Source organism: Solanum stenotomum, chromosome 3 (genome assembly GCF_019186545.1).
Source record: "Solanum stenotomum isolate F172 chromosome 3, ASM1918654v1, whole genome shotgun sequence".
NCBI classification, from domain to species: Eukaryota; Viridiplantae; Streptophyta; class Magnoliopsida; order Solanales; family Solanaceae; genus Solanum; species Solanum stenotomum.
Genome location: NC_064284.1, coordinates 901859 through 972138, shown reverse-complemented (window position 1 = coordinate 972138; position 70280 = coordinate 901859). Strand labels below are relative to the sequence as shown.

General features: G+C 33.0%; 9 protein-coding genes and 1 long non-coding RNA gene across 14 annotated transcripts; 3 read left to right on the top strand and 7 right to left on the bottom strand.

Moving 5' to 3' along the window:
* Positions 1-3779: 3779 nt before the first annotated feature.
* LOC125857479 (trimethyltridecatetraene synthase-like) lies at positions 3780-6050 on the top strand. The gene is made up of 2 exons (XM_049537083.1): positions 3780-4810; positions 5387-6050. The coding sequence occupies exons 1-2, from the start codon at positions 3911-3913 to the stop codon at positions 6014-6016; spliced, it is 1530 nt and encodes a 509-aa protein (XP_049393040.1). The 5' UTR covers positions 3780-3910; the 3' UTR covers positions 6017-6050.
* A 668-nt stretch (positions 6051-6718) lies between these two features.
* LOC125857467 (exportin-T) lies at positions 6719-15854 on the bottom strand. 3 transcript variants are annotated; one of them, XM_049537067.1, is made up of 16 exons: positions 15605-15854; positions 13720-15461; positions 13505-13594; positions 13322-13411; positions 13023-13127; positions 12051-12110; positions 11536-11598; positions 11353-11448; positions 9767-9931; positions 8689-8862; positions 8518-8583; positions 8340-8438; positions 7819-7965; positions 7399-7581; positions 7257-7302; positions 6719-7168 (listed from the first exon to the last, which is right to left on the bottom strand). In XM_049537067.1, exons 2-14 carry the CDS (start codon positions 15442-15444, stop codon positions 7489-7491), a joined length of 2973 nt encoding a protein of 990 aa, XP_049393024.1. In that variant the 5' UTR covers positions 15445-15461; positions 15605-15854; the 3' UTR covers positions 6719-7168; positions 7257-7302; positions 7399-7488. The 3 variants fall into 3 exon arrangements, with proteins under 3 accessions (XP_049393024.1, XP_049393023.1, XP_049393025.1); XM_049537066.1 differs by having other exon boundaries at positions 13720-15854; XM_049537068.1 differs by having other exon boundaries at positions 7399-7578; positions 13720-15854.
* Positions 15855-24680: 8826 nt separating this feature from the next.
* LOC125857474 (probable GTP diphosphokinase RSH2, chloroplastic) lies at positions 24681-28475 on the top strand. Its single transcript, XM_049537077.1, has 6 exons — positions 24681-25768; positions 25857-26042; positions 26598-27058; positions 27354-27512; positions 27593-27944; positions 28039-28475. Exons 1-6 carry the CDS (start codon positions 25064-25066, stop codon positions 28339-28341), a joined length of 2166 nt encoding a protein of 721 aa, XP_049393034.1. The 5' UTR covers positions 24681-25063; the 3' UTR covers positions 28342-28475.
* A 3097-nt stretch (positions 28476-31572) lies between these two features.
* Positions 31573-34092, top strand: LOC125857481 (uncharacterized). The gene is made up of 4 exons (XM_049537088.1): positions 31573-32300; positions 33425-33517; positions 33651-33718; positions 33807-34092. The coding sequence occupies exons 1-4, from the start codon at positions 31581-31583 to the stop codon at positions 33937-33939; spliced, it is 1014 nt and encodes a 337-aa protein (XP_049393045.1). The 5' UTR covers positions 31573-31580; the 3' UTR covers positions 33940-34092.
* A 56-nt stretch (positions 34093-34148) lies between these two features.
* Positions 34149-36144, bottom strand: LOC125857476 (protein NODULATION SIGNALING PATHWAY 1). Its single transcript, XM_049537080.1, has one exon. It carries the CDS (start codon positions 35889-35891, stop codon positions 34215-34217), a length of 1677 nt encoding a protein of 558 aa, XP_049393037.1. The 5' UTR covers positions 35892-36144; the 3' UTR covers positions 34149-34214.
* Positions 36145-39820: 3676 nt separating this feature from the next.
* On the bottom strand, positions 39821-40539 carry LOC125857482 (auxin-binding protein ABP19a-like). The gene has a single exon (XM_049537089.1). It carries the CDS (start codon positions 40478-40480, stop codon positions 39854-39856), a length of 627 nt encoding a protein of 208 aa, XP_049393046.1. The 5' UTR covers positions 40481-40539; the 3' UTR covers positions 39821-39853.
* Positions 40540-43674: 3135 nt separating this feature from the next.
* Positions 43675-46236, bottom strand: LOC125857491 (uncharacterized). Its single transcript, XR_007445670.1, has 3 exons — positions 46036-46236; positions 45097-45193; positions 43675-44031 (listed from the first exon to the last, which is right to left on the bottom strand). It is a non-coding gene; the product is annotated as an uncharacterized LOC125857491 (long non-coding RNA).
* On the bottom strand, positions 44937-46042 carry LOC125857487 (leucine-rich repeat extensin-like protein 3). The gene has a single exon (XM_049537092.1). It carries the CDS (start codon positions 45786-45788, stop codon positions 45312-45314), a length of 477 nt encoding a protein of 158 aa, XP_049393049.1. The 5' UTR covers positions 45789-46042; the 3' UTR covers positions 44937-45311.
* Positions 46237-52415: 6179 nt separating the features above from the next.
* Positions 52416-56845, bottom strand: LOC125857477 (AP2-like ethylene-responsive transcription factor AIL1). Its single transcript, XM_049537081.1, has 9 exons — positions 56591-56845; positions 55948-56497; positions 55769-55851; positions 55556-55564; positions 55322-55410; positions 54602-54675; positions 54396-54446; positions 54071-54147; positions 52416-53168 (listed from the first exon to the last, which is right to left on the bottom strand). The coding sequence occupies exons 1-9, from the start codon at positions 56772-56774 to the stop codon at positions 52621-52623; spliced, it is 1665 nt and encodes a 554-aa protein (XP_049393038.1). The 5' UTR covers positions 56775-56845; the 3' UTR covers positions 52416-52620.
* A 2693-nt stretch (positions 56846-59538) lies between these two features.
* On the bottom strand, positions 59539-69537 carry LOC125857466 (DNA glycosylase/AP lyase ROS1-like). 3 transcript variants are annotated; one of them, XM_049537062.1, is made up of 21 exons: positions 69399-69537; positions 69008-69145; positions 67367-68101; positions 66150-67232; positions 65710-66066; positions 65536-65626; positions 64963-65458; positions 63860-63939; positions 63678-63762; positions 63490-63581; positions 63342-63410; positions 63194-63230; positions 63027-63109; positions 62325-62813; positions 62156-62192; positions 62023-62080; positions 61845-61906; positions 61694-61759; positions 61483-61597; positions 61343-61381; positions 59539-59839 (listed from the first exon to the last, which is right to left on the bottom strand). In XM_049537062.1, the coding sequence occupies exons 2-21, from the start codon at positions 69141-69143 to the stop codon at positions 59733-59735; spliced, it is 4317 nt and encodes a 1438-aa protein (XP_049393019.1). In that variant the 5' UTR covers positions 69144-69145; positions 69399-69537; the 3' UTR covers positions 59539-59732. The 3 variants fall into 3 exon arrangements, with proteins under 3 accessions (XP_049393019.1, XP_049393020.1, XP_049393021.1); XM_049537063.1 differs by lacking the exon at positions 69399-69537 and adding an exon at positions 69240-69321; XM_049537064.1 differs by lacking the exons at positions 59539-59839; positions 61343-61381; positions 61483-61597; positions 61694-61759; positions 61845-61906 and having other exon boundaries at positions 62315-62813.
* Positions 69538-70280: the final 743 nt, after the last annotated feature.

Genomic DNA, 70280 nt, shown 5'->3' with positions numbered 1-70280 from the left:
AAATAAGTAATTTTCAACAGCAATGCCAAACAAGCTCTTAATCAGATTCAATTGCAAAATTTAAGTTCTTATATTAATTTAATTAATATTTTGAAGGCACTATATTTTTTTTCCCTTTTTCTTTTCTCTTTCACAATTGGATGGTTGTTAGAGCAGTCCCACTGTATTGAGAGTGGTTAAGGCTCAAATTGCAAGGAACTTTCTTTGTTTATTAAAGGAAAAATGAATATTAAAGTGGTACAGTCTGAAATGAAGATTAAAAAAAAAAAGGCATTTATTATTAGATTATTTTTATATTTCATTATTGGGTTGTTACAGTCTGAAATGGAACACGTTACAAAACAGACAAAAATAGTGTGATCTTATCAAAAATTGTTGGTCTTAAATTTTTACAATTTTTTATTTTTTTTAAAGCTTTAAATGATTAAAAAATAGCTGAAAATTCCCCTAACGAAAAATTGCAAGACGAAACAAAATTTGCAAGGAATAAGTTTAGTTAAAAACATGTCCCAGACATAAGTTTTGTAACAAAAATTATGCCGAAAACAAAGGAATTTAATTATGCTCAAGTTAATATATCAAAAACTCATTCAATTTAGATCTTTATATCAATAAAATTACTTAATCAAATTTATCACAAAAAAATTAATATATCAAAATAAATTATATTTTATGCTAGGTAAATATAAAATTCATAAATAAATAAAATTAAAGAAAACTCAACAAAAGAATTTTAGGGGTAAATTATAAAATTTTCACAGTCATCGAAAATATTTATATATTTGAAAAATTAGAATTGATATTCATGTGTAAGAAATTAAAATGTGAAAAAGAATTTAGGAGAATTCATAAATAAATGCACATGCTTTTTAGCATCAATACTTTTGTTTGGGCAATATTCAATCGAAAAAAACACTTGGTACTCTAAAAGATATTGTTACAATATTGAATTTGATATATACTCATTAAGGTACGGTTCAAATTTCATAATTTCGCCAGTTTTCTTTACTCCACTTTCTTGGTCATCTGAATTTTAGATCATAATATAATTTTCACTAAGCGAAAATTTTATAATTGACATATATAAGATTAATTATTACTAGTTATGACATATTTTTCGATTCCAAATTTTCAAATATACTGAAAAATTGATTGAGGAGATGAAATGAATGGTGTTAGGGTTTTTTTAATAATAAATTAAGTTGAGTGTTTTAATGATATAAAAATCTAAATTGAGTGATTTTATTGATATAATAATAAAATTTAATACATTTCGTAGACAAAATTTCATAATTGACTGCCATTTTGATATATTAACCCGCTATACCCAAAACATAAAGTGTAGTGCGTACAATAATTTGAATCAGAAATATATAACTCGATTATAGTGCTATTATTTTCTTTTTCTGAAAAAAAAAAGGGTCTGGTTGTTAGAAACAGAAACAATTGTTAATTTTAAAATCACCGTTCCTATTTTGTGCATTATTTAGAACTAAGATTCACGTCAATAATTATATTTAAAGAATGAAGGGTCACTAGTCAAAGTCAAGTTAAATTTCATTCCAAGTCTCATAGAATTTAGCAGAAGGTGCATCACGTACAAAACTTTGCAAACTAGTGACCTTCCGTTACACATTTCTATTCCAAGTCAAAATATAGAAATTTACAACTCATTACTTATTCATTTCCTGGTTCATTACTCTTTTCGATTTATTTTATGTGATTATGCTTGATTAAGCGATAAAATAGAAAGAAAAAAAAAGACTTAAAATTTACTTCCTCCTTAATTTATGAGACATTTTTTGGATTTTGAGATTCAAACAAGTTTATCTTTGATCGTAAATTTGTTTTATATATTTTGAATTGCCAATTATTGTAACTTATAATACTTTTTACGTAGTTTACAAAATATATAATTTTCATTTCAAAAAAATTAAAGATTACATGCGCATATTTCCGGTCAAACTTAAATGGTTTAACTCTCAAAAAACGTAAAGTGACACATAAATTGAAATAAAGAGGGAATATGATTTTTTTAAAATATGACATAACATTTATGTTATCACTTCACAAATTTATTTTCTTAAACATTTATAAAATATAACATTTGTGTGATTATTTCACTCAGAGTGCCTCATAAAGCAACTATCACAATTAAAAAAAATTGCCTTTATTTGAATAGATTTGTCCAACATCCATCTATACTTTTTTCCAATGAATTTCAAATTAGTGGACTGTGGGGTACCTTTTGTTTTGTTTTGTATTTTTGGAAAAAGGGGCCATTCACACAAATAGGTGGTGTTTAGTTTTCCTCTTTGAAATATCTGGTCTTTAATTCTTATTTTTCTATATTTTAAATAACAAATAAATTGAATAACAAATAAATTTTTGCGGAGCATGAGGTTATATTTTCATTATATGATTTCGTACATCATATTCTCATTCCACAAAAAGCTTAGTTTCAGAACCTACAAACTATATCATAAATGTATAACTTAATTACTATAAAAAATTTTCCGAACAAATTAGGTTATATAATCCTATGCAACTTATGCCACATAACTTAAGTCCTATAAAACTTATGTAGAGTGAGATAAAATTTTTCTAAATATATGTCGAGTAAATAAGGTTATATAGATAAGAATATTTTGATCTATAAATTTTCATCAAAAGAGGTCAAAGTCTGAAAATCATCATAATTGAAAGTAAAAATAAAAAATCACCATATTCAAAAGTAAAAATTAAAAATTAAACCAAAATAAGAAAGCCAAAACATTTTTTTAGTTTTTTTTTTTTTAAAAAAATAGAAATAGGAGAAGGGATTACAATATGAAGAATTGAACCCTCAGTAGCTATTAAATATTCCGCCCAAAAAAATACTTAGTCCTATCTCTTCTTTTTTTTGTGGGCTAGCTTATGTTATTATTCCAAGTTGTTTCACATCCTGTTGGAAGGTAGTACGGAAGAAATAAGAAGTTAGTTGGAAGACCAAAGGCAACTGAAACGTAGTTTCCAGGAAACTATTAGACATTTTTTCAACTACAGAAGTCCACTCTCCCCATTAATAAATAGGGCAATTTATAGAAATTACATATTTTTAAGGCAAAATTACAATATACTCTCTCAGTCCACAATTGTTTATCAGGGTAAGGTCATGCACATCCCTCAAGGAAAATTTAATACAAGGTGTAATTTGACTAATATAACCCTACTATATCAAGAATACCAAAAGTCCACATAACTTTTCAATTGAATTGCACAATCATTAAAGGCAGAATTGGAAAAAAGTGACTAATTATTTCTTGATTGTTTAAATTGACAATTAATTTTGGACATCTATTTTTAGTATACATGCCAAACAATTGTGGACGGAGGGAGTATTCCTTAAAAGTTTATAATTATAGAAATCGCTCAAACGGATATAATAATATAAGCGCTGATACATTAATCTGATGTGTGAGATACATTAATCGTTAAGTAAAGATACATTACATTTTATACATGATATACTAATCTGATGTACATTTTATACATGATACACTAATCTGATGCGCGAGATACACTAATCCGATGTGCGAGATACACTAATCTGATGCGCGAAAATGAAGGATTTTGGAGATTTGGAAAACTTATAGGGAATAATGATAATAAGTAAACTAAAATGTGAGATTTCTGTAATTTTTCCTAATAAGTAACAGGAAATGATCGATCACAGATAATAAAGTATATAAAATGACTACTAAATTTATATTGACTCGTTAAATTATTCACGTAGTAACGACCATCTCTCAATTGCTATAAATACAGCTTTCGTTAAGCCATAAACTCCACAATAAAAAACAATTAACGATTACAATCACTATCACTCTTCGTCCAACCAAAATCAACTACCAAAAGTACAATCAACACAATGGAAGGTACTACCTGGACTGCATATGCTGCAGTATTTCTTGGTACTCTGTTTCTTTTGCTTCTCTCCAAATTTCTTCGCCAGAGGAAACTCAACTTACCTCCAGGCCCAAAACCATGGCCGATCATCGGAAATTTAAACCTTATTGGCAGCCTTCCTCACCGATCCATCCACGATCTCTCCGTCAAGTACGGACCCATTATGCAACTACAATTCGGGTCTTTTCCAGTTGTAGTTGGCTCCTCTGTAGAAATGGCCAAAATTTTCCTCAAAACCATGGATATCAACTTTGTCGGCAGGCCTAAAACCGCTGCCGGAAAGTACACTACTTATAACTATTCAGATATTACATGGTCCCCGTACGGATCCTATTGGCGTCAGGCACGTAGAATGTGCCTGATGGAATTGTTCAGTGCAAAACGGCTCGATTCATACGAGTATATTCGGGATCAGGAACTTCATTCTATTCTTCATAATTTGAACAAATTATCGGGGAAACCGATTCTGCTGAAAGATTATTTGACGACTCTGAGTTTAAATGTTATTAGCAGAATGGTATTGGGGAAAAGTTATTTGGACGAATCCGAAAACTCGATTGTGACTCCTGATGAATTTAAAAAGATGTTGGATGAATTGTTCTTACTTAATGGAGTCCTCAATATTGGAGATTCAATTCCCTGGATTGATTTCATGGACTTGCAAGGTTATGTTAAGAGGATGAAAGTTGTAAGCAAGAAATTCGACAAATTTCTCGAGCATGTACTTGATGAGCATAACGTGAGAAGGAACGCAGTGGAAAACTACGTTGCTAAGGACATGGTGGATGTTCTATTGCAGCTTGCTGATGATCCAACTCTGGATGTTAAGCTGGAGAGACATGGAGTCAAAGCATTCACTCAGGTATTCACTTTATTTTTATATAAAACTCAAAAAAATAATTGGAGTAACGTTTGTATAAGATAAAAGGGGGTACATAGGCATAGCTATGGGTAATTTTCTCATTAACCTTGCACTGAATGAATCCCTACTGCTCTGCTCCACTTGGGGTGAATTCCTTCACTCTATTGATATGGATGGAGACAAGATATTGTGGAAATTTTTTATGGACCCAAAATTTGGTTGTCACTTCTCAACAAGAAAATGAATATACTCGTAATAATTGAACTGTATCAATGATAGTGTTATAGAAATGATATCACACCCACTTTCTGTCTAAGTAAAACGCACAATTTAAGGTGGTCCATTTGTAGCTATTTTAGAAATAGAAAGTGACTACTAGAAGAATATAAATAAATTTTGTAGCTAAATAACAAAATACGGCTCTAATTCTATTTAGCACCACATTATAAGAAAAATTGTAAGCTATTAACTATGTAGCAATAGATTAGCGCATAGCTAGTTAGGTTATTTGTAGTATTTGTTTTTTATGCATTATTAAAGTTGATGACACGAGCAAAATGTGTATTGTACAATCAGGACTTGTTGGCTGGTGGAACTGAGAGTTCAGCAGTGACAGTAGAATGGGCAATTTCAGAGTTGTTGAAGAAGCCAGAGATTTTCAAAAAAGCTACAGAGGAATTGGATCGAATAATAGGCCAAAACAGATGGGTACAAGAAAAAGACATCCCGAATCTTCCTTACATAGAGGCCATTGCGAAAGAGACTATGCGTCTGCACCCAGTGGCACCAATGTTGGTGCCACGTGAGTGCCGGGAAGACTGCAAGGTAGCCGGCTACGATGTTCAAAAAGGAACCAGGGTGCTCGTGAGCGTGTGGACTATCGGAAGGGATCCAACATTGTGGGACGAGCCTGAGGCGTTCAAACCCGAGAGGTTCCTCGAGAAGTCCATCGATGTCAAAGGACATGATTTTGAGCTTTTGCCATTTGGAGCTGGGAGAAGGATGTGCCCTGGATACAGCTTGGGTCTTAAGGTGATTCAAGCTAGTTTAGCTAATCTTCTTCATGGATTTAATTGGTCATTGCCTGATAATATGACTCCTGAGGAACTCAACATGGAGGAAATTTTTGGGCTTTCAACACCCAAAAAGTTTACACTTTCTACTGTGGTTGAGCCAAGGCTTCCATCAAAACTTTACTCTGTTTAATTCAGCACTGGTTGTTTGTTTGAATTGATGCTCTGTTTAAGTCTTTTGTAATCTTGTATCCTTCTCTTTATTTGGAAGTGGTTTGTAGTGAACTTCACTCAAAAGTATGTATGCATAATAATGCAGATAATATTTCAGAATTATTCATGTTAGAGCAGAGCTTATGTGGTAAGTTGGAACAAGTGCAGATCTCCGTATGGAAACTTTTATCCATGAATGATATACTATATTTCTCCTCTCAATTGTTTCAAAAATAATTCCTCACATTTCATTCTCAAGAAGATACCTTATTTTTTGAGAGTCAAACAAGGTTTATGATATTTCTAGATCATTATGTTACTTGACGAAATTAATAAGGGTGCCAACCTAAAACTTGAACCAAGGAGAAGCACATTAGAGGTTAAAAGTGAACACAATTACCAGATGATACAAGTAGCACATATTGAGAAATGTGACATGAGATCAACCTATGGATGCACTAGTTTGTAGGTGTGAAACCATGCTAACTGAAGGTGTCAAAAGAGAATACATTAAACTTATGTGAAGGAAGTGATCTCAAAAGACTAGCAATGGCTTGATATCAACACAAACTTGGTTAGCTAAAGGCACCTATATATAACCAACCCCACCTTTCATAAAATCGAACCATTCAACATCTCAATGAATGACTAACAGACAACCATGTCAAAACACAGGACTTGGGAAAAACTGATCTTTATTTGACAATGTACAAAACAACAAAACTAACTTCCAAGTGCCTAATTCTTCCCCACTTTTGAACAAATAAAATTATAGCCAAAATACAATCAAAATGCACTACTTCATGCAAACACTACCACAGAAAAAACTGCATCTCAGTAGATCTAAACTGAAGATACTAAAACGATGACATTGGGAACCACCCACCCTTTGTAAAAGTCCCAACCCACCTGCATTTTGAAGGCACGTAGAACTTACTGAAAATCCTTTCAATGTTAAAAGCAGACGACACCAGAAAGCAACTCAAAGGCGCTGTAAAAAAAATCCCTTAAGGCGTTGTAAAAATAAATACATTTACACAAAAACGCCTTCAGCAGCCTTCACCATTGTGAGCAGCAAAATTGTGATAAATTAACATTTTCATATCAAGAAACTGCTTCCGCAAATTTACACCTACCAAACGAGAGCATAAACCAGATTACAACATAGAATATGAATAGTAGTTCCGAGTTCACCAATGTAAGCATTCTATTTGCCGTACCTCGCTGTCCATGAGACTCGACGAATAATATGTACAGAAAAGAACCCTGTAAAATCAAAAATAACAATATTATAAAAGAGAGTCATGCAGAAGAAAGCATGATGCTATTAAATAAGTATAGCATATACATTGGGACACGTACCTGTTGACAAAATTATTTAACCAGGACAACTGGTTACAACAAGAAGCAAATAGGCAACAATAAAGTGATTGATCTCATCGTAAGGAAATGCTATCTAAACACCAAGCTTCCATTCTGTTGACGTCTCAAATTTTCAATAAGTGACTGGTAAAATGATTTCAGCGCTTTAATATCACTACCCTGCTAATAAAAGCCAGAACAATAGAAGGAAATGTCAGTAAAAGCAGATTATCCATTCTGTTTGCTTGTACTCATGGAGGTTTTATTCATAACCCCGGCCTTCAAAAAAACAGGAGGATTCCGACACAGTGTTCTCTACTTTCTCCAGTACTTCAAACAGTGCTTTCTGAACAGATGGTTCTGTCACCATCCTTGCTAAAAATTTAATTCAGCATGTCAAAAAAAAAAGAAGTAGAATACCTGCAATTTCTGACAATACTGCTCAGCCAAATTTTGAGGGCAATGAGCACTTTGCAGGCTTTTTGATACAAAATGAACAAGAAAATCATTCCCAAATTTCTCAAACATGACCTTCTGAACCAATACAATCTCGCCGAAAAGAACAAGCTGCCATGGTAATTAAAAAAAAGAAAAGGGAGATCAACTATGCAACCCAGGAATATCAGATTCTTGCAATCATATTACTATAGCAAGCATCAAGTATCATTTTGCAGATCTAGAAAATGAGGCAATCAGAGAGAGCAAGTAAATAGCTGCAGCAGGAAGAAACAGGAGGACATATTCAATTTGTCCACCAAATGCTAGTTCCAGAAGGGAAAGGCAACAAATATGCCGAAATAATATCAGCCACATGAGAATGAACTAATTCACAGTAACAGCAACATATTCATATCAAAGCACTGTGTGCGGACATAGTTGTGCCATAACTGATAACAGACAGGGTTGATAAGTTAGTTAGACTAGTCAATGCACCAACTTACCGTATTTGCATCACGGAACTCAAAGGATTTGTCAAGGACACTGTACAGACAACAGTTTGTTGCAAAGGCCTCCATCACAAAACTTCGGAAACCAGGCACCTGGAACAGAGTAGACATTTTACATACTAATAGACACAATTGATCTTTATTGCTGCAGTGAAGCTCAAAGACAGTGTACCTTTTCTTCACCATAAGGACTCACACACCAGTCTTTGATTAGTCTTATAAATATCTGTACACATGCCTGAATAAGAAGGGTAAGGAATGAAGTTCCAATAAGTGGGATATAACATATTTTTGTGAAGCTCCTGAACACTAAATAGCACAAGTAGACTAATGCTAAACTAACCTTACGAACAAGGATATCCTTGTGATTACAGGATGCATGTAAGATCAGCTGCATCATCGGATCCAAGTAAGCCCTACTTTTGGAGGAAAGAAAAACTGATGATAGATCATGCGTAGCAATCACGTGAAGGAAAGTGTAAAACGTCCTCTGCAGTTCCTGTAGCTCACGGATTTCCTGAGATGACATACAACTATCATGAAAGGACAGTAAAGAAAACTATAAAAAGAAGCATCCTCAGTTCCAAATGCAAATACAAAATCCAGGATATACATTAGATGGTAATAACCCAATCAGGATTATGGTCTGCATAATTCAAGCCTTTAAGATATTTTCTATACATCGGTCTTATCCTTCTACAAAAATGAGTGCATATGCTGACCAATCTAATCTGAATGAAGGAACAATAACAATGCAACTGGCAAGAAATCACAGATGAGGAATCCCAACGAATCTGATAACGCTCAATCGCACCAACAGTCATCCGTAGTAATAGAAATGGAAGCGAGACAAATAAGGAAGATTCCAGAGGATAACCATGAATGTAAGGTAGCAAGGGATTGCTAGGAGTTGAAGATAGATGAGAGCCCGGAAAATAGGGACATGCAAGGGTAAAACAATCAGTACATAGGAAATAGGGACATAACGGCAGAACAATTGGTACTAACACTCGTGGAAAATCAGCATGAACCAAAATTTATGAATATCAAATGAGCTGGGAACTGGCTGGACTATGCATGTGGGAGTTCTCGGTTGACAGCCGGATATGTTAACTTTGGTCTTGGACATGGTCATGTAATGTTTGTAAAAATCATCTCTTAAGGTCCATCTGCTAGAAAATAACTGCAGCTTAGACGGTTCTCATGGATAGCAATTAATTAGCCTTAGTATCTTGGGAAAACAAAACTTGCTAATGGATATCACCTTCCCTCTCCCTCTTCTCCACTTGCAAGCCATAGAAAAGAGTGCAGTCCATATACAATAGGGCAAGGATGGGATGAGCTACTAAAGAGTTGCCACAGCTTACTCTCTAGGTATTTATGATGGCAATTCTCTACATACAAAGGATGGGTTCACATACCTCTGTATTGCTTCCAGGACCTGTAGGGAAAGCATCTCTCGGGAGGATATTAAATACTCGGCTAGCAATAGCAGGGTAAACTTCCTCCAGAATGTCTTGAACTCCAGTGTTGAATTTGCAGATAAGCTGATTAAGCAATAGCAAAAAGCCTGCTAGTTCTTTCGGCTGCATTGAGAAACAAAAGAAAGTTATTCTCATGAAGACATCAATCATTGATGTGAAATGAACACCACTCATATGCTCTCTGAACAAAGTCACCTTTCCATTTTACAGTCTGTCGCAATCTCTTAAATACCACGATATCAAACATGTTAACATAGTTTAGTTTTACATCAATATATCAAAATCTTTTATACAACATTTGTAACAATACATTTGTTGGAACTTGGAAGTTTTTGCCAACATAGTTCTTCATTGTTTCCAAAATTAATACTATTGATTTTTATCAATTTCATCTGTATGCATCTCAATAATGTTGTACTCGTTGATAAATAAATACCATGCTAACCATTTATAAGATTTTACACTTCCCAACATTTCCTAAGTTTGCCTCTGATTTAGATTGAGAAATTCGGTAAAGAGTTGTTGACCATAACCAAGAAATTATGCAATTCTACCAAATAAAAACCTTGCATTATCTTAAAATACTTGCAATCTATCTTGCTAGGAAATTAATGAAAATTTTATACATAAAATAATGAAGGATCTACACATGATGCACATTAACCTAGAAAAAGTGTGCAATTAAGTGCTACAAAAAGTCCTGTGCAGAAGAATGGAAACGTATTAAATATTAAAAAAATCATTAAAGATAAATATATATTAGCAGTTACTATGAGAGAACAGTATCAGGAGATACAAAGGATTTCCGTAAAAGTCTATAACAGTGAGTTTACACCGTGAACCTACCTCGGTCATGCTTTTTTTAAAAAAAAACTGACCTCAGGTGTACTTGTTTACCCTAATCGTGAATGAGGTTTCATGGCGTATGCTATATAGATGATGGGTGTGTTTGTTAAGAAGGAAAATGTTTTCCTTGTAAGTGTTTTCTTGGAGATTAATTGATTTCTTACTTATTGAGGTAAAACTGAATGGGACTGTGATATATGCTCCCCACTGCTTTCCCATTAGTTGTCATGTTTTTCCTAACTGCCATTTTTTCTTTCCATTACTACTTTGATTAGCTTCACTTGAGCCGATGGTCTTCCGGAAACAGTTTTTCTACCTCCAAAAGGTAAAGGTGAAGTCTTCGTACACTCTACCCTCCCCAAACCACTTTTGTGGGATTCACTGGGTATGTTGTTGTTGTGATGTAGTTTAGAACATTCTACAACTTCGCCTAAAATACATACATCAGAAGCAAAATGCATTGCATTTGTCAACATTATTTTTTCTCAAAGGAAAATGCAAAGCATCGTCCAATGGTTTGCCTCTCAAACTATGAGCCAGAAGACACAGAATTAAGATTGTTATGGCCGATATCAAAGTTAATCTTACAACACAGATCCAAATAGTGAGACATGATATCGCAGTACACTTTCCAAAATATGATTTGACTTCGGTTAAATGTATAATAATGACTTCACCTCACTTTCGGCTAGCAATTGCTCCAGTGCCTTTGGTAGATATGGAAATACAGATGATCCTAGTATGTCCACCATGCGGTGAATGAATGATGTGACCTAGAGGAGTTAACATCGTCAGGAAAGGAAATGCATCACCAAAGGTGCATCAAATAGAACAAAAATAACAAGAAATTAAACACATACCTTGCACCGCAGGGGTTCTATCTTTGGATATATGATAAGAATACGTAGAAGGACATCCAATGTCTGGATGAAAAGAAATCAACATGATAAGAATTGATGGAGAAAAGTAATACTTGGATTACGGCATTATTTAACCACAAAAATTTAAAATCTGTCTCCCTACTACGGGTGCACCAGAAAAACAAATAGTGCAAAAAAAGAAGGGGGAATAACAACACACTTTGTCATTCACTTATTTCTAAGAACAAAGTCAACAACCAAAAATCCATTGAAGTATAAAGACAGCCAATCCAGATACCAACCTCCTTAAATAGTGACACTACCGAAAGGAGAATATTCAGGATTGCTTCGAATTGTAACAACATACGAAATAATTGACATGCATATTGATAATCAAGTGTGCCACAATGTATGGTTACCAGTAGTTGGTAAGCACAGACAGATTAAAACATGAGGTGGAGTTTAGAACTAATCTAGAAGAGCAAGAGAAAAACTCAAGCACAAAATCAACCAACCTGTTTGAACATGAGACCAATTGCAGGACGACTGGCAGTTACAAGACGCTCGCTAAAACCCTGGCATGCAAAAACATTGTGGTGAGGTTTGGAGGAATAGGCAACAAATGCCGAATCAATCACCAGTGCTAGAAACATGAAATGGCAGTAAGCTCAGCAAGAAGACAGAAATCCCAAGAAAAAAAATTGCTTAAAGACAGCTATCATATTGCTGAAAATATATTGAGAATTTCCAGTACTTTTAATTTTTAATTTTATTTGGTATAATGTTGTGGATTAATATAGCCAATCCAAACTAATCAAGGACTGAGGTGTAGGTATTGCTCTGCATAATGTTCACTGAGATGAATTTAAATGTAGAAATATGATAAGTGAGGAATATGAGGCATAATTGTTGTTATCACGTATGGTATTACTTAGATAATTCATAAAATACTGGATTGGGAGCAGTGAAGAATTGCATCTTAACGGCATACAGAATAAAGAGGTGAATTATTATGAGTTGCTCATGTAAGGAGTTTGGAGAGGACATTAACCACATTTTGCATTGCAGCTTTAAATCAAATATAGAACTTGGATTTCTCTTTGTTCAACATTTCACTGGCTTTTCAAAATCTGATGGTGAAGCACTGTTGAGAAGCATGCTATATAAGATTGGCACAGAAAGAAGGTCAGCTTGAAACGCAACAATATGTTTTTTTGTGGGTTATTTGGTATAAAAGAAATAGAGATGCCCATAGTAATGAAATATATGTAACCAGTACTAGAAGATCTTTTTGTTGTTGTTTTCCATACTTTAAAGGATAATTCCAAATATTTCGGCTACCTTGAAAGACAATTGTGATTGAACTGCAAACCAACTTCTTACATACTTTTGACACCGCATTTTTGTGTTACTGATAAAATAATTTGATGTACAAGGATAAGAAAATTATAAGAAAATGTAGAGAGTTTGATAGCACAAGTACAAACCTTGCTCAGAGCATTAATGGCCATAATTATCTGCTGGATATTTGTGATCTTTGCTGGAGACTCTTCAGGATTCTGGGCTTTGGCATTTAACAGCAAAGCCTCAACCTGTTAAAAGTATCTAAAGTCAGTTCATCTAATTAACGGAAGCAAGTGTCCAGAAATACTCGTATTCCACATTAAACACGCAACCATACAATGCAAGCACCATTTGTACCATTTGAATGCATATATGCATCAATCAAGCTAATCAAAACATCCAAAGAAAATTCAATTTACAGTCCTTTGGCTAATGAAATGACCTGCTGACAAAGAGGAGTAAGCAAGGCGGTCAGGTACTCTGATTGCTTTTCAAGGGGTACATCTTCCATTCCAATTAATAAGCCAATCGCCTACAACATGACATGAATGTGAGTTAGGTAGTAGGCCAGCAAGTCGAAAAAATCTCTGATGCACGTGTCATAAGACCATGTCTGCAGATGTACCTCAAAAATGTGACTACCATCTTCACAACCGGAGAGCTCCTTGGAGACAGCATAAATTGTTGTGAATTGAGCAACTGTATCTTGCAAACTCTGAATGAACATATCAAGTGAGGAATTCAGAAATAGAATCCAAAGAAAAGAAAAGAAAATGAGATCTTTCCCATAGACAGAAACTTGGAAGATAAAATGGGGACAATGGGGTGGGGAAATCATACCTGCAGAATAGTCTCTATGTAGGGTACAAGTTTTGCTTTGAGCAGCTTCACAATCCTCATGAAAAGATAACTTGCCCTTCGACTCACATTCCTATTTGGATGATGTATGCCTCTTTCATCGAGAAAGGCACTCAAAACCAAAGGTATGTATTGTGTATTCTCCTGAAAAAACTTCATATACCTCGTTACTGTTTCCAAGTAGATAAGTGCAACAAGCCTGTTGTTGTGGCAAGGAAACTTTGTCGACAAAAGCATTGGTATTAGTTCTCCCAAGAGACCATTTCCTGTTTTCATGGTTTCATCACTAAGTGATTCCCCAAAGGCATATAGGAGAGAGAGTGCAGCTTCTATCTCCTCAACATTCACATCCCCATTAGATGCAACAGCACTAGCTAAGGAGTTCCTGATGAAAAGCTGAGTTGCATCAGGTGCTACACGGCCCACACTCCGAAGTAGAACAAACAAATCCTTCCTAAACTCAGCCATCCGATCTTCCTCTTCCTTTCCTGTTTTGTCCAACATATCGAGGTTATTGCGATATGCTGGGTCAAATCGGATCTGGGACCGAATAACATCCAGTATCTGACCTACATGAAGTGATTGTGTCTCGGTCAATGGAGCCAGACTCTTCAATGTGCCAACATAGCCAGAGAGGAACTGCACAATACTGAAGGTTTCATCAATTTCACAATTTTGCATTACATAGAAAACAGAGGGCAAAACCTCATTCAATAGTTCAGTTGAGACAGCTTTCCCATCCTCAGAGTTCAAACGCTTTGAACACTCCAAAACCTCAGTTGAATATCCAGTAAGCAAAGAAGAAACACTTGATACCAACTCAGAGTCATTATCCTCTGCTACCAAACCAAAAACCTTTCTAATTTGAAGGCTCTGCAAAAGAGTGAGTTTTGCTTTCGGATCCATGCGCTTAGCAGCAACAGCGTGGATGCAACCAGCAGCAGCACCTCTGAGTTGATCGGGAAAACCACTCACCAACATCAACTCAAATAACAACCCGACAAATGCATCATTTGCTATCAAACCTATGTCGATCCACGAAACATACCTCCTCATAGAATCTAACACACTGCAACATAAATCCGGATCCGAATTCCTGTACATTAAAAGGATATCATACCAAGCCCTAACAACCTGAGAAATACACTGCTGCCTCATTGCATCCTTAATTTGCCCAGCGATAGCCACCTCCTCTTGGCTTCTCGGATAGTCCAAGCTAATAACTTCTTCATCCAATGCATTGAGAACCCGACAAAACATATCAATAACCACTACACCTTTACTAAGATTTGATAAAAAATCAACAAATACTGAAGGCCATATCACCGGATATTCGAAACAAATTAAAGTAACCATAACCTGAGCAAGCTTATTCTTTATGAAAGCTGGACCATCCAGAACTCTTACCAAATTCTTATCATCAATGCTCTCATAACAAGCCAATGAAAACACAGATTTCCGGATAAAGGATTTCTCCTCTGGACCCATTGATGAATACCGAACCCGAAGAACCTCGTGCAAACATTGTAAGCACCAGAACTGAACTTGAACCAGTTTAGAGAAACATAAACGCTCAATACATATACTACAAATTGATGGGGTTTCTTTAATTTGTTGGCAATAGCCAACTGCTTGTGCTTTAAGAGCAGAATCAACTGCCCCAGATTCATCAAAACTTATAAGTATTGCCTTTTCAAGATCATCCATAACTGTTCCTTAAACCCCTAAACCCTAATAAAACCTCAACAATGATCAGATTTTTGAATGAAAATACCCAAAACTCTTCCTTATGAATCTGAATAGTAACTTAATAATGAATTTGATTAGATACTTAAGCGTTTATTAACATAGATCTTTTGGGGCTTACCTCAAAATGCTTGCGGAAAATTTAATGGTGGGCAATCACAAGATTAAAGAACTAGGGTTTTGTATTGAACAATGGAGTAAAACTTACGGCCCAGAATTAGGGTTTCTTAATCAAAATCACTGAAAGATTTTTCTGATTTTTTAAAAAATTATATAAAAATAAAACAGCGAAGGAGCAGAGACTGTGTAGACTTGGTTAAAGAGGTTGAGGAAGAAGGAGAAGACGGAGGCTTTTGTGAGATCTCTCTTTATATACTTCCTTCACTTTGCCTATCAACTCTTTTTCTCTTACCTCTTCTATTTTTCCTAAATAATGTGCTTTTGGTTTTAAAATTTCATGTATTTTTAAAATTATATTCCTTTTGTTCCTCAATCGAAGTTAGGTTCTCTTATTAGGGCGCACTTAAATTTGAATTCGTGCAAAGAAAGTCTTAAATTGATGTTTGACTAAATTTGAGGGGCAAATTTAAATTAAAGCCACATGAAAGTATTTTGTGTTGTCATTTGAATAAGTTCAAATTTACACCGAAAAATTTCATATTAGGGCTAGAGACTTCTTTACAAAACTGACTTCATAATCCGATTTGAATTTGAAGAATCTAAAATCTAAGGATAAGAATTAGAGTACTTATCACTTCTTTACAACATCATTAGTTAATGAAAGGGTAAGTTTTCGTCTTTGTTGTTGAAAACTTAGACCTATTAAAAAACTATTATAGACTTGTCTGTCGGTCCTAAATCTACCTTATCATTTTCTTTGATTTGTTCTATGGATTGACGAATATGAAGTAATATGAATTTAAAATTACTGATTCAACCTTCGAATAAAACGACATGTCATATTTATACTTTATCTCTTCAATAAGATATTAGTGATGCATATAACAGCTTGATTTCTATATTCTACATGTAGGGCTGTACAAACCCGAACCAAACCGCAAACCGAGTCAAACCGGAAAAAAAATGACTAGTGGTTGATTTGACTTGGTTTGGTGTTGAAAAAAAACCCGACTATATTTGGATTGGTTTGATTTTAACTAAAAAAAAACAACTCAAGACCAAACCAACTCAATATTGTATTTATAATTTTAAAATTTTATTTTATACATAAAAATATTTACTTTGATATAATTTTTAAATATTTCTTATACTTTTTCATAGTTTTTATCTTTTAATATATTATTTCAAGTTTGAAACTTAGAATTTTGAATGGTTCCATAAATATTATAGTTTATATATGTTGGTAATTATAATAAAACTTAAAATCAAAATCAAAATCAAATTAATACTAATGCAAAAAGGAAACCAATTTAACATTAAGAATGACAATAACATTGAATATTTGTTCTTTGGTTTTACATTGGTTTAGACAATTAAAGTACATAATCTAATTTTAATTTCCTTTAATATTTAGTTGTGTAACTAATACTTATTAAACTTATATTTTAGCATGATTTAGTACTTTTAAATTATGATCAATTTTATTATGACTTGTTAATTTGCAATATTTGTTTTACGCGATTTCATTATTATTATTATTACTCTATTATTTTTGGATATTTTAATGTCATTAATCATATCATTGTTTGTGTTGTATTCTTAAGAAACACCATAGATAGTTGTATTTTGGTAGGACTGAAGAAATATTTGAAGTACTAGTAAATTATATATTTGTATGAATACTTTAGCGGAAAACCCGAAAAAACTCGAGTTTTATTGATTTGGTTTGATTTATAGATTTAAAAATCCGACACAAAGAATTTGGTTTGATATTTGAAAAATTCGAATCAACCAGACCATGTACACCCCTACTTACATGTAAAAGAGGAATAATTCAATATTCCTTATACTTATCATTTATCTTATTTTATGAGCTTCCAAAAGTACATCGATAAATTACAACTATTACCCTTTCAATGAAATTTCTTCTTCACTGTTGTCTTAATAGGATCTTGACTATAAATGAAAAGAATATTAATATTACAAATTACGTTTTCTCCAAGCAAAATCTTATCGTGCAAAATGTTTCCTAAATACTTGCAAAAATGACAAATTTATATAGTACTTAATTTGATTTTTAAAAATGTCTCCTTTTTTTTTTCAGATCAAAGCATTTATATTAGAATAATATATATATATATTAAAATTAAGATTTTTTTCATTTAAATATGCATTTTATTTTAAGATATTGTGTTAAAATTTAAATAAATAATAATTAATCTCAATACTATATTTATAAAATTTTAAATAAATTTACATAGTAGTTAAAGGTTGTAATGGCGAGCTAATATCAATGGTTACGAGTGTTGATTATTGTTGTTGTTAAGTGATAGTTACAAATGGTAACTAATCGCGATAATGTCTGATAATAATGGTCAATCGTGATTGTTGGTGATGATATCTAATTGACAATATATAGAGGAGGTTGTTGGTTTATAGTGACTATGATGATAAAGATATGGCTAGTAGAGATGATAACTATTTCTAATGGTGGTTTGTGGTAGTATAGTTGATAGTAGAGGCAAGGTAGCTTTAGCAATAAAAGTGGATGGAGTTGTTAAGCAAAATTTTCTTTTAAATGAGAAGTATCTTAAAAATTAAGAATTTACTCTCTTAGTCATTTTCACAGGGAAATTTTAGATAATGGGCCTTGTTCATTTTGACTTTGGAAATTAACTGAAAGCCCAATTCAACACATGAATTGTGATGGGCCGAACTTTGAGTTTAAAGCAGCAGAAATTCAGTACATGACTTAGGTGCTTGATGAGTATATTATATTTTGGAGATGCGATTTGAAATCAGATTTCATATTTCAAATTATTTAAAAAGCATAATTTGATATTTTAAATCATGACTTCAATTTTTTTATATATGTAAAATTTGATTTATAAATTTATATTTTGTAAATAAAAAAGAGACCAATCATTTTGCAGGAAAAAAACTTTGTTTTCCGTGTGATGAGATTTTTTTTTTCACCCTCCCCTAGGAGCTCCCACCCCTTTTGCTCCCTTGGTGACTCGAACTCGCAACCTTCGGATTGGAAGTGAGGGGTGCTTACCATCCGAGTAACGTGTGATGAGATTGTTAATACACGTGAAAAGATTATATTAAAGAATAACTAGCTATTATTATTATTATTATTATTATTATAGACTTGTGCTGTGAATCTTTATTAAAATTATATGTATGTAAAAGTTTGTTATCACAAACATTTTATAAAGGAAACACAAAAATATGCAATTTATAAATGCAAAGCATTAGCATAGTTCGATAGCCTAAATAAACAATTGTTTTCTCATTTGTTAAGATTGTATAAGTATTGAAGAAATTTTGATGGTTTTCACAAGTTGCGGATTTTTCATGTTTAGGAGAAACATAAAACTTAAAATATTTAAATTGTATGTTCAAATAAAACTTTAGCTTCATATCAATCTAATTACAGATCACATGCATATCCAAGCAAGCTTTTAATTAAACTCTATTAATTTAATCCATGAATAATATAAACATTAATGATATTTATAATCTATCTCGTAGTAAGTCAATATTGTGGTCCATCGTTCTCTCTCTCTCTAAAACTAGAAGTAACCGTCCTACCATTTCATTGCCATTCTTGGTCACCATTACTAGGATGTGAAAATGACCCCTCCCCCTCCCCCTCCCCCCCACCCATATCTAATAGTAGTAGTTAACTAATTAATATATATATTTAACAATATATAAGATGTAATTTTATGAGTAAAACTTTTTCAAACTCTTACATAGAAAATATATTATCAATTAGTTATACTTCTGGTTTCAATTAAATCTGATTTTGATTCCCATGATATGTGATCAAAGCTTATATAACATTAAATATTAGACGTGTTTTGCCAATTATCACAATGATAAAATTACGATTTTATCAATATACATGGAAAACCAAAAATACTATTATTTTTATATTATATTTAAATTAAAATTATTTTTAAATTATATATATTTTACCTTCAAATATGAGATACCAATATAATCTTTTCGTTTGTGCTAAATCAATAAAAATTATTAATAATTCTGAAAATTTATGAATATTATTTATTTGAGGAATCATATGCTTAGCTTGCACGTTTAACACAAGAGAGTTCCTACGCCACAACTATTCACACAGAGTTACTATTATAATTCCACACGCAAACCCATTCCATCCACTTTCCTTGTGGGCAAATTGTCTTCTGCCTCTTCCCATTTTCATACTTCTGCCTCTTCCCATTTTCATACTTCTATAATATACTTTTTTTCGATAAATAATTAATGGACGCAACAATTGACAATCGTTGATTGCTTTTCCTAATTGTTAGTCCGTATTTGAATTAACTTATTTTAAATAGGTTTTTTGTTTAATATTTTTTATTTATTTTTAAAAGTGTTTCTGTAACAACTTCAATTTAAAATATTCAATTATTATAATCACTAAACTCAAAGTTACAACGGAAAATGAAACTAACAAAGAAAACTATTGTAGAAGATAACCAGAAGGGAGATGAGAAACATAGACTCAAAGAAATGGGATGAGAGGACTAGACATTTTTCTCAATAATTTGCATAATCCCTAAATCACATATCACTACCCTTTTTGAAGGAACGTTTCATGCCCACTCCTCAATTCGGATCCCAAATTAACCTGGCCTTATTGCTTGTTCTCAGCCCAATAACTCTTGTCAGCCCAATAACAATTTGTATGACATTAGTATCTATATTGGGTTGGACTTGGTTCATAACAATTTTCAGAGATGCAAAAGTGATTGAAAAACATCTTTTTATGTTTGAAGCGTTGGTTTTGATTGACTTATTTCAAGTGCTTTTAGTCAAATAATTTTAAAATACTTTTGGAGTGTTTGAGTAAATTAAAAAAAGTGTTTATAAACACTTAATTTTAAACTAGAATGATAAAATAAGTTAAAATTAAAAGTTTATGCAAACAAATCTAAAAAAGTACTAAAAAAAAAAATAATCTAAATTGTGTCTAGCCAAGAATTTAAAAGTGTTGTTGAAAAAAAAAACTTTGCTACGACGAAACAATAATTAGTTTTCATCCTAAAAACTTAGCCAAGTACCTCAACTTTCAAAAATAAATATAATATATTTTTTCATAAAAAATAAATAATATAATTATTATTTTCATAGAAAATAATATATATATATATATATATATATATATATATATATATTATTATTATTATTATTTTATTTTTTTTAAAAGCACTTTCGAATTTCTAAAAAACTGGCGAGACAGATTAGGATACTTTGTGTATGTTCCATCTAATAAGTTGTTGTAAACTCAAACATATGATGCTACTTTCTTACCGCACATTTGGAATTTTGGATATTTTGTTAAACTAATTGTCTCAGTTTCTTCATCATCATCATCAGCATATCCCTTCTATCGTGGGCAAGGATAGAAGTATTTTAACTGTACGAGTTGAATTAAACTTATAATATTTTATGCCAAGCATACACTATATATAATAGTTTATTTAATGCTAACAATCTTAAAAGTTTAGATTTTCAATTCGTTTCTAAATAATTGAATCTCTTATTTTAGTTGAGTTTGATAATATAATTACTACAATTAAAGTAAGATATATTTACAGTATGACATTTATGTGGTAGCTATAATTGATATACTTGCTTAAGCTTCTTTACTTTCAGTACTCAATTATTTTTCGTCATTGATAGTACTTAAATATTATACCTAACAGCATCTTTTTCTCACCGCTGAATGGGTATAAAACGTACATACAAAGGCAAACTTTTGGATTATTTTCTTTTTAAAAAAAGTTTCCAATATATACTTGGAAGACCACTTTGGTAACAAATATGACAAACGGATCATAAATAACAATACATAAAGAATTAGTCTCGATAGACTTTATGAATAAAATAAGAACCATTAACATAATAGGATCATAAATCTTAGATAATAACTTGAATGATATGCTCAACAAGCAACATAGTCATACAGTATAAAACCCAAGCTGACATAATTTTTATCAAATATCAAAATAAAAATGTCAGTCAATAGCTGTCAAATATAAAACCAAACTAATATATATCACTTGTTAGTTTAGAAAAATAAAGAAAAAAGCTAAGTGGATGGCAGCCAAACTTATATGATTTAAACGTATAATTACAAATAAATCATAGCATAACAAAAAAAAAGTACTTCAATTACAGAGGCATATTCTATATTTAAATTTTTATGAATTTGGTATTAAATCAATATATTTTAAAGTTAATATTTAATATTTTAATAAATTTGTATATATAAATTTATAGAAATTTGATAGCATGCCATTTTACTGATGTATCTGAATTTGACTATAATTAATTTCATGCGTGCTTTATTGCATTGTTATAACATGTCATCAAATTAGGTGAAGTTGTCGTACTTTGCAAATAACTGTCATGTATAACAAACCAATAAAGTTTGAGTCACATCAATAGCAAAGTTTAATTTGAACGAGTTTAAATAACCGAGTTAACATAAATTCTTATTAAATTTTGATTCATTTATACATTTTCTTATAATTCATTTAAATTATTGAACAAAATTGATAAATCAAAATTAACTGAATTTATAAATAAACAAGTTATTAATTTACCTAAACTCGAATGAGTCGAACTGATCATGTTTTTAGATACTGATTTTTCTCGTAAATATGCATGTCCACTATTTTCAGCTTGGTTTAATTGGTTGTGGCAATTGACAAATTAAATAAATGTATTAGCTTAAAAAATAATAACGTATCTAGTGTAATTTTATAAGTAAAATATATCAAAAGTAGTATAGACACAAACACCGCCACTTCCAGTGGGTTAGGAAAAGTCCGATATTTAGCAGAGTTGACTAGTTAATTGTTTATCACGTGTAGAAACTAGAAAGAAGAAATTCCATGGAGATTGGAACTAAAGTCCAAGAAAAGAAAAAAGTTGATGACCCGTATTTTGACCCGTTGCAGCCGAACAACTTGGTGCTGTTACAATCCAAGAAAATACTAGCTACTGCCTATGTACCTATCTTTTTATAGTTATTCCTAATTATTTGTTCATTTTGATAAATCGAGAAAGAGTAATTTTTTTTATCTATTATACTCTCAATTAAATGATCAGTTACTTTAAAAAATGTAAAACTTTTCATCAACTTCATAATTAATAGGGGTAAAATGATAAGCTCATCATCTTAATAAGTGTATCAATTCAAAAGTGAACAAGTAATTAGAGACGGAGGAAGTAATTAATGAGATAATAATTGTTCAAGGGCCATACTTATTACATAAGCATACAATAATTCATTGAGATATTTAGCCAAAGTGGAAAAGAGAAAGGCAAACGAATAACTATTAATATTTGATTTTAGTTTTTGCAATTTACCTAATGTTTTCACGAACAATTTAATGAACCACTGTATATGGGTGTTTTAATTATTTGCGTTTTTATGGATTCCCTATTTTTATGAACAATCAATCTAAACATACTATTCAATCAACATGACTTAGCCACAACAATCACTACGTACTACTTATTTGAATTTGAACGTATTTAACAAGTTGACTACTTATGCAAAATTGCAAAATCATCAAAATAATGTAATCTTTTTCAACTAGTACTATATTATTGAATTATACTGATTATATTATTATCGTAGAGGAAGTTGGACACGTGGAGTGTTGATGGAGTTGAGAATCCACCATTGGCATTCAATAGTCATTGGCCGCCAAAGTATCGTCCAAGTGTTACGCTGCCACTGCTGACCACGTGTTTGTCCGTGCCACTTCTTCACACGACACGTTACTATTCTCTCAATAAAACCGGTTCTATTTTCCGGGTCGGGTAAATTAACCCTTCCTTATCGCCTTCCAACACCTAACACGCGTTCTAGAAGCAAAACTGAGATAGGGACTGAGAGACGAGCCGTATTCGTTGAATTGTTATTTTTGCAAAACCATATTTACGTATGTACCCTTGCATTTTCCTTCAAATTACATACTTTTGCGCGGGACCCGCTATTCTTTCCCGCATCTAATGGGTGGAAATTGACGGTCAGGATTTCTCGTGATATGTCCCCACTAAAGATCATATCCTCTAAAATTAGGATTTAGAGATTCATCAGTGGAATCCTGTATACCGGCCCCATTCAGAATTAGGAAAAAAAATAATATCTAAACACACTTATCTAAAACACAAGCAGGTCAAGAAGAAAACAAACAAATAAAAAGTAAATAGAACAAATTAGCATTTTGCAAGAAATGAGAAATAAAAACTACATAAATCCCCAATTTTAAGAGATACAGAGTAAAATAACCTCTTTTTATAAAAAAAGAGAGGTAAATAACCATAAATAAACAAGGGAATCACAGTACATATATAAAGTATAATAATAATTGAAAAGAAAAGAAAGAAGGAAAAGGGTTTAAATGTATTAGATGAAGTCATTCCATCACAATTATTGAGTTAAATATTTCACTTACTAGAGCCACAGAAGATGGATAAAAATAATAACATGTCTGGTTCCTTTTTTTTTTTTTAAATTAGGTAAATGATTAATTGTCAAAGAAAAAAATATTATAATTGTACATTAAAAAAAATTAGGTTTAATACTCCTAATATAGACACTGTTGACATTGACCTTTTCTTCCGGTGATTAAATTAGCAGAAGAAGGAACTAGATACAAGGTTCTAGTTTTCATATTAATGCATCATTAAATAAATTAAAAAGGAGAAATGGAGGCACTGACACACTAAATACAGTTCCAATCTTATCTCAACACTAATTTTCATTAGTTTAATGTTATCTTATTGTTGTAATCCATTAGTACAATCCTTGGCATTAAAATAATAGGGTATTTTATAGTTTTAAAAATACATTGAAAAAGATGTTACCAATAATTTAATTAAAAAACTGTAAACCGGAGAAACAAAAGGAGGAAATTTCCCGTTATTTGAGAGACATCTCGAGGCTATTCCGGTCATTATACTTTGCGTATTCCTGGCCCCTAAGCAACCATAAAGAGGAGCATGAATGTATAGAATATCAATGCAAATAGTATTTTCATATTCAGATTGAAGAAAGAGTAATTGGAGAAGAAACAAGAACAATTCCAGTAAAAATATCAGTCCACTCTCTCTTCCAACAATTTTTACGAGTTTTCTTTTTGTTTAAATTCTTGTTCAAGTTTCATTTTTTTCTCATTTTCCCCATTTTTTTGGGAAAAAAATCACTCAGATCTTCCCATATTTGTTGTAAATACCCAACTTATCTTGAAGAATCTGTGAATTTATAGGTTTCTACACATTTATTCAGGTTTAGATTGATTATTTCTGAATTGATTGTAAACAATTTAGGAATTAGGGTTTCGAATTGCTGTAAAATTTGGATCTTTGGTGGTAATATTCAGAATTTCAGCTTCTAGATTGGTGGGTTATGGCGGTTCCGACGATAGCACTGTACGCAAGTCCGCCGAGTAGTGTGTGTTCTACACCATATCAATGCCACTCTCACGCGTCTTATGATTTCGATTTGAACGGCAGATCATCGTCGTCTTCCTCATCGACATCCTCTTCGTCCCAGAAATCCATTGTCGGTGGCCTGTCGTCTCTGTTCTCTTCGCCAACGGTGAAGGCCAGCTATTCAACTGGAACCGAGGATTTGGGGTCTCTGTGGCATGATAGAGGCGACGAATTGAGCAGCTCTTTTCGTTGTTCATCCCTCAGCTCGTCATTGAAAAGGGATCATCAGAGTCCAGTTTCTGTGTTTCAAGGGCCTGTTTCATGTAGTACTAGTAGTAGTGGAATTGGATCATATTCCAGAAGTCCTCCTAAGAGAATTGCTGGGGATGTCTGTTCCATTCGTTCTGGGACTGGTGGATTGTTCAATGGTTTTGTTAGGCACGCCTTGGGATCCTGTGTTGATCACGATCCGGTGGCTTTTCAGGTCCTGGATGTTGATTCCCGTTCATCAGGGCTATTGGATGAACTCACCTTTAACATGGAAGAAGGTTTCTTAGAGTCCAATTCAGAACCTTATGCTAAAACTTTACTGTTGGGTGCACAGGCAAGGCATAAAATCTTTTATGATGATTTTGTGGTGAAGGCATTTTATGAAGCTGAGAAAGCCCATAGAGGACAGGTGATTGTTTTTGCCTAACTTTTACTAATTCCCACTGCTATTAGTAAAAATTTTAGTTTTGACTTATTGTATTGTATTGGTTTTTTAGGTGCGAGCTACTGGTGATCCTTATCTACAGCATTGCGTTGAGACTGCAGTTTTACTCGCAACGATTGGGGCTAACTCGACTGTTGTTGCTGCTGGACTTTTGCACGACACACTTGATGACACATTCATGACTTATGACTATATATTCCGGACGCTAGGAGCTGGTGTTGCTGATCTGGTTGAAGGGGTATGGAGATTGACTTGTTTTCTTATCTGAAGCTCCCTGTTGTTAACACACTCTTTCATAACTTTGGGCATTTAAACATTTTGTTAATGGTCTTTTTTCCATATGCAAAGGGTGTTGCATTTAATTTTCAAATGTAGATTAAATTTGGTTTTTGTTTAGGATTTGTTTTAGTAGGCATTTGGACAATACATAGGTTAAAGTTAAAACAAGAGTATTGTGTTGAAGTTGAGAAAGAACCTTTTGAAACTTAAGTTAGTTTTGGGTAGTCATTTCACTTTGAAAAAAAGTTGTAGATTTGTCATTGCAATACATTGTTCATTTGAAGTATTATGCACACCAAGTTTTGAATGTTTAAACAGTATCCAAAATGTGTTTGCAATCACTCATGGCCAAATCACTATTTGCCAAAAACTGACTTTAATATTGGGTATGAGTATGTCTTTGATTAGTGAAGGTTAAAGAGATCATACAAGCATCTGCTGTCTTCTATGTTTAATAATGATAATCCCAACTCCCAAGTGTTAAACTTGTTTTAACTTAAATCATTTTGTCTAGGTGTCAAAGCTTAGTCAATTGAGCAAGCTTGCACGAGACTTCGATACAGCCAGTAAAACTGTTGAGGCAGATCGATTACACACCATGTTCCTTGCTATGACAGATGCAAGGGCTGTTCTCATAAAGCTAGCTGATCGTTTGCATAATATGACTACTTTGGATGCATTACCATCTACAAAGCAGCAAAGATTTGCAAAGGAAACTTTGGAAATTTTTGCTCCTCTTGCCAATCGCCTAGGCATCTCAACCTGGAAAGAGCAGCTGGAGAACCAATGCTTTAAACATCTTAACCCGGATCAGCACAATGAACTCTCATCAAAACTCATGGATTCTTTTGACGAGGCTATGATTACCTCTGCCGTGGAGAAATTGGAGCAAGCGTTAAGTGATGGATCTGTTTCTTATCACGTACTTTCAGGGCGTCACAAAAGCTTGTACAGCATTTACTGCAAGATGCTAAAGTAATTTCTCTGCCCATTTAATACACTTTTAAAAGTTGCACCAGTGGATTTGGCTGATCAGCCAATTATTTAGTGCCTGTAGTTTATAGACAAGACATACATGTTATTTAGGGCTGTACTGTGTAGGAATCGTTTTCTGCAGATTATTCAATATGATGATAATTACTTGCCATTGTCATTACACACAGTTAGAAACTTTTGGAAGCCTTGTGCATTCTGTGCAATGCTACTTTCTTACTAATGTTGCCTTTGTGAATTGTGACAGTTGAGCTAACAGTATTTTCATATTCTACAGGAAGAAGCTTAATATGGATGAAGTCCATGACATTCATGGGTTGAGGTTGATTGTTGAAAATGAGGAGGACTGCTATAAAGCACTTCAAGTTGTTCACCAGCTATGGCGCGAGGTACCTGGGAGATACAAGGACTACATAGAAAAACCCAAATGCAATGGGTAAGCAGCATGAGAGTTTTGATTCTGCCACTCTCTTTTCTTTCAAGTTTTTGCCCCTAATATGGATGTGTAATTTTTAGGTACCAATCTCTTCACACAGTTGTTCTCGGGGAAGGCATGGCGCCTCTTGAAGTTCAGATCCGAACAAAAGAGATGCACTTGCAAGCTGAATATGGCTTTGCCGCTCATTGGAGATACAAAGAAAATGACTGCAAACACTCCTCTTTTGTTCTTCAGATGGTAGAGTGGGCTCGTTGGGTTGTAACCTGGCAGTGCGAGACAATGAGCAGAGACCAGTCATCTGTTGGCCACACTGAATCGATTCAGCCACCTTGCAAATTCCCAGCTCATTCTGAAGATTGTCCCTTTTCTTGCAAACCTGATTGTGGAACTGATGGGCCTGTCTTTATCATTATGATTGAGAACGATAAGGTCTGTATCTACTTGTGAATCCTGAAAGTTACAGAATTGATAGTCATGGTGTCAACTATCAGGAATGTGTTTTGACACTGTTTTTTCTTTGCAGATGTCTGTGCAAGAATTCGCTGCAAACTCAACTGTGAAGGATCTGTTGGAGAGAGCTGGCCGTGGCAGCTCTAGATGGACACCCTATGGATTTCCTCTGAAGGAAGAGCTAAGGCCAAGGTTGAACCATGAACCAGTTAGTGATCCCAACTGCAAGCTAAGAATGGGAGATGTTATAGAATTAACTCCAGCCATACCACATAAATCGTTGACAGAGTACAGGGAGGAGATTCAGCGAATGTATGATCGAGGTGTAAGCCCTCTTCCTGCCGCTGCCAATACAGTAGTTGGTCTGAGGAGTTGACAGTTGATGTTTTCCCCTTCTCCTAGATTAGGGTCCTCCTTTAATCTTGTACATAATTACAAATGATAAGCATTTGTACAGAACAGCCGTGGTTCTGTTTATAAAAAGATAAATTAGGTGACTGATTTATTCAAGTCTTGACTTGCATTTGTTACTTTTGGAAATGCAGACTGCTTTTCCATTTTCCCTTATATTTATACCATGGTGTATCTATCTTTCACCTTTTTTGATTCTTCTTTTAAAGCTGGATTGCAACATGAAGGTTTTACTTGTTCCTGTGCTCAGTAGCAAGGATAATTTCCTTGTATGTTAATGTATCTGCTTTGATACCTGATTTCTCTTTCGGATCACCAGTTAGATTGTATTTGAACGAGTGAAGGGAAGATTCGTGTGTATTGTTTACTTATATACTTGTTCAATTCTGCAATTAAATATCTAGTTGAAACATAACAATCATCACATTATAAAGAAGCTATACATGAAAAAACAGGAGAGTTTCAAACACAGCAATACAATATTATTGGTTTTAGAGGAGAGAGAATACATTAAGATTAAGGCAAAGTGAACAGTGAACCATGAGAGAGGAGTAGTTAATTTCCTTTGTATCCTATTCCAGTGATAATTCTTAACTCCAAATTAGACGGAGGATGAGGAAATTAAACAAACATCTATTTCCACAAATATTGTCTCTGCCAGGAAAGCACACATAAGAGCATAACCAAAACAGCAGCAAGACCCCAAGAGGAGCTCCCAATTCTAAGCACAGCCGAAGGTTCTGGAGAAGCGAAAATGGAAGATGTAGTTGCTCTTCCTCGTACTGATGACGAAGAAGTGCTTTTAATTGCAACAATTAATCCAGTCAGTAGAACAGGCAATACCATTCCCCCACAACTCCATCTCGTCTCGTAATAACTGTTCTCTTTCTTTCCTCGATCCACATATAATGGCGATAGAACAACAGCGGAAACAAGGGCTAGAACCATTGCTACTCCTCTATGCGAAGAATATTGGTATGAACTTGATGCATAATTCTCCATATTGATCAAAAGGTCGTTTGAATCAAACCTTCAATTGTATCGATGATATATAGTGGAGGAATATAATATAAATATATAGAGAGAGGGACAGGATGAGCTATCAAAGGAATGTAGGTGTAAAGTGATGATAAAAGTGACCGAAAAATTAAAGCCGTCCAAAAAGCAGCAAAGGAAGAAGATTAATTATTTAAAAATAAGACTTGGGCAAGAAGAAAAGGCAAAATGTGAAGGAAAATGGTGAAGTAAGGTATATAGAAGTGGATCATTTTTTACTTTTTTCTTGAAAAAGATGTTCACAATTGACAGCAAAAGTTGAATTTCTGGTTTACTTAAACAGTGTAATGGAGAAACACCTGGCACTGAATATTCATTTTTTTTGCTATTATTATGAACTGGGGACTACATTGGGGAGGAAAATAAATGAAGCTCTTTTCACTTTCTTTCTGAATTTTGATTACTTCATTCAATTCGTTCCAACAGACAGGCATGGTTCGTCAAATATATTTTTCTTTATATCAATGATTGAAGAAAATGTGTTATATTTGATTGTGAATCATATCTCTCTTTATTACATGATGGGTTTGCACATTGTTGCCCCCTTACAGGTGAAACAGAAGGTGCTGGATCAACACCAACCACATGAAATTTTATTGAAAATGTAATTCATTTGATTAATTTAAATTCGTATTATGGGATCACATTTTGAAAGTAAAGACGACTTCATATAATTTGAATTTCTACTTATGAATACTCGTAAATATTTGAGGGTCCACGATAATTGCATAAATTGATTATGAAGAGGAAGGAAAACCTACCAAAAGCTCATAACTCAAAGTCCTAAGAGGCCCTACTCCAACCCGTTTAGTGTGCCTTTGTCGTCTCATATATATTCACTTCACTTGATTACTTACTCATATTATTCACGCAAGGACAAAGGAGTCATGGTCCTATTTTTATGATTTTCTTTTATTATCACCTTGTTTTTTTACTGCTCATTTGGATTATCTGATATAAGTTCACAATTTAGCCAAATTCTGATGTCTCATATTGCAAATTGCAATTTATTTTTTTATTGCAAGTCACAATTCACTCATAATGTGCCGCCGCTGGATCGTACACCCGTCACTCCATGAATTATAAAATACTCTCCCGTTTTAATTTTATTAAATTCGGTTTAAAAAAAAGGACTTATATCTTTCTTTTTATGGCAATGTAACTTTATAATTTCAACTTTCTACATGACTTATACATTTTAATACATACTATATATTGAACAATACAAAATCAAAATCGTTTTTACTATCTTAAACTTCATGTAAAATCAAAATCAATTAAATAAATTAAAACAGAAAGAACAAGAGATTCTCCAGTGATCTTTGATCAAAATGGCTACAATAGTTACACGTTTGAATCGCTCTGAGAACAAAAACTACCCATTAATTTCAGTGTCCAAAAGGAATCTTGTTTACTCATACAGTGTCTAACAACACAGATATCAATCTGATGAAATAGTGCCATGTCACCAGTACATGTCCACAAGAATCAATAGATTTTGCCGGCCTGAGTTAAAAACTTTTTTGGAGTATTTATATTGACAAATGCATTTTAATGGTGATGCAGTCCATTTATAGGAAAAAGTACGAACTTGTTCTAGATCATTAAGTTAATCCCAAAGTGTAAAATTTTAATTGTGATACAAATATCGTAAAATCTAATTACGATAAGAAAAATGTTGTGCATACAACTCTATTATAAATTGGCAGATACAATATGTAACTCTATAATTAAAGAGAAAGCTAAATGTCACATTGTCGAGGTCGATGTACAGCCATATAAGAAATCACTAATTGGGGGTGCTATAGCACCAAGTTATTTTCCAAAAAATGAATTAAACGTGATGAAAAATAATTCTCTTATTTAATGTTAGCACCACACGAGAAAATAAGTCTCATATTAGTCAACTCCAAAAAAAGGTCTATTTTTATATTTCAATATTTAGTTTCAGACCATAAAATTTGAAGTATACCTTTAATTTAAGATTATGAAATTAAAAAAAAAAAAGTTCTTTTATTTTTACTATATATAAATTAAATTATAACGAGAGGATCAAAATTTAATGGGGAAAAGAAATACTCCGTATGGTAGTCCTATATATTATATTAGTAAGAGGTAGGCTAGGTAGATCAAATCCGTTAGGCAGTGATGGAGAGTCTGCGCCTCTGCTTCCACAATTTCTTATCCTACCATCTCTCCATCATTGTTAAAATTTTCCGGTGGTTATTCTCCCCTTTACCTACCATCAAACGCTTCCCTCTCTTCGTCCCTTTCATCGACGCATATATATCCCTCTTATTCCGATTTTCCAACTTATCACCATGCACCCTCGATCTAGACGACCAAACCACCATCCATTTCTGGGCTCCCAATCACCGCCGTTACGACAAACCAAATCTCGTCCTCATCCACGGTTACGGTGGTGATGCCAAATGGCAATTTATGTACCAAGTCAAATCACTGGCTCAATCGTTCAACCTCTACATTCCGGATCTGTTATTCTTCGGTAAATCGTATACGACTCGGAAGGAACGGACGGAGGAGTTTCAGGCGAAATGCGTGGTGCAAGGGTTAAAGGAATTGGGAGTGAGAAATTGTTCGATGTTTGCCATTAGTTATGGGGGATTTGTTGGGTATCGAATGGCGGAGATGAATCCGGAAATGGTGGAGAAAGTAGTGATTTTGAGTAGTGGAGTGGGGTGCTCGAAAGATCAGAAGGAAGAGCAGTTGAAAATAATTGGAAGAGATCCGGTTGAATTGCTCATACCGGCGAAACCAGAGGATCTGCATGTGCTCGTAAACTTGTCAATTTACAAGTATAATCCTTTCAAGTGGGCCCCTGATTACTTTCTCCAAGAATTCATTGATGTGAGTACCTGGCCTCCTCATCATTCTTCACTAAAATTTACTTGTCCGAATTTGGTTCCACACAATTTAAGAAAGTGCCGAAGATTTTTAAATCACATTTCAAAATATTCAATTCCTAAGTAAATTGAAAAGAGTGGAAATAGTAATTAATTGACATTATTGAGTTATATTCTACTATTTTAAGATAAATTACGTGCTTCAATGATTGGTTTTGACTTTTGCTACCGTACTTCTGGTAATGGAAGTGTATTTTTGTTATTTTGTTGTTGCATGCAAACGAAGATATATATTTATCTGTATTTGATGTTTAAATTAAATAATTTCCACTCGTCATAATTAACCTATTAGTATTAATTAAGTTTATGATAATTAATTATGATTGAATAATTGAAATTTATACTCAAGGTGTGGGTATATACTTACATACCTGGAATATTCCTTATTTTTAAAGGACTGTTTTTTTAGCACAGAGTTTTGTAAGGTGGGTTTAAAATGAAAGAAAATGTCTTCACTAAAAGTGCTTTTCTGAAAATAAGTGACTATTTTGCTTGTTTTTTGGTGTTTGCTAGAGTAATAAGTACTAGTATAAACCGAGGCGGACTCACGTGCACCCGTTAATTTCGAAAAAAAATAATTGATAGAAATTAAGATATAATTAACAGTGCACCCATGAAAAGCACATGAGTGTCATTGTCCTACTAGTACAAGCTAAAGGATTCACCCGTGAGACTGGGTTCAAATCCAGCCAGAGCGTTAATTTCACTGTTTTTATTTTAAGTTTATCTTAGTGCTCATGTTTGAGCTAAGGTAATATAGGTGCACCCAAAGTTTTCAAATCCTGGATCCGCCTATGAGTATAAAAGATATTGTTCCAGGGAATTTATATACTCCACTTACCTTTATATATATAATTAAGCAAATACTATCCGAGTGGGGTTGGATGGGATGTTGAGAGGTAATGAGTGAAGTACAATTATTAATTATACTTTTTGTACTTTGGAATCATTTTCTTTATTTTCAAGGAATTTACAAACACACTCCAAGTTCACTGATAATTATAACAAATAAAGATTACAGAGATGTAAAAAGTGGCTCTCTTGATGCTCTTCCTGTATTGTTTGAAGATGATAAGTAGGACTTACCTGAAGGAGAAGCAAGAGCTGGTGCACCACTTGCTGTCCAATCATACAGATTGCAGATTGCCCATCCTAAATCAGGTCAAACTTCTCCCCATATTCTTTAACAAATCAACACATTACAGAAAAAACTTCATGGATGTGAAATCATTCTGTTGACTATATGTATAATCATAAAAATAACTTGTTTTTTGTTGCTTGATTTGGTGTACAGGAAACTCTGCTTATTTGGGGTGACAAGGACAGAGTCTTCCCTCTTATGTTCGGCTACCAGTTGCAAAGGTACTTTTAATCCTGATTTATATGACTTACTTTTCTTTTTTAGTGGACTACTAGATTCTTCATACTGAATTTGTATTTTAACTTGTAGGCATTTGGGGCCAAGAGCAAAGTTGGAAATAATAAAAAACACAGGACATGCAGCAAACATTGAGTCTCCTGATTCTGTCAATGCTTTGATTAAAGCCTTTATCTTGCCGCAAAGCAAAGACTTAAATGGTTGAAACTGGAGTTAATCTTGATACTGCTAGGCTTAGCTGGGGGTTCTTGCTCCCTATGTTACATATCTCTATTACGTACGGTACTGTTTGTAAATAATGGGACTTTGAAGTATTACGAAGTCTCTTAGATGATATAAAACAAGTTAATTTAATGTACGTTTGATGAATAGCATCAACCTGAATGCAATCAGCTTAGTTTTTGACTTGTTGCCTCTACAAATTCACTTATGAAACACGTCTAACGTGGTAGTAAGGAAGTACAATTTGACTCAAAATAGCTAAATCTTCCATAATGAGCAGAATGAAATTGGCTGCCCTTTCCAGCATAGATCCACACAGCCATCTTTCTCCTCCACCCTCATCTCCCAATTGCTGTCATACTTCCTCAGCAAAGCCCGAGCTCCGTCAATGGCATCTTCACCAAACACCTCTTTTACAAAACCAACGCTCCTCATTCTTTCACACCATTTCTCCTTCCTTTCATTCATTTCTCCCATGTTCGTCAACGCCTTTGCTGCTTCTCCTTCCATCATCCTCCTTTCTTCGCTCTCCCGCCCTTTGTAGGCCACACTCGTGGAATCCAAAAACCTCCATAAGTACTCCACTCGCCTTGAGAACGTTGTCGCAAAGTCCCCACAGCTGTTGCAGCTACACTCTGTGTTGTTCTCGCTGAGAACTAATCCTTTCGGGCCCAAACTCTTCAATATCTTCAACAAATCTGTTCGATCATCCGGGATAGTATGATTCAAGTTATGCAGTCTAAATTGAGCACAGATGACTAAGGTTTCATCAGATGTAGAATTTATGATTTGGGAATTGAGATTTTGAAGAGGAAAATTGTCCAGTCTGTTGATCTGTAGATTAATGTTGATAGCCTTAGCATAGGCTAGTAGTTGCGAGGAAAAATCGTAACCAGGTGGCCCGATCACAAATGGATTGCCTCTCAATTCTCCGTTTTCTGTGGTGGGTGTAATAACGGTCAGGCGAACCAGTGGTGGTGGTCCACCTGACCGCCTAGTCAATTCTTCAAGAAGAGTTGGCCATTGAAAACCATGAGAAACTCCAATATCAAGGATATGAAGGTTCTTTAGCCGATCCTGTTCTCCAATTATTTGGAGAACAGATGAATTCGCAATGTTATTGGGGATTCGGAACCAGGGACTAATGTCGATGAAATTGATCAATGAGTACCTGAAGAATTTATGATTCGCAGAAGAGAAATTAGTAACTCCAATAGTTCCAGAGGATGCTGATGATGAGCCAGGGGAAGACAAATGATGTGTCAAGGCGCGGAGTCCATGAGCAGCTAGCCTGTGGTTGGCGTCACCTGTGAACGACGCCAACTCATGGAGAACGTACAGCAGATGTTGCACACGGTTCATGTTACCGACAGTGATTGCAGCAGCACAAGGGTTGAGCAAATGTTCTGCCCATCTTCCTTCTTTGTTGTTACTGTTATTTCCGGTTGATTTTGTTGTTACTCTCTTTGGCCTTCTTACTTGCACTCCTCCTTGATCACCTATAATATGAGCATTTTGTGCCTCATTAATCTGACGGTTATGATTTTTCTTTGACGTCTTCGGATTTTGATCAGATATTTTCCTTTTCTTAGACAGATCCACCGGCTGTGGATGATCCAAAATGATGGGCTCCAAAGGGATATTGCTAATAGCTGTGTTGACTGGGGAGCTAATGTTGAACGAGTTACAAGTATTGTCGATGATGATGTTGTGATTAACGATCTGATCATCTTGATCAGGAACCCACCATGAGTCCGCATAGAAATTTAAATCATCGGTGTAACTGTAAGGTTCATCGAGGAAGGATGGAACATCGGATAAAGTAGTAGCTAGCCACTCTGATATGGGATCAGAGTTGGAATTAGGCTCAGGTTCTTCAATGGCCATTGTATCACAAAAATTATGATGAGAAAGGATGTTTTGGTGTTTGGTCATTGACTATGCAAATAGAGAAGAGTTTATGATGTGAATTTGTTGTGTGGAATTGAAATAAGTGATGTAAAACAAATGGTAACAATAATTTTTTTTTGAGGAACAAGACAGGATGGGGCATTTATTTTTAAGAGGCAAAATTGCTGTTATTTTGGAAGTTATGCTGTTCTATTCTGATATTATTTGTTTAATTTAAGCTGGTAATCTTGTCTCCGATTCGTGCTGTTATTTGACTTATTTTCTGGCGTGTCACGATTGTTCACAGTGTTATCAACAACACAGTTGGAGGCACTAAACTAATACTCCCTCCCTCTAAAAATATTTTTTTTCTAAAGTTCAAGACGAAATTAATAAAAAGGAATTCCATTTAATTTATCTTTAGTTGTAGTTGTTTTGAAGGCTACAAATACTGACACACAGAAGGCTCCTAATTAATATTCAACATGTAAATAAAAAACACGACAAGTATTTTGAGACGGAAGGAGTATTGTTTGTCTAAGTTTCCTGGATAGTGACAGGTTTTTGTGTTTGAAATTTCAGGGGACGGCAATCTCTTCATCACCGTGATTTTTTTAATGGTGTTTTTGTTTGATATTGCTTTCTCCTAGGCTATTGGCTGATGCACTTTTGGCATCTTTCCCCAAATCAACAATTGACCTCTAAACAACTCATAATTCTAGTCTTTTCCAAGAAAATAATTGTTTTTTTGATCTACCAAAGATCCTATTATTAACACACCATTTTCAATCTTTATTGCAACTTCTTTACAAAATCAACAGAATACATAATATGTAACTGCGTTAAGATATTCTTGTTTTCCCAGTGTTAAATAAGTTGTGAGAGTTAGTTGGTATATATTTACTCACACTCGGGTCGTTTGGTTTGAATACTAGTTATGCTGTGATTAGTTATGTTGGGATAAGTTATACTGAGATAAGTTATGCTGGGATTAGTTTTTATTGCTTATTTAGTTTGTCATATTCAAACTAATATTCATTGTATAATTTTTGAGAATAAGTTGTTTGTTTACAAAAATACCCTCACCTTATTTAGTTTTTTTTTTTTACATTTTCTTTGCAAGCTTTAGTTATTCATTCTTAAAAATAAAATTTCCATCTTATTTAGCTTAAATATTTTTGTGTGTGCATTTCCATGATTGTGTCGTATGTTTTGCCGTATGTTTTGAAATTTAAACGTTCATCTTATTTAACTTAAAAATTAAACTTTCATCTTATCTAGCTTAAAAATAAAATGTTCATCTTATTTAGCTTAAAAATAAAACTTTCATTTTAAGTTTATTAAAGTAAAATAAAATTTATTATTAAAGTTATCTACATTTTAATTATAGATAAAATATAATTATTAAGTGCGTAATAAACATAATAATTACACAAATAAATTCAACTTATAATATATTCATAAATAAAAATTGTATTTATAAATATAAATTTTTAATAGAAAAATATATTTATCATAAAAACAACAAATAATTAAGGTTGTGAATGTTATTATGTTGTTAAAAATTATGTTAATATGTATGGATGTAAAAGTGGTGTATAAAAGAGAGTTTAAGGGGGGTATTTTTGTTAATTTACATAGGATTACTATACCACCCCCGGTGAGGGATAACTTATCCCAGGACTAATTGTTAATCCCGGGATAAGTTATCCCAACCTTTGCAACCAAACAATGAATTAAAGGCCACTAAAAAGTTGTCCCATGATTAATTTATCTTATCCATCACACCAAACGACCCAAAAGTTATGTCAGTATTTATGTCTAACTTGGCAATGACATGAGGTTTTAGTAATTAAACGTTAAAATGAGAACAAGCTTGCGATAAATATGGGGATAAGGCAAAAGTACCCTCTTCAACTATAGACGAAATCTCAGCGATACACCTTAACTATACATGAGTCCTATTACCCCCTGAATTATTTTTAAGTGTAATAAACACACCCTAAAACCTCTATAATCACTCACATGAAGGGAGGTGTCTTACATTCGCCTCCACATCATGTCAGCGCCACATCATCAATTTGTTAGATTTTTATAAATTTTTTTAAAAAATCATGTTATTTTATTCATTCTTCTTCATTACTATCACTACACCCACCATAACCACTAAAACACTCTATTTCCACCATTATTTGGGCAAGATGAAGTAAAGGACAATCGAAGTTGAAAGAAATGAGAAGAAGATGGTGTATTATTACAACGGAGAATCGAAGCGGAACTAAAGTGGGTTGAGTGCTATATTGACAGAAAACTGAAGCGGGGAGGGTTTCTATATCGATGGGCGGAGAGCTGAAGTATGGGGTGGAGTGATATATCTACGAACGGAGAACTGAAATGGGGGTGGGGGAATTGGGATATAACATCGATATTTGAGGAGGAGAGAATAATTAAATTTTATTTTTTAAAAAAAGAAAGTTTTAATTTAAATTGTACTCATGATATGTAGCTTATTTTAAATCTCTAATATACAAAATTGTTTTCCTCATTAGTGAATTTCATGTCAAGTATTTGAGTAAAAAATTAAAAGAAAAAGAAAAATTCTTTCGATATTATACAAATTGATGAAAATTACTGAAAAAATCCACTAGCAATTTAAGTATGTTGTGAAAAAATTAATTGTATTTCTAAAAATGATAAAATTTGACTCTATTTCACAATAAAAAATAGAAATTTAATTAAAAAGATGTCAAATTAAATCTTAATGTTAATTCATTATGTGTACTAATTACTTGTGAAAATGTGCAATTGAAAATGGACCCATGTCCATACTAGTTCGATTTTAATACTTTTTTTTTGTCTCTCACATGCCTCCAAGAGAGTGAGCACACTCTCCGTGCCATCTCAGCGTCGAAGGATATATTTATTACACTTTAAAACAATTTAGAAGGTAATAGGACCCATATATAATTAAGGTGTGTCGCTGAAATTCATCCATAGTTGAAAAGGGTACTTATGTCTTATCTCATAAATATATGTGTGCGCAATTAAACTGTACATATATATTCATTTGATATAAACAAACAATTTTTATCATGCCACACATAGTTTGGACAAAAAAAAAAAAGAGATAAACATAGTCAGTCGGATAGAGCTTTCTCAGTGCATTTGTAGTACCCGCATCCTTTTTTCACCTATAACGACCAAGTTATAGCTGGCCCATTTAGTTTGTGGATCCTAATGATCAGGAGGATCAATAGGTGTTTTTTTTACTTGATAAGATTATTGAGCTATTATGCTTTCTTCACAAATGGATGTCTGCTTACGGATTGTCATTGCTCAATCACTTTCTTTTTCACTAAATGATTGCTTTTAGTTGAACGAAAGAAAGGTGTTGTGAGGTTGATGATGGTTGTTTTATTAAAGAAGAAGATAAAGGTAACAAAACATATATGGAAAATCATTTTTTGCCAGTTTTTTTTAAATCTAAACTGTATATTAAGTATTTGTATTTTTTTTTATTTGAACTATTGCGAACTACTAAACACCTTCTGTCATGTGGACGAAAGGATATATGCAAATTATGTTATCATACTGGCGATTGTATTTAAGCACTTGGTATAGTCGTGATAGTTTAGGAAAAGAAAACCCAAGCAAAGAGTGATTTTCTTTATCTCATTAAAGAAATCAGTATTGTCATTAGCGGCTAAACCTTAATTACTGTTATATAAATTTGGGATCTTACTCGTTCTACCCATCCTTACAAATAAACTCATAATTTGAATTCCTCTTGTCTCATGTAGTCATGCGCAGTATAATTTCACATAATAGTCATACTCGGGAAAAAAAATGTTGTTCATTTCCCAACAAACAGAACTTAAAAGAAACAAAACAACCTTAGAGAAAAAAATACAACCGACCCAATTTGTCAACAAGAAGAAGACAAGGAAAATACCCAAAAACAGGATGAAAAAAAGAAAGATTAACAGCTAACACAATGCAATTGTTGCTTAATTAGTGCCTCCAAGCACACCCTTAAGTTTCTTAATTGTTGCTTCATCAAGGAATGTTGTTGCCCCAACCAACTTAGTTGGCAAATCATTAGCAAATAATGCAAAATCAGTAATCTGAAGTCCAGGATTAGAGCTGCTAAAAAATGCATAACCCACAGAAGTATATCCAGCATCACTCACTTGAAAATGCAATAATCCTTGTGGAAAAACCATTAAATCACCTTTTTTAAGTGTTTTTAAATAAACAGAATTTGCTGATGAAACAAATCCAGCAGTAATTGATCCTTGCACCACAAGTAAAATTTCAGAAGCACCAGGGTGAGTGTGAAATGGGATCACGCCACCTGCGGCCAAATCTAAACGGGCCGCAGAAAGCCCAAGCCCATTAAGACCTGGAAATTGGGCCGCAAATGCTGGTGTAACTGCGGCCTTTATAATGCTTGCTGTGTTTCCAGCAGCACTAAGCCCAGAAAACACGAAATCGTCAACTGTTACATTTGTAACACTTTTGCAAGAATAGCCAGAAGGTGATTCGGGTGCTTTAAAGTCTGCCACGCAGAAATCTTGAACAGCGGCATCGCTGCTCAAGATTAAGATAGAGAAGAGAAAGAGGAATTTAAACATTTTTTTAAAAAAAAAATAATCTTGGCTAGGATTAGTAAAAATTTGTTATATGAAGTTTGTGAGCAAGGAAGGTTAGTTTGTATGTGTGTATATATAGAGAGGGAAATGAGTGAGAATTTTGGATATTGAAGTGCAAAAAGGGCAAATTAACTGCCACTTGAATTTCTAAAGGGAATGGTAACCACAAGTTGTGTGATAGGGCTATCGTGAGTGTGTTTTGTCATCTCCTTGGAAATTACGTTCACTAGCCACTTTTTGTTCTTATTTTTGAAAAATAATTAATGTTATCGTAAAGGTATGACATATGGGCCTAACTTAATCTCCCGAATTTAGCTCTTGAGAGCAAGATTGTCCGAATTCAAATAAGTAAACCACCAGTTTATTCCCTAATTAATGTAGGACTGGAATCCACTCTAACAAGCTTATTAGGAAATTCACTATGTGCTACTCACATTAATAGAATATTTATAGCAATCTAACTTTTATTTGTGGTTGTGTCTTCAAACTATCTTTAATTGGTAAAACTTCTCGACATTATGGGCAAAGTCAGTCCCCAAATACAATTATGTGATGATATTGTTCGTTTTTTGTTAAACCAACACAGATTTTCAAAAAACATTACGGTATTAAGAGTAGCCCTACACCTTATACGTAGTTTTTTCTTCTTCTTTTTTTTTTTCAGCTCTCACTACAGCACAACCAACATTTTCAGTTGAAGAAATAGACAAAATAGGGAAAAAGAATAGAAACAAGGAGTATCTTTTTGGTGTTATATACATTACTTATTAGATTATTAAGAGGTGATGTGATTTTGGGATATTTTGATTTCCAATTTGATAGGTCCGACTTCAATCATCGAAAAATCATTTCAAAGAGTAATGATCGCTTAGTGCATTGTTTTATCATGGCAACATGTTTCTCTTCTATATTTTTCTCACAATACAAATGATATACAAAGTTCAATGGGGGCATCATATGGCATTTCTTTAGGCCACTTTTCTAATTCTAAAATTAATTCAATGGGGTTTAGTTTCGCCTTTAAAGATTGTTTGTATAATTTATTTATTTATTTATGTAAATAAATTTAACCAAGTGAACTAATACAGACATATATAATTTAAATAACAAACTCAACAAAGGTAAGTATTCTTGAGCTGAATGTAAATCAGAAATATCATTTACCATCATCTTTTGTGGAATACACCGAGTATGTTATTGTTGTAAAAAAAAGAAGTCAAGTACTGCAAATGCCCATAAGATGAGGGAGTTGATTTATTGAAAGTGGTCCTAATTTAGGGCACATGGTGAGAAAAAGTAAGGAAAAGGAGAAGTCTATAAGAAGACATATGCTGACAGCTCGAATCCAGAAAGGCATCAAAGAGATAGTTGTATGATCTATGCATAATAATGCAATATTGTAACTTACTTCTTAACTAGAAAAGGAATTATGTGGACAATAGCAATTGTCTTTCCACTAAAGAATATCGATCACCATTGAAGTCATATACACAAGAGGACAAACTAAGCAGAAAATTTTAACATTGATTAACGTCTGATATGGTGCAATGCTACCTTGTAACCAGGGGGGAGTTGGAAATTTGAGTTTAGGGATTTTTTAAACACAAATATATTTAGTTTGGAATTTGGATCAAAATTATTGAATTATGTTGATCTATTAACAGAATTGTAGCACATAATATGTTCTGCTGTTATTCAAATTATTTCTATAGCACATAATCCTCAACCATCTTTTAGGACCGGTTTCTTGTTGGTTAGCTAGGAAGATAATTATTCATGAATTGAAAATAACATAGTTAATAACATGTTTGATAGTCATTTAGTACATCGCTTTGTATAAAATTTACATACTAGGTACGGTCTTTGATTATCATTTTACAATCCCACATAATTAAAATATCTACAAGTATGAATCAATTGATGTATTATTTTACAAAGGGTACATAGAAGATGGGAAATAACTAGTACATTGCAAAATTTCTTACATTACTAATATCTACTTAAATCTAATAAGATTCTATGGAATAGTATTCTCAACAAACATTGACCCTCTTCCAAAAGTTATAAGTGTGCAAGGAAAGATAAATGGGAGTTACAAATCAAAAATATTTTGAATTTTGCGCACAAACGTACAAATGTAATAGGAGTATCAAATAATAATAACGTTGTTCTAATGTACTGGCGCACCTTGTGAAAAGCCATAACAGATTTAGAATCACATGAAATTTGATTTTTGTTTTTGTCCAACATAAAAATATGTTCAAATGTGGTTTGGGCTAAATAACATGATACAGGATCAATGGCGCTAAAATCCTAAAAATAGCTTGTGGATTTCGACAGTATAGGTAAGGCAAACCAAACATAATAACTTAAGGCACAATGGCACAGATAGCCAATTTTAGGACACCTATTTAAAGCAAAATTCACAACAACAAAATACTAGTGATAGAGTGTACAGTACTCACAGTAAATCACTGGATGTACTTCATATCCAATCAGTAAATCTTAAGAGTTTCGTGTGTATGAGAAAGAAGAAGACCAACAGTGCTTTTATCTAAAGTTTGTCAATACTGGCTATAAGTTAAATGAATTGAAAAAATTGGATATAGCTTAAATAGCAGGTGGGAATCTGGTTATCAGATGCAATTCCTACATAACGACAATTTGGGCTACACCCATCACAACAAGGCTACCTGCCAAAGTACAACCTTTTTGTTGAAACTCAATAGACCATCAAGCTATAGAATTATAGAAAAGGCCATTCGCATAATGCCCTTATTTTGGGGTTTCAAATTTGTGATTTTTAATTTTTGTATAAAAAGAATGACCCAGATATACCCTGACATAGAAAAAACAAAAAACAAAATCGTAAGACATGTTTTTATTTTCATATTATAATATAACACAAGTGATGTCACTTTGTTTCTACATAACATGAGTTGAAAGAGACAATAAGTTCAATTATAGAACCCACAATAAGAGGCATAAACTTATCCTACAGAATTTATGTCAGACCTAATGTCCAAGATAACTTCATTCCTACAAAGTTTGTGCTGAACAAGGCAAAAGTTCTCTAAACCTTGTGACATTCTCTTAGGTCAAGAAAATCATACAACCCATAAAACTCATGCCATAATGCATAAAGGAAAAAAAGGATCGACACTTATTCACATTAAATAATAAAGATAACCTGTATTTAGTGATGTTTATAACTGTTCAAGTCAGATACATTCTATATATAACCAAGTAATTCTGCCTGTTTTTGGTTAATAATACATCAAGGACAATATTATAGTTATAAATAACTGGTTTTCTTGGTGTTCAATCTCTATGGTACAAATCATCATTGCAGCTCGACAATGAAAAGTCATGCCTCTAACAACAAGTATCCTTGCCTCCCTACAAGCTACAAGGTCCACATCTTACCAAACAGAAAATAGGTAAATCTTTAATGTCCTTCAAAACAAATCCAGGCCACTTCCTTACAAATGATAAATGAGGCAACTGGTCATCTTAAAACTTTCCTTTATCACCTACAATATCAAAGATTAATAGTGTCAAGAATCCCCATTTTGTAGACACACACTACTGTAATCAAGAAATATTACTTACTAACAAATCCAATTTAAGTTAGTTGGAGTTAATGTCAAATTAAGTTCTACTACAAATTACACACCCCTCATTCATGGAAGCAAGCATCATGCTCTTCTGAAGTTAAAAGAGGATTACTTCAGTTTCAGACTCCACATCTTAATCCATTTCTCCAATACCCTTTTCTCCCGGAGTGTTCATCTTCTCCCATACCTTTAACTAGTTAGTTGCAGTAAACAGATTAGGAATTCGACAGTGATCCTTCGAAATTTCAGTAAACTGATAAACATACTACTCTATTATTTAGATGTCCAACAAAACTTTACAAGTGAGGTTTCTAAAACAAATCCACCATCTTTATTCTCTTGTAAACAAGACTTTTATTTTTGCGATATAAATATTCTAAGTTATGCTACAAAGGTACACAACAAGCAACCAAAATATGATCAATCAAGTATGACCTAGATAGGCAGTAAAAAGAAGGGCAATGGCAAATGAATATTAAAAGTCACAGTGGATTTTGCAAGATGCTTTGTGCACCGGGCTGCCCCTTTTACAGTAGATTTTGCGAAATTGCAGAACACAAGCCTCTGTGTACTACATTCTACCCTCCCCAGACCTCACTTGTGGGATTTCACTGGGTATGTTGTTGTTGTTGCAAAACACAAGCCTCATGACAATATATAGAGAAATATTCCACAAAAAGGAAGCAATGATGCACAGCACATGTAACTTTGAAGCATATCTATATTCAATAACTTTAGATCACTGGTGGAGTCAATTATTACTTAAGGCCCTCGTTAAACGAAAACTTCACCCAAAGTAACAGCTTTAATACAAGGAGGTAAACTACCAAATAATGGCACAGAATAGAAAACATCAATTAGCCGTAGATCATTCACAGAATCATAAGGAAAACTGTAATATTCACAATAAAATGTCAGAAGGAAAATGGACAAAATCACCCCAAAAGGAAAATTGCTAATAATGCCACAATCAAGAATTACCAATTTACAAGAGCAAAAACAGAAATGTCGACACCAATCTTCTGCTGAATCCTTAATTTTTGTAATCCATGGAGTGCCATATTCGTTGCCAAATCCGCTGTTCAAAGAATCTCAATCTGTATAACTCTAGCTATATAAAAACATGCTCCACCAGCTATTAATAATTAGTCAAAGAAATTGAAGTAACAACAGATTCATCAAATGGAAATGTGTCTTCAAAATCCAGAATGCGCTTTCAACAATTGCCTTCTCTTGATTATTAAAAACGCCACCACACAGATCTGCAAGATCGCGGCAATACCCACAAACATTAACCCAAGTCTCTTCCCCCAATTTAGCTTCGTTTCCTTTTGTGGTGGGCTTAATTTAACATTAGACTTATGGTGGTCTTGAGGGTGGTGTGAATGTTCCTTTTCTGAGGATTTAATCTTGGGAGGAGGTGGCGGAGGGGCTCTTTGATTGGGTGGAGGAGGTGGAGGAGCCAATGGTGAAGGTGGGGGAGGGGGAGGCGGAGGTGGAGGGGGAGGTGGTGGGGGTGGGGGTGGAGGCGGCGATTTCTCAGACTCCGGCGGCGGCGGCGGCGGTTGTAAATTAGGGGAATTCACATTTCCCTGCGACTGCACAGGAAGACTAAATAAACAGAAGAAGACCCCCAATATGAAGATTACCCAAGTCGACAATGACGGATCCATACATGGGCAATCAAATCTCAACAAAAATTAACTCCTCCCAACCCTCATGTCATCTGGGTCGGACTCAAATCCCCCAATATTTTCCCCAAATCGAAAGAACTAGGGTTTACAATTGTTTCCCCCCAGATAAGTTTTGTCCCTGATCTTGAAAGCAACAACTAAATGTTCCGAAACAATATGCTGATAATTCAAGAATCTGACTACTTGCGAGATTGACTAAGCGTGGAAAAGGAAGATATTTTTTTACCTCAAAGATTCACAAATATGATATTATCTAAATGCGGCAAATATCTTCTTCTTGTTGTTGAAAAATTTCTTCCCAAAAGTGGTCGTGATCCCCCTGTTATTCCTGAGAAATGAGGAAGATGAGAAATGGGGGACAACGAAGAGAAGAAAGAGAAAGAGAAAGAGAATGAGAGAGAGAGAGAAATGGTAAATGGTAAATGTAGGCGGGGGATTCAACGGTTGGTCTATTTTGGGAAATCAATTCACGATTTCATCGTCCGCAACTGTTAACTATTTTAACACCGTTATTCCGAGCGTTTATATCAAACGAAAACGAATAAATATATAATATGTTATTTAATGTTTATAAATTAAATTGATTTAGGAATATGTTTCTGTTCCTAACAGAATGATTGAACGTGAAATTGAATAGTTAGTGCATTAGGTTTTTGATGAACTTTTTAATTTAGAATTTTAAAATTACATAAAAAATAATTTTAAGAATTCATTTGATCGAATAAACGAAATAAAAGGGTAATGCTTAACAATACGAACAAATAATGGTTCTTCAATGTATAACTATATTTAACTCATATTATAATCATTGTTAGAGGACACAATTAAACTTGTCAAAATGTTTGTAAAGAATTTGAGTCATGAAAATGAAAAAAAAAATCATATCTAAAGTGTTATCTTGCAATGTGAGAATTTAAATTTTGTTGGATTGTGATGGGACAATGAAACCTCTACTCCTAACCAAAACGTTTGAAGTTCGAGTACTCGAATACCAGGTAATAATTTTTTATTTTTTTAAGAAAAAAAAGAGAACATGGCACGCAAATGGGACTACCATATTCAAATCTCCATGTTTTGTCTACGACACAACAAACAAATCACAATATACTAAAAGAGATTCCTTTATAGTTTTTGTCATAGAAAAACACTCCATCTGATAATTGATAGTAAATAGTACAATGAGTAATATTTAATCAAATTGTGCCAGAAAAATGTAAATGAAGTATGAACCATTGAATCCTCTTGATTTAACATGCACAACATAAAAAATGATCTTTAGCAGTAATTAATTAACGATAATAGCTTAATTACTGTTAAATATGTATTTTTAGCGGCAATTAACACTCTTTATACATATCCCTAAAGCCTTTAACAACATGGAATCTAATGACACTTAACTAGTGTCTGTAAAGACTTTAACACTCATTATTAATGTGTCTATTTATTGCCGCTAAAAGATGTTTTTGTTGTAGTGATGATAGCTAATTGGTTAATGAAATTGGTATAAAATTATGAAGCGTCAAGTTCAATTTTCATTATAGAGAAAAAAATTATAGGTGATTTTTTCAAATATGTTCGAATTTCAATGACAGAGTTAGTTGAAATGTGCATAAATTATTTGCGAACACCTCGATTATTAAAAAAAAAATACAAAATGTTTAAATGTTCTTCTAAGATCAAGGATGGCCCTATCTTAGAAAACCATGTTCTAGGATTGGTGCATCTCACTCACCAGATCTCTATTGAATTAAATAAACAAAGTATAATTTTAGTAAATCTGAATTGTGCAGTACCATAACGTCTGCCAGGGAATCCAATATTTCCAGCCCTACATACTACTTATAATTATTTTACTTCACATATTTTATATTACTATATTTCTTATCTTAATCAACTTATTATTCTATCTGTATTTTCTTTTTCACCATTCAACCATAATGATCTAAAATCAGTATCCAATTTTAAAATAAAAAAAGGTAGCTGTCTAAAAGGTACACCAACATTGCAAAGAATAATTGCACACACTTAACATTCAATTATTCAGGGTCCATTATTTTGCAAGTCTGATTTGTTGTATATAGCTTTTTCTACAAATCAGACAGCCTAAAATCTACTAGGACTATACACTTTTTTTGCAATAAAAAAGTCTCATTACCAAAAGAACTAAGCAAAAGATAAGTTAAATTATGAAGTATTAATAATTTAATCTCAATTTTCCTCTATTAAGTTTGTCAACTCCATGATAATCAGATCTATTCAGAAGAGAGAAAAAAAAAGTAACAAAAATTGTGTGTGCTGTTCGACAGCCATATATGAAGACAGTTTTGGCCTGATCATATATAGAGAGAAAAAAATTGTATAAAAAATCCTACCTGCAGAGGATGAAAAAGTTCCATTCATAATAATCAAAAATAGCTTTATTGACTTAGTTTTGAAACAAAAATTCTTCCAAAGGGTCCTACTTTATTCTATGAATTGTTTTTACTATTTTTGATAGATTGGTTAGAACCTCTAATTAAGCATAAGATCATATTTAACACCCACATATATTGTAGGAGCATTTTGTTTGAATTTCAATTATATGTGATTTCATACATTACATTTTTGAAGTTATTCCAAAATAGGTAGACGTGATGTGCAACATTTAAAAATAGTGGATTCGTGTTAAATAACATGTCCAAATTAAATAGGATACCTTGTGCAATTTCTAATATTTTTAATGAGGTCAGGTCCTTTCTTAAAAACTTGACATTTTATTGTGAACATATTTTTATTAGTGAAAAAGAATTTCCGTTACTCGAGATAAATGTTTTCTTTTAAAATATATTTTATTTTATGTTAGTAACAAAAAGAAAAGGATTGGATGGAGGAACTGGGCCGAAAACCGAAGAATGGTTTGTAAGATTGAGCCCAAACAAACACTTCGTGAGGCCTGGCCTTTGTTGGGCTCATATGCCACTGTTAGATGACCTTCCTGCCGTTCCAAAAATAAGTGGATTTTTTTTCCGGAAAGTAGACTTGAGAAGGAGGATAAGACAAATAAATTGATCATTGTTTGGAGGAAGTATTAAGTTTGTTTAGATAATTCTTCAATCATATCATTAGGTTCGTGATATGTTGTTTTAAATGAATTATTTGTAATATAACTACAAAATTTATATTAAAACTATAAAGTTATGCCTAATCGCAAGAGCAAATAAGGAATTCAAATTTACACAGTTTAAATTTTTCACCCCTTTAAAGAAACATGAAAAATGTTGGAATTGAAGAGACAGAAGAGACTTTTGTAGAAATTGTACAGTATGATGTGGGCCATGGGATATGGGAAATTGTGGGCCCATTGGCATGTGGGATCTTTCATAACGTTCAATACACCAAAAATGCATTGGGAATTGTTGCTTCTCAAATCATGACCCAAAATGTAAACAATTTCTCCTTCGATAGATATTTACCTGGTAAATTTTGTTGCCAAATTATCTCTACTGATTTAAAGTTTTAGGGTTTGTTTAACATATAATTTCAAATTTTGTAGTGCCTACAAAGTGTAAAAAATATTAAAATTTATCAAATTCTTATATATTTTACCAAATGTGTAAATTATAATTTATAAATAAGATATTAAAATATTTTGGGATGTTTTTATTGATAAATAGCATCTCTTCATGATGTCCTTTTTATAAATAAATATTTGTGTTACAAAATTTTAAATACACATAATTTTATAAAGATCTACTGATCAATAATAGAAATAACTAATTATTCTTTAGTATAATTTTTTAACATAGTACAAACAATCTTTACGTATGAGTGATATTTTTGTTGTAAAGTTTAAATTGATGTTATTGTCTTTTACAGAATTATATATGAATGGATCAAGTTTAATTTTTTTTTAAAAAAATTATTAAAAATTTTAAATCATGTTTTTAAAAGAATTTAAGATTCAATTTAATATTGCATGCCCTAATGCAAACGTGTTTAAAGTTACCTTCTTCGTTTCATATTAGTTGATCACTTTCCTTTTTACATGCATATTAAAAAAACATAAATAAGTAAATAATTTACTAATTCATCCCTTTAACACTTTCAAATAGAATTAATTGCAAGGTTAATTTAAAAAAAAATTAATTAATATTTTTTTGATTTAATAAGATAAACAACTACTCCATTTTTAGTAAGTAACAGTAACTAATATGAGATGGGGAGTATATATAATTTTATTTTTACTTTTTGGATTGTTGCTACATTATCTGATGTTTGCTTTATTTAAATGTGGATACCCAACCTTTTGTCAAAGAGAGAGGGAAAAGTCGAAGGGTCGCAGAAAAATCCAAAGCTCAACACCCAAAATTGTGAAAGGCTCAAACAGAAGAAAAAGAAAAAGAAAAAATAGTGTTCTCACGTAAGTCTGAATAGAAATATAAAGATGGATGCATGGGGATGCTGCACCACCAGCTGGGAACAAAAATAGAAAAGTTTTCATTTTTTTTGTGTAAATAACTGAATGATCAGATTGAGCTAAATTTAAATCCAGTATATTGAAAATTATCTCTTGAAAATATCTACGCGGTGAAAATAAAGGGGTATTTCATCTTTCGATTTCCAACGATATCATAACCAATTTAAATTTGAATGGCTTAGATAAATTATTTTCTTTAAGCTAATTTTACACATTTACTATTGATATTTGATAAGCCGAGAGATTTGTTCAGCTAGATTCTCTTCGCTTGCTTTTTGGTACATTCAGAATACTCAGTAATCGAATCTATATATTCTCTTCTTCAATTCATTTGTCTTCTTCCTTATTTTATTCTCTCCTTTACACTAGGTAGATGGGAATTTAACTTTTAAGTATATGGAGACTCATTATGTGACTTAGAGTACAATGCTTTTCTATTTAAATTAGTTTTTGAATTGAGCTACATTCAAATGTTGTAGCTTTACATTATATTTGAGTTTGATTTATTGATTCGATATGAATCGTTTGGGGGTTATGATTATGCTTTTGATTGTACACGTTTCAATTAAGGCAGTTTTTAGATGTGAGGAGTGGATGAAAATGATTTCACATTCATTTGAAACGAGATTACATGACTGCTTATATGACTTAGATAATTTTTTAAAAGAAAATAATTTTTGAAATTGAATTAGATCAAAATTTTTGTCGTATATTGAAGGCCAAATATATATATATAGTAGGGTGCATATATAGACTAACGATTGAAATAAATGAGGGGGAATAAAATCAGTATAGGAAAAAGTAGAACAAACTCCATGCAGTTGTCACAGGAAAAAGAAAACTAGAGGGAGACTTGACATGAAGGCACGCATATTAAGGTTAAAAGTCTTACTTCATTTCTTTTCTAAAATATCATTTTGAAGAAAAGATAATGTGAAAGTATCTGATTTTAGTACGTGCAAATGGCAATACCAGAAGTATGAATTAGGCCTCCATATTTATTTAATTACGAGCGTAATAATTAAAATGAACTATATATTTGATGACAATTTCAATTCATAATTTATAAACTCTTGTATTATTCTCTTGGTCTCAATGTATGTACTACAAATTAAATTATAATAAAAAAAAATTACTTTTGATTATTAATTCAAACATAAATATTTTAAACTATTTTAAATAATTTTTTAAATTTGAAACTTACATAATAACAACTGTCATAAATTACAATAATTAATAATTAAAAATATTTAAGAGATATAAAAAAATCACAGTCAAAGAAAAAAAGATATTTGACTCTCAAAAACCAAAAGGTACCATATAAATTAATCGGAAGGAGTACTGTGATATAATAACTCCTTTCGTTTCAATTTATTTGTCTTTTTAAGTCAATTTGAAAAAATTATCTACTCTACATTTTAACTATCCAAATGATATGTTTAAGATCACAAATTAAAGAATATTTTAGTATATTTTTAATTTAAAATTACATAAAAAAATATTTTTTTATAATTTTGTGTCAAGTTAAAATCAAATAAATAAATAAATTAAAAGCAAGAGAGTAATGTAGATGTATTCATTCATTTACCTCTTTCTAAATGTGGATACAATTGAAACAATTTCTTCATTTACCTTTCTAAATGTGGATACAATTGAAACAATTTCTGGGTGAGCCACAAATTAACCGGACATCTAATTTGACTTTTCTTATACAAAAGTTTGGATGATTTTGTGTTATTTTTTTCTCTATATTTAGAGGACTGGAATTTGGCAGTATCTATGGGGGGCCGTCTGTTTATAACACTGCTCTTTCACATCAAAATTGACTTCTACCATCGCCGGATTCCCTAACCCCAACCATCGCACCACTCCTTAATCATATTTCTAATTTTTAAAATACAAAAAAAAAAATATTATTGAATTCTTAATAAATTATTTATGAGTGAATTTTTTACACAAATTAAAAGGTTATGTCAAAGCAAATGAATTATGTCGAACTAAATAAAACTTGCTCAAACTATTTTATTTTTTATACCACAAGGAGTTGTTTACATAAAATTAAAATCCTGGTTCTAAATTAATAGAAGTATATATTAAACAAATTTTAAAAATAAATATAAAATTTAGATCAAAGCTATTGAATTGGATGATCTAATATATCAATCTTTGATTTCATTGCCATCACACATTAACATCCAAAGACATATTTAACATTCATAATTTGAAGGCATTTTAGAACCAAGATTTGAATATTCCTTTGGCTCAAGGAAAGGAGGATTAGGACTAGTGAGCTAGCAAAACTAATCTCTAGAAATGTATCATCATTCATCACTAGAGGATTTGTCAATCTGTTTTTCATTGGTTCCATAATGCAAACATGGGAACGGGATGAACAAGGTCCATATTCCCAATTCGGCCTGAGCTCGAAGAATTATCATCATTTCCCTTGCTACCATCTTCAAACTTGCGATCTTGAACCTGTACGGATGAATAATATCCCTGGGGATATTCTAATCCGACCCCAAAATCACAACTCATTTCACCAGAGCCAGAGCATTTGGGACTTGGGGCATTAGAAGAACTCCTGCTGCTTGATCCTGCAGCACCCATCAACGGTACCATGTCCATGAATGAATCTACAGGCTGCTGCAATTGCTCCCCATTTGTTATGGCTAAAATGGGATGAGGTGAAGTTGTGTATGAACTATAGTCCTCATAGGAAGATGGGCAGACGACAGAATCTTTTGATGGGGAGCGCTTGGCAAGGTCTCCAGCTATTAAAGTCGAGCTTGAGCAAATGCGTTTGACGTCATACCTACTGATATCAAAATTCGTCACAGCGCTTGTCCCCCTGAACTTAATTGCAGCAATATCATAGGCTTCCGCTGCTTCCTCCTGCGTACCTGAAATTAGAAACATGGCCAAATATTAAGGTTATCTACAATCTGTCAGTTTTAAGTAGAGAATATTCAGTACAAATTCCTATTGAGTTGAGATTTTTGAAGATACACGAGCTGATTCCAAATGGCATGTTCTCAAAAACTGAAGTAAAAATAATTAGAGTTTGTATTGCTATATCCTAATTATACTCAAAATTTAAATATTATAATTTTTTAGTTGCTGGCTCCATTTGTCCCACCGGATATAGTGGTGCACTTTTGATTTAACATTTTGTGGAATGAGAGTATGGGTCACATGAATTACATTCTCTCAACAAAGGATGGAGCCAACTTGGGCCTGGGAGATGGAGGTTCATCTGAATCCCCTTCAATTGAAAAATTACACTATTTATATATGATTAAAGTTAATTTTTATGTATATATAAAATAGATATTGAACCTCATTCAGCTAGTACATGTGTTTACTTCTTCATATTTTGAGCTCTTTAGTGAAAATACTGGCACCATCATTTGGTTTCAATAATCCATAATTATATTACAAACAGAATATACCTCACAATCTGAGTTTTCAAAACTTCTCATTGGGGTAGTTACAACAAAATTATGATTAGAACTTGTATTATAGGATTTCTGTAGCTATAAGATCATTGCACGTTTTTGGCTCAGCGCAATAAAAAATAACTACTGCTACTGTACTACTATTATTCTAGTAAATAGAGAATTCAGAAGCAGCAAAAAAGTCTCGCATGTTTAAAGACGTAGCATTTCTTTTTCAAAAAAATTGTATCAGAGTGAAGAGAATAAAAAAAAAATACCCTATTAGGAAAATGAGGAAGACAGCTACAACGAATAGAATTCTAAATGAATAAAGCAGAGTAAAACAATGAGTGAATCAAATTACTTACTGAAGGTGCCAAGGTACAAGTCTTTGTTGCCTGCAACTCTTCCAATTCTGGCTTGCCACCTCCCATGCTGATGATGCCTGCCCAATTTCCCAAAGTTTTAATCAATGGGGTTGCTATAGTACTAGATTTTCATAGGTATGGTTTATTGGTTTTTGCATATGATTGCACATGCATAATAAAGTTTGCCTGTGCCCCTATTATTGAACATGGATAATTGCATTCAAAGAAAGCTGCAAATTTTGCAGCAATAAAATAGTGAATGTGGTAAAAAACTTTAATCGGTAAAAAAGGTTGGTTGCCCTTTTGGTTTAATGCTACTACGAACCTTGTTACTCCTCTGTACATTGATGCCCCTCTTGAAAACCCACTGCTTTTCCTGTTGTAACATAAAAATGGGATACCATACTAGGTCAATTTTAGCAATAGTATTGCAAGTATGTTCCTTCTTTTTCAGTGTAACAGGCAATCAAACAGAAGAAAGAAAAAGAGGACTAGTGAAGAAAATAGAAGGGACATTACTCCCCTATGTACCTTCTCAAGTGTGCTACAAACTCTTGCCTATTCATGTTTTTCATCTCCTCCAATTCCTTTTCGTAAGTGTTTAGCTGACATTATACATGAAAGATAACAACATAATTAATTAGAGAAGTAGAATACTATTGTTTAATAGAAAAATTACCTAAATACACATCTTATTTTACCATAATCTCTAAAATTCCCAACCATAATCTTATAAGAAATGTGTGGAGAGGGTGGAGTGTGTGAACAAGACCTCACCGTAACCTCATAGAAATAGAAAGAATGTTTATGTAAGGACCCTTGACTCAAGTAACACACATCAAAACAGTTTAAAGAAAAAATATAGAGGACATATTATTAGAAGCAGGCCATAGCATTCAGTAATCAAGGAGCAATAACAATAATCAAATAATGCAACAATCAAAACACAAGAAAAAAGGGTATAATTAAATAAATGTAAATGTGTTTTCTCTAACAATAACTTAAACTTTTGGATGAAATAGTCAATTCCAACATGGATGCATAATGGTGCAACATTTTCATTTGAAACAAATTTCTTTTTACGCACGTAAATTTAAAATATGCATATGAAAAACCCACTAAAATTTCGACAAATATCATGTCTCAAACCCAAATTTATGAAAATGCAAAGGCTCAATCGTGGGATTATTAGGCATAGGGCTCATCCAATTTAAATTACAAATTTGTAATAAAAATCATAAGTGTACTTACGGGGGAATTAATATGCGTGTTAGGACCCCAGTATTTTAAAGCAGCTAAATCATATGCTCTAGCTGCCTTTTCCTCCGTGTCATAACCACCTGCAGTATTGAAAAGTTCAAGAATTAAATTAATCACAAACATTAGTCCAAAATACATAATACATTCACATTATTTTCCTTTTTCAAACGTCAACAATATATTTTAGGCCCAAAAGTCAATATAGAGATGGAGAACGTCAATTACCTAGATAGACTGATTGATCCGAATATTGGAGGAAGCAAAGATTAGAGAAGAAAACAAGATAAAAGTTAATCAGTATATTCATGAAGAAAAAAATTACGAGAGTAAAATGCTTAAATTAATTTCAAGAGTAATTTTTTTTCATTGAACATCAACTGATCTACTGATATGAGTATTATTCTAAACGCAGTGAGAGCACGAAGCAATACTACACACCTTGTCTGCCTTTCCTAGTTTGCCCTTCCTTTCTGCAACTGTTATCCCACAAATGCGCCTCGTATCTTCCAGTCCACCGATGTCTAATTTGGTCAAATTCCATTTCATTAAATAAAGATTATTCAAAATGATTTAGAATTAATATCGTTATTATTTTTGAAAAGAGTTAGAATTAGTACCTCGTGACTCCGCGGTACTGCGAAGTTCTTTGCCCAAAAGTATCAATGGATTTGCGCGGAACTGATTCCTTTGAACCACTAACATTTTTAACTGCTACCGGCCGTTTTTTCGGAGCGGCGGCAAGCGACAGCGCCTGGCAATTGCTAGGATTTACAATTTCTTCAGCTGACGACATTAATGGTGCAGCAGCAGAGGCCTGGCGTAACCACGATTTGAATCCAGAAACAGAAGTAGCTCCATCAAATGGCAGATGATAGACACTATCAGTAGAGTTCACAAACTCATGATGAGAGCTCTGAAATTGACTATTTTGAATCATCATCTGTGGAGACGGAATCAATTTCATGTTCGCTCCAATTTCCAACTGGTGTTGTTCGTGATCAGATTGATTTATGCTGGGTGGAATATTAACGTTGATTTCAGCAATTTGTTGTTCTTCATTAGGAAGAGAATTTGAGTAACAGCATCCAAGGAAATCCTCAAGTTTCGGACCCTCTTCTTCTGGATTATTAGCAGTACTCATTTCATGATTCTCATACCTCCAACAATCTATTTTTGAATAACAAAAAAAAAATTACAGTATCAACTTCTCTTTAACAAATGAATTAGCAGTGGAAAAACGGAGCAAATCAGTAGGAATACCTTCAGTGGGTTCACAGCGTGGGAAAGGATCCATCATACATAGAGAACCATTAGAGCTTAAAGGCATGACCGACAAAGGAGTATTTTCAGCAGCTTCGTTCCGCCTTTCGTAATTTTTTACTTCTTCATCATCATCATCGATTCTGAAATCGGGAGTAAGAGAGAACCCCAACCAATTACTCATTATAATTATGAAGTAATTTGAACTCGATTTCTCTCTCTCTCTAGAACTCCGTGAGCGTTTTTTGTGTGGAGTTGGAGCTCATACTTTGAAGATCCCAGTGAAAGGAGACTGGCGACATTATATATATATTCTTCCGGTACCCAGTAAATGTCTTATTTTCGCTAGTGGACTAGTGGAACATATAAGATGAGAACAACAATTTCATTTTTTCTTGTATTCACATGCCTATAAGTATACATGAGACATTCGATATACTAATTTAGGAGAGAATTTTAAAATACTTGTGATACAGCAAACTCGTTGTAACAATTATAATTTGGAAATTTATGTAAATATCATAGTATCAAGAGTTAATTATATTATATTTTTATTATTTTTTAAATTATAAAAATTGCTTAAATTTGATAGGATTCGAATATATTTCAAAACGTTTCGATTTATTGCGTCTCAATTTTCGATACATTCCTCTACGTTCTGATATATCATGTCTCAATTTTGAATATATTATTGAACGTCTCAATACATCACGTAATTTGAGAATAGGGATAGAGATTTTTATAATTTTTTCAAATAGTACAAAATTTTAAAGAATATAATAAAATAGTTTTGAAGAGTATAAATAAAAAAATAAAAAATGGGTGAGTTTTTGTTGGATAAGTTAGAAAATTGGTTGTTGGATTTATCTAATTGGAGTAAGAGTTTTAATTGATCCTATAATAAAATGTCAGGTGAATTTTTTAAATAATTATTCAGTGTTCACTATTAATCAAAGGGCATAAGCATAAGTGAGCTAAAAATATATTCTAGGACGTGACACTTTTCGAATTTCAAGATTCAAATAAGTTTATCTTTGATCGTAAATTTTTCATAAATCTTTTAAACATTTTGAATTATCAATTATTGTGATTTATAGTACTTTATACGTAGTTTACAAATATATAAATTTTATTTCAAAAAAATTGAAGATTTCATGCATAAATTCCCGATCAAACTTAAACTGTTTGACTCTCAAAAAATGAAAAATATCACATAAATTGAGACAAAAAATAATTAAGTGATATTTTTAACAACGTAGATGTGTAGATGAATGAAAGACATAATATTTAGATGTTTTGTAATAGTCTAACAGTACTTTTGACCTTTTTCTGTTTTATTTAGAAAATGTAGCAGTGATTTCTATTTTCTTTGACCGTATAAAGTACATTTTGTGTATAACAAATTCATGTGTTGAAGTCTGTTTGGGATATTCATAAGAAAAACAGTACTCCTGCTTAGTTACTAATCCGTATAGCAGAATCTATAAATTATTACTCCCTCCTTTTCAAAAAAAATAACCTAGTTTTTCTTAGTCTGTTTTAAAAGAATGATCTTTTTCCTTTTTTGATAACACTTTAACTTTAATTTTTCCACGTGATATGTTTAATGTTACAAAATTAAAAAACATTTTAATACATTAGACATTACTTTAGTTTAAAACCACAAAATTATAAAAAAAAAATTATTTTCTTAAATTTCGTTTCAAGTTAAACTAAATTATATATTTTTTTAAACGGAGGGAGTATAAAAGAGTCTGAGAAGTAGGCAGAGGTGTAGGCTGTGGTTCTTTATAGAGGTGCCTCGATTGTCGTTCCGCCCCTCTCCTTTCATTTCGTTTCTCAGTTTTGTGGCAGTGCAGCTGGCACCAGCAGCGTCAGCTGTGGACATGAGAGAGAGAAACAAACGCCTCACCTCATACATACACATTTTTTCTTTCTTTTTCCGCCAATTCACCCATTAATTTAAATTTGTATTAAGAAATCACAGCCTTACACATCTTTAGTTATTTTCTCAGATTTAAGATTGTCAATGTAAATTAAGAGAATTGTCAATCTCAAGCGAGTTGAGATCAATCTGCTTCATTTAGCTACTACTTATATTATAGCAACTCAATAACTAAGGTTTTTGACTTCTAAGAGTCAAATTGCATAATGTAAATGTTACTACTATTACTATCCATATGTTTGATCTAACTAAACTCCACCTACGTGAGTTTAAAAGGTGCTTCTTGTAGAAACTAATGGGCTCCAAGTTTAGAACATAGCCATTATGTGCAATGTATTTATATTTTTAGTCATTCGGCTCCTCTTACTGCTTAAAACATAGCCATTATTTGCAATGTATTTAAATCTTAGTCATTCGGCTCCTCTTACTGCAACCAGCGATTACTAAAAAAAACAACAATTTTCTTATAGACAGAACTTGTTTGTGGAGAGGCATATTGGAAATAACTTTGACTACATTTTAACAAGTTTTTATGAGGACTCTACTGTTTCAGAGGTGTACATGCGAGACATAAGCCGTGAGGTGTACATGAGAGACTACATTTTAACAAGTTTTTATAACTTTAGTACTAATAAATAACCTATAATATATAGAAAAAATATTATGATTTTTATTTGTGAAAGATATTAATAATCAATAATGACGAAAAAAAGTATTAAAATTACTATTTGAAAAAATTCATTACACCAATAATAAAAAATACATTTTAAAGCAAAAAAGGTTTAAAAAAACGACCAAGGCGTACATTTTTACGCTAGGAGCTTACGTCCCCAAATTCTAGGACTTACCCCAAAAAACATTTATGAAAACACTAGTTGCAACCTTAATCACTAAACCTATGTCTTGCAAAATTACTTTGAACTTCCAATACTAACATGGAAATCAATTGGAAGTACGCATTCGATCACTCAAAATTTTAGGCACCTATGGCCTACTTGAACAAACAATGAATATGCGACTATACAAACAGCTGTGACTTGACAGGGTAAATCTCATTCATGAAATTAGACTATTAACCAAATGAACAATGATTCGAACAATTACAACAAGAAAACCCTGTCTTGTAATCTAAATAGTTAAAGAATGAAAAAATTATGAACAACTATGATGAGTTTTGCATCGATGGCAATTCTTGCACTAATTATCATCATCAAAGTTTACTATATTTCCTTTTGTATGAAATCGAACATGAAGAGGCCTGGGAGCCCTCTGTTTTCTGTCATATCCCCTTACCACCATGAAGCCTGTAAGGAGAATTAAAGTGAAAATTCATAAAGACTAGGAGTAATTTTTTTCTTCAGCAAGGAAAATATTTCTTGTCACATTTATCCATCTATACACATAAATGCAACTGTGAATTACGGTTGTGACATTTGACTTGACCTTTTTAGGAAACATTAACATCATCAAATCCAACACTAAAGGTGAACACAACGAAAATGCCTTTTCATGGTCATTGGAGTAATAATACTTGGCCCTAAGTTTACACCAAAACACATGATATTGTACTAGTTCCAACATTTCCATCACCTAGTTCGTGTTAAGGTTTGCCATTATTTTCTTACCTTATATAAATTTTCTTTATATGGAAAGAAGCACAAAACATTTAACGTAATTGACTAATCCTTATCTTGAAGGATAAGACCTTGAACTTGAGGATCTTTCTTCTCACTTTACAATATCCCCCATATAGTTCTTTAGGGGTATAGAGTCATGTTCCAGGGGAGCCACAATGTAGGCCTTTAGGGCTGGAGAGTCATATTTTGGGGAGTACTTATTCTTTCGATATTTTTGTAGTCTTTTATTCAATTGTTCATCTCCTTTCATATGGATGTAGATAAGCTGACCAAACCACTTTATAATATTATCTAATGATATATTTCTCTTTTGTTTCTGATTTTATCATAGTTTAGGATTTCCTTTGCTAGATTCCGTATGACACCTTCAATTCGAACAGTTTGTAGAATGTGCAAAGGTAGGGGGTAAGATTAACGCACATCCTACACTAGGTTTGTTGTTGATCATATATAATGTGCAATCTGTTTTAGCCAAGACTTACTTTCATTTTTAATACTAGACTTCTGACCATTCTTCATAGTTCTATCTAGTATTAGAGGTGTAAAAAATGAGCCCAATTATAGGTAACCCGCCCAGAATTTTAAGGGTCGAGCTCAAGATAATTTGAATTTGGTTCAATCTCAACTCATTCAGGCCTTAACCCATTTAAAAGAATCCGTAATTGAGCCCAATTTAATCTCCAATTTCAACCCGTTTTAAGACTCTTTATTTGCATTGATGTAATGTATGTTCTTATATTAGATGTATGAATTACTATCTATTTTATATCTTTTAGAATTTATCTATCCATGTGTAACTTCTCTTTTAAAATTTTCATGAGTTGAAATTCAAATTGTGGTTATAAAATTTAAATAAAAATATATTAAAATTATTGAGATTTAGCGAGTCAAATTGGACGGGTCAAGACCCAACCCATTTTAAGCCCATTTGAGCCCAAAGTAAACTTGAGCGGGTTAGGAACCAAACCAATTTCTATTTCAACCCATTTTAATATCTCCAATTTCAACCCAACCCGTTCATTAAATTTGACACTCCTAATCTAGTATATTAAGTTCAGAATATGAAACGTATAGACATTCCTAAGAAAAAAGATATGTGAAGGTATACAATCTCATAAAATGAAAATATTTTCTTTCAATTTTGTATATTACAAAAGAGACTATCCATACCTTTCCAGAAACAATTCTGAATGTCCTTTGTTGACAAGCCTGGTTTGATATTATGAGTAATATCAGTATATATGAAGTCAAATCTGATAAAACATTATTATATAAAAGTAAAATATAACAAGCAACAATATAATTTTTACCTTTAACAATGGACGAAACTGAAGTTCCGCAATATAAAGTTGTCGCACTCAAATTCCATATGGAGGCCCTTGCAACAGGAATTGGATTTAGGCTCGACTCATGATCAGCGAAAACCTGGTATACAAAAATTTTAATTTGTGAGTTGACTGTAACACAACAAACTAGTTACCCAGACTACTTTATGGGGAGACAATCACACGATCTGATTACCTCATTGATCTGGAAATAAGTCCCATTCAGTGGAAAACTTCCCCTATTTGCCGTTCGACACGGAATCTGTAAATTCATGGTTATATGTATCTATCCAAATAAAGAATCTCTTAGGAAACAACATGAAATAAAACTCTCATGATTCACTTACCAAAATCGTGCCATAGATTATTTGATCATTTGGGGAGTAATTTGTACTGTCCGAGCATTTCTCTGAAGTTACAAAATAATTGTTAGTTCAAACTGTGTATGGCCAGAAACATTATTAAAAGAGAATTTTTATAGAAACATTTATACTAAGCATCCACAAATGACAAATACTTTTTTACCTGTTTGGCTGATGGCAAGAAGGTAAGGGCAATCGTCATCAGGCTCCCGTTTCTCAAACTGTAAAGTAATAAACATTAATGAATATAGTTGCATTGAAGAAAATTTGATAGAATTGGATGTATAAGAGATTACCCCACTCAAAATAGGATGATCATCTGGAAGCTCATACCTGCAATAGACCAATTGTGTGGGTTCAATATACATGTGGGTCATACTATTTACTTATGTATAAGCATATAATTCAGTAACTTGAGCTATTTGATGTACACAGAAAGACGGATTAAGTATTACTATTACTTACACTAAGTGCTCAGTCCTAAGTCGAGTCTCCGTCTTCAGTTTACGAGCAGGACGTGCAGCAGATTTTGGATTTAAAAGAACCAAGGCTTTGGACACTTCTTCATCACTATGCAATTTACTGATCTCATCAACAAAGCTCAACACAATTTCTTTGAAGTCTTTATTGGACTTGTCAATGAAGTTCAAAATATTTTCTCCAAACGCTTTAGTGTTGAGTTTGATAGTAGGAATCTCCTGCTCATGCTCTGCCTCATAAGAGAAGTCTTCAATGTCTTGTTCCAGTAATTCTAGAGGTCTGTGCTCTGGAGATTCTGGCATTTCTATGATAGGCTCACACTGTTGAGTCTGGAAGCTGGACTGCGAGAAGCTTTCGCTAGAATGGGGTAAATTTGGTAACGACACACACATGTTTGGGACGTCATCAACTCTATCAGGTTGCTTAGAGTCAGCCTCTCCTTTCTGTTGTGATCCTGGGAGGCGAAGCCTAGTACTGCATATTGCAAAATCTATAAATATTGTAATGCACAAGGATGAATTTGTCTTTTTCATGGAATATTGAGTATTCAATGTCGAAAAAATCAAGCGTCTTATGGGAATGTCAGATATTTCATACAATAAACAGATTATTGTGAGGCCTACATATCAATTTAATTGAAAAAACAATATATTATTTTATTTTTATGAGCAGTAATCTGATGCAAACCTTGCATATGCACTAGCAAAGTGCCTGCATTCAGCTCTCATTGGGCAGGCATCACAGTTTGGCTTTTTCTTTGTACAGAAGACCTGTGTGATATTGAAGAAAATTCTTATGGTTATAATAAAACTAATCAAATTATGGTATCATTGACTATTGAGTGCAAATCTGACCTTTCCGAATGTGATCATGTGATAATGCAATTCATATCTGCCAAGCATACCAACTTAATGAGCAGAAGAATTTCCAGAACAATTTTTCAGTTACTTGGGATCAAAGGTTACAACAAATCCATTGAACAAGAAAGCTCTAAATGCTTACAGTGTTGACATATCAAGTTCGCATAGACGTGGCCAAAGGTACTTTTGTATGGAACTCTCCAGGGGGAACCTAATTGAAAATAAAATCAACACTTAATATATATAAGATCGAACATAGTAACACTAAATAGAATTTATTCGATACATACTTTTCCAAAAGATGCATTTGGAGCCCATCAGGTAATGGTTGCAAAGGGACCCATCCTAGACGTACTACTATCCGAGCAACATTTATGTCAACCTTCAACCAAAAGTATAGTTAAATAAGAAAAATCCAGTATGTCGAGATTCCAAAGGCCCAACGAAAGTGGATAACCACTATATGCTGAAAACTTACAGGAAAGGAATGATGTCGAAGTGACAAAAGTCTAATGCAATCCGTGCTCTTCGGCCCAAGCCCAGGAATACTCAACAAATATTCTCTGAACAGAAGCAACGCAATAAGAGAATGCTCTATGATATCTTAGCTTTTAAATGTCATGATGACCATAACTTTGACTAAATAATTTATATTCTTACTTCACATCCTCCTTCGGGACATCTCTTAACCACTCAAGGTCAACGCTTCCATGATGTTCAAACGATCGATTAAGAAAATTCTGCAAAGTGTGCCAACTAATTGGTTAAGAGACCTTACTCCCAATATGGTACACACTCATTACATATTAAGAAATATATTATATATCCATAAATATTTGAATTTGAACCTAGTATTATTATATTACCTAGTTCAGGTTATTATAGGAACCTATACATTTCAAATATTGGATCCAGGGCTCAATACAATCAATGGCCTCTACCAAAACATAATAACAAATCACAAATATCTTTAATAAAATTCATGTGTTTTATTTGAAATTCACTCTTTTAATTTGTTTGGATGCAAAGCTATAAAGTTATTCTTTTAAGGATTCATTCATTCAATATTTCTTTTCATAGACAAAAGAAAATAATTGACTTAGAAAAGTTGAGTTTAAAATAGTATATAACACCATCATAAATAGAAAACAAAATAAAAACATGTATGGGAACAAGAAAAAATAAAACGTGGTAGGTTTATGTACTAATTAATGAGAATTTTGACAACCTAAACTAAAACTAAAAAATGGAAAAACTTTATTTATGATCATTTTTTTTGTATATTATATAAAATTACATACCATTTTCAAGTCTTTAAAAAAATTATAATTTTCTTTTACAATGTGACACAGGAATGCACTAACTTTTTTTCAATATTATCAAATTTTATTTTAAAATCTGAAGTTATAATTAATTTTATTTGTTCAGCAAGAGTCCTCTTATTATTACAAAGTTACAACTGATATTTAGAAATTTTATTATTTCTTTATACATTATGACATTAGGAATGTAGTAATTTTTCTTTTCAAATTTTAATTGTTCGTTGATATTTTTGTTTTTATTTTCAAAAGAATTAAAATAGGGAAACAAAAAGCAAAAACTATTAGGGATAATGGGATATAATATTTTTATCAATTATTGTAGACAAATTAATGTAACATCTTTCTTTTTGCTTATGTTTCTTTTCTGGGTAAGGTAAAGAGATCAATTAATCAACTCTATGGTACATCATAAATAAAATGAGAGAAGTCAAACCAGTGTACCTTAATTTTTGCAGCAAGAACATTACCCTGTCCTCGACATTTTATTGGTTCAAAAATCATTTTAACATCAGCATGTCTAACAGCTTCCCAATTAACAGAATCCCTATTACTTTCGGTGGAACCAGTATATGTTCCAGTAGAATAGGCTTTCCTCAATCTATCCCAATCAATTTCTCTTTTTGGCAATTTATTTTTCTCTTTCGACATCTCGTCAGGCAAATTACCTGTTTCATTTACTAAATCGCAACTCTTAGCAGAGGTTATCACTTCTGGGCCAGAATTGGCTGAAGACTGACTTCCACATGTACTTTCATTTCCAATAATTTCTTCTTGCATACATTCTGACGTATTTCTAGAAGATGATTCATATGTATTAACAAAAATTTCATCTGAATCTGGCAGTACATGTGTAATCGCTAGAGCTTGTTCTTGTTGTGTAGTCATTTCTTGACTATTTTGAAGTGGGAACGCTGAAGCAAGAAGCATGAAGGCATTGCTGCATAGGGATACAACAAGATTGTTTACACTCTACCAAATGAGAAAAAAATGAGGATATAACACAATAAAGTTTACCTCGAAAGATAATCTGACACGTTTTGTGTTAGGTAAACGCCAACCACAGAGTCTACCACTGACCCTTTCCATGGGGAAAAAGTCCTTTTCCCTGTAAATTTTTAGCATAATAAAAATTTAGCATAAGAATAGAAGTATTGAATTACTTTTAAAAGAGAAATGCTTGAGTTGTACCTAAGACAAGACGCATGCGGGCAATGAATGAGGCTGCCCTTCCTTTAAATACTTCTCTTTGCTCCTTCCACCATATATTCTTCTTTTCATCCGGGTCCTCATCAATTCCACCATTTTCTATGAGTTGTTCCCACACTCGCTCTGACTCCTCATCAAGATCAACCTTGGGCAGTTCTTTGGCTTTGTGCTTTTGAACAATCATTGAACCATCAGGATTCCGCAAGACAAGCTGGCCATCATTGTTGCTGGTTATTTTCTTATGGGTTGTTGTTTTCTTTTTATAAGTTCTTGTATCACAAATTTTTATTTTTTTAAAAATCTGAATAAGTCCTGCAACTGTGGTTATCTTTGTTGAACCTGCAAAATTTCATTCAAGGTTATATAGTACAAACATTATGATAAGTACAAAAAGGATAAAATGCATGTCTCAAGTAGATTACGCTTTGTTTTAGGCCGCAGATTCTCATGTTGTGTGTATTCCTGAATTTCACTGCAAGTTGATTTATTTGTTCTAGGCAATAAATCTTCATGTTGGGGGCACTCTTCAATATCATCACAAGCTGATTTATCTGTTTGGGGCCACAAACCTTCATGTTGCGAGCATTCCTGAATTTCATTGCAAGCACTTATTTGAGACCACTTATCTACAAAAGATTCAAACCCATTGATTGCACTTATATTTGACTTAAGGCAGAGAGGATCTAGAATAGCAGTTGATCTTTTGCAATTCTTAGATCTCCTTCTTTTGGACGTGACTAGTGGAGACAAAGTCAAGGCGTTCATGGGCAGACTTGGTCCTAGTTCTGTATTTTCTTCCCTGTGAGCAGACAAAGTTAATGGTTCTAGTTCTGTATTTTCTTCCCTGTGAGCAGACTTGGTCCTCTTAGGATGGATTAATCTCCTCCTCCGAGACTTAACCATAGGGGACAAGCTGAACAAACACTCAAAAGATTCAGGATCAGCCATTGCTGCTGCAATTTGATTTTTGTTAGGTAGGACCTTTACAACAAAATGTGATCTAAATTTTCCTGTCTGCCCTGATTTCATACTTGAAAAACATGTATTTTTAGCACCATTGACAATTTCAAAATCTCTCCTGGTAACCCTCTTGCAAATTGTAAAAGAGCTCTTTGAAGTCACTTTGCTCTTTGTATTAGTATCCAATGCATTCCAGCCTTTGTCTGCATAATCAGCAGTACCGATGTTATTTGATGTCCTGTAATTTTCCAGAAAATCAAGCCGAGAACCACCTTTTTCTTGGGATTTATGGTCATTCTGGGAGGTCGTTTCATTTCTTGCCAAAGGCACGGCACCAATGTTTCCTTTTGTCCTCCTTTTATAAACTTTCACAGAATGATCCCGACAACTACTTGGGCTGATTGTTCCATGATTGTTCTGGTAGACGTGAGCTTCATTTCCTGCCAAGGGCATCAAATCTATTTGAGTTTTCCTCCTTTCATAAACTTTCAGAAAATGATGCTGACAGGCTCTCTGGTCATCCTGATAGATACTAGGATCATTTCCTGTCACAGATATGGTGCCAATGTTAATTTTCTGAATAGAAAGATAAATTCCAAAAATTCTTTGAGAACTAAAAGATTTTCAGCAAAACAAAAAGAAAAGAAGAAGACATTAAATGCAAATGAAAGTCGGTTACCTTGGTTGGGTTGGGACTCTGCCTCTAAATTATCTTCTAAGCCAATGGAGCTATTTGTATCAACTCCCTGCTCATTAAAACCGTCCAATGGATTTGTCAAGAATTTGTTGTAACTTTGAGTTACATGATTTCTAATCACTTCTACTGCTCCTATGGAAAAAACATCATCCTCATTTTCCAAGTTGAAAGGGAGAGATCGTTTACATGACTTCGAAACATGTCCAAGATCTGTAAGAATATCGTGCTCAAGATCAGGTGGACTTATTGCTGGGATAGCATGCTCAAGAATTTCTAGTTGAGGAGTTGAAACCTGTAGGACCAGAGATCCGGGAATAGTTTCTGGAATCTTACTATTAGGTGTTTGCATATAAGCATCTCCTGATAACTCATCTGAAACTTTGTCGCAGTCCTTTTCTATTTTCTTCTTTGTCTTCGCACTTGCCTTAGATTTACCTGATTTTGGAATTGAAGGCCTTATCTTAGGCTTTGGAGTTTTTTTGGGCTTACTTTCATCAAAGATTTTGGGCGTATGTTTTCTCATTCTTGGTTTCTTCAGTGGAATTTCATTCATGTCTACGCTACCACATTGTTTCTTCCGTGGGTTGTTACCCTTCGTCATAGGAGTTGAAGGAGCCATCGTCGCAGATTTAGAACCACCATCCAAATGTCGACTTAGAAATTCGCTCCTCCCTCCGATAGCACCAGAAACCTCCTCATCCTTTTTTTGGCTGTTATCTGCAAAAATGTTTGTAAGAAGTTAAGTGGACTTGAATTTAATGCAGATCTGGACATTAGAAAATTGTTAGTGGTTTAGTTGGTGTCTAATTACGTCAATTATTTTTTAAGTACATCAGATATGGTTAGTTCGTGATTCCAATATTAGAAATACAGGGGGAAAAGAAAATGATCAAGAAGGAAGGCACGAGTAGCATTATTTAAGTAAGTAAAATCAAGCAACCAAGTGCAGCATTACCATTAGTTCTACCATTGCAATACTACTCTTCCAGTGGTTATTGTAGTAAATGGTACCATGAGGTTCGGCAGTATTATCTTTACAGAGATTCCATTGTTATTTGCAGTATCACTCCTGTTAGATAGTACACCGTTATGCTTTTACTTATTCTGTTAGACTGAGCATCGTAAATGCGTGACTTGGTTGAAATGCTATTCCTTATTCTTACTGATTTCCTCCCTTTCTCACTTCATATCTTTATTTTGGATTAGGTTCAATTGTAGTAATTGCTACAGTTATATACTCATATTCAACTATGATCACTAAGCTCAACTAAATTCTTTTGAATCTGAAAAACTACTCCTTAGTGTTGCTACACTAGATACTGCACGTACTTAACAAACATTAGATGGAATTTTACAGGACTGCTCAACAAATTACTTCATTGTTAATTACATGAAATTACTAAAAACGCCAATAAAACATGAAAAATCCATCATACTGAAACCATGATATTAAAATTAACTTATGCATTGACCATATAAAAGAATATTTACACAATTAGGTTACAATTTATAGGTCAGTTTCTAAGATAACCATCTATTGCTAACCTGATAAAAACGATTACTACAACAGTTATAACAGGTCAAATAGTAAAAATATTTGCACAGTCAATGTATATAACTTACATGAACTATTTGTGGACCAAAAATTGTTCAAGCCAGAGTTAAATTCTGTTGCTGCTGGCATGCACTTGAAGGGTGTTATTGGTGTAAAAAAAACTGTTTTTTCCAACTCTTCCTGGTCTGCATTGCCCAGTTCCATCTCTATTTCAGTAACACAAAAACCCAGCAAAAATCATCAGAATTAAACCCCAAAAAACAAATTAGTCATTCAAATAAAAGAAAGTCAAAATTAAACCAATTTTTCGTCTCTTCAACAGTTCAATTTGCTTTTTTTGGCCAAAAAGATTGAAATTTGTTGCTACTAAAAGATAAACCAATTCATGAAATTCTATCTAATTCTAGCAAGAATTATGGAAAGAGAAAAAGAAAAATTGCAGAATTAGCAAAAACATACCTGATTTTCCACAGCAAAGAATGGAGGTGGATGTGAATGGCGCAGTAAAAGATATAGGGTTAAAAGAATTTAACTTCTATCAGGAGAGTACAAGTTATGTCCAACGACTAACTTTTTAACCGTAGGGTCTGAAATTAAGTACTCTAAACAAACTACAAGCTTTGTTTATTCTGGTTTTCTGTATCTGGTGTCTGCTATTCAATATATATATAGGTTTTATTGAATATGTTATCGTTGGTATCATTATTGGTATGTTTTATTAGCTTTATTGGGAATGTTATTATTATTATTCGGTAAAATCTAATCGTCATTATTAATATGTTTTATTTGAACTGAGAGTCTATTAAACTTTACTGGGTATAAAACACTTTCTAACAGAGACGACAACGACAATCGTTATTATAATCATGTAAAATCTAACCGTCATTATTGGTATGTTTTAATTGAACTAGGAGTCTATTAAACTTTATTGGATATAAAACACTTTTTAACAAAAATGATGACAATAACTAGGTTAAATTGTTATTATAGGATAAAACACTTTCTAACGGAGACGACGACAACTATTATTTTAAAAGCTTAACGTATCTTTATAAATAAATATATTAAAATCAATAATTGCAAGCATATATTATTATTAGGTGATATATATATATATTTTTTTAATACGATAAATTAAAGTCGTTTAATTTGATGTGAACCGTTGATATGATAGGTAGCTTTCCCCAATTTTTCTTCATTTATTTTATATCCAATTCTACATTACTAAACTGTTTTCCCCGTAAGGAAATATATCATTCCAGAATTTAGTTAGTTTAAATAAGTACTTAACATGATTATGATAAAACATTATTTTTGGGCTTATTTTAAATATGGATATAT

Coding starts and splice junctions, on each gene's coding strand:
- LOC125857479 (XM_049537083.1), top strand. CDS start 3,911: ATGGAAGGTACTACCTGGACTGCATATGCTGCAGTATTTCTTGGTACT. Junction 4,811..5,386: donor GAGTCAAAGCATTCACTCAG/GTATTCACTTTA, acceptor TTGTACAATCAG/GACTTGTTGGCTGGTGGAAC.
- LOC125857467 (XM_049537066.1), bottom strand. CDS start 15,444: ATGGATGATCTTGAAAAGGCAATACTTATAAGTTTTGATGAATCTGGG. Junction 11,449..11,535: donor TAGAACCCCTGCGGTGCAAG/GTATGTGTTTAA, acceptor TAACTCCTCTAG/GTCACATCATTCATTCACCG. Junction 8,439..8,517: donor GTCCTTATGGTGAAGAAAAG/GTACACTGTCTT, acceptor ACTCTGTTCCAG/GTGCCTGGTTTCCGAAGTTT.
- LOC125857474 (XM_049537077.1), top strand. CDS start 25,064: ATGGCGGTTCCGACGATAGCACTGTACGCAAGTCCGCCGAGTAGTGTG. Junction 26,043..26,597: donor TTGCTGATCTGGTTGAAGGG/GTATGGAGATTG, acceptor CATTTTGTCTAG/GTGTCAAAGCTTAGTCAATT. Junction 27,059..27,353: donor ATTTACTGCAAGATGCTAAA/GTAATTTCTCTG, acceptor CATATTCTACAG/GAAGAAGCTTAATATGGATG.
- LOC125857481 (XM_049537088.1), top strand. CDS start 31,581: ATGGAGAGTCTGCGCCTCTGCTTCCACAATTTCTTATCCTACCATCTC. Junction 32,301..33,424: donor TTCTCCAAGAATTCATTGAT/GTGAGTACCTGG, acceptor TATTGTTTGAAG/ATGATAAGTAGGACTTACCT. Junction 33,518..33,650: donor GATTGCCCATCCTAAATCAG/GTCAAACTTCTC, acceptor TTTGGTGTACAG/GAAACTCTGCTTATTTGGGG.
- LOC125857476 (XM_049537080.1), bottom strand. CDS start 35,891: ATGACCAAACACCAAAACATCCTTTCTCATCATAATTTTTGTGATACA.
- LOC125857482 (XM_049537089.1), bottom strand. CDS start 40,480: ATGTTTAAATTCCTCTTTCTCTTCTCTATCTTAATCTTGAGCAGCGAT.
- LOC125857487 (XM_049537092.1), bottom strand. CDS start 45,788: ATGGATCCGTCATTGTCGACTTGGGTAATCTTCATATTGGGGGTCTTC.
- LOC125857477 (XM_049537081.1), bottom strand. CDS start 56,774: ATGAGTAATTGGTTGGGGTTCTCTCTTACTCCCGATTTCAGAATCGAT. Junction 54,447..54,601: donor TTTGTAGCACACTTGAGAAG/GTACATAGGGGA, acceptor ATGTTACAACAG/GAAAAGCAGTGGGTTTTCAA. Junction 54,148..54,395: donor ATGTACAGAGGAGTAACAAG/GTTCGTAGTAGC, acceptor GAAATTGGGCAG/GCATCATCAGCATGGGAGGT.
- LOC125857466 (XM_049537062.1), bottom strand. CDS start 69,143: ATGGAACTGGGCAATGCAGACCAGGAAGAGTTGGAAAAAACAGTTTTT. Junction 65,459..65,535: donor GTGTCAGATTATCTTTCGAG/GTAAACTTTATT, acceptor ATCCCTATGCAG/CAATGCCTTCATGCTTCTTG. Junction 62,193..62,324: donor CTTAGGACTGAGCACTTAGT/GTAAGTAATAGT, acceptor GGTCTATTGCAG/GTATGAGCTTCCAGATGATC.